Source organism: Lissotriton vulgaris, chromosome 5, assembly GCF_964263255.1.
Source record: "Lissotriton vulgaris chromosome 5, aLisVul1.2, whole genome shotgun sequence".
Lineage (NCBI taxonomy): Eukaryota > Metazoa > Chordata > Amphibia > Caudata > Salamandridae > Lissotriton > Lissotriton vulgaris.
This window is the reverse complement of record NC_141693.1, coordinates 326,634,849-326,706,937: the sequence shown is the minus strand read 5'-3', so window position 1 is coordinate 326,706,937 and position 72,089 is coordinate 326,634,849.

The following is a 72,089-nucleotide window of genomic DNA, read 5'->3' as shown; positions in this document are numbered from 1 at the left end:
CTGTCTCATGCATAATCCTGTCCGTCGTACCCATCATCCCCATAATTTTCGTTGTAGTACTGTCTGGTTTGGGGATTGTCAAAATAATTTTTCCGGGAATCCTCATGGTGCATCTCTTCTCGTCTCATACTATTTCGGTCTATATTCCCTCAACCCCTTCCTCGTCCTCTGTTAGGACCATTCTTTGCCAGCAAAAGAGGGCAATCTGCTCTCCAATGTCCTTCCTGCTTGCAAAAGGAACATTGATTTATACCAATGTTCGGGGGACCTCCTCTACCTCTTCCTGCCATTGCACCCCTCTGGAATGAGCCACGCCCTCCCCGCTCTGCGCTCTGCGCTCTGTCCTCTGCTAACTTGCTGCAACAGAACCCTAGTCTTCAAATCCTTAGTCTTCTTTTCTGACTTTTCTTTACTTTCATTCTCTCGATGTCCATAATATTGGGCCATACTGAGAATCACTGACGGGGCAGCCGTATTCCACGTGCTCTCGGCTGCTTGGAGACCGGACATAACTTTGGGGAGCAAATTCGTAACAAACCGATTTACAAACAACCGTATCCCACCTTCCGTGGACAGGTCTTGCCCACTAAAGTCTATAAAGACTTTTTCAAACCTGGTAAAGAAATCTGACACACTTTCATCCTTCTTCTGTTTACAGGCGGTTAATTTGTCCCAATCAACTTTTCTAGGAGGGAGGAGAGTCTGCATATAGGTAATAATCTTAGCTGGTACTGCTAATAGCTCATCTCTAGGTTTTTCTCAAGGCTTTCGTTCCTTGTCCCAGGTTTTTAGTTGGTCCCATGTCCCTCTCAATTTGGGGGCATGGTCCGTATCATGTATTTGTCTCCAAATGTCTACTGGGATCAAAAGGCCAAAGAACAGCTCGATATCGGGTATTGTCATGATAGCTGAATTAGCGGCCTCAGTCAATTCCTTATAGTAAGCGGTGGGATTCTTACAGGGATCGGGGAGCTGAGCTTTTAGAGTGAGGACCTCGCTTAGTTTCCAAGGGGTATAAACCCATTGTTCCTGAAGCCTAGCGTCCACACAAGCCCTAGTTACTTGGCCAGCGCCATCCCTTAATTCAGGTAGTTCAGGATAGAAGAGGGGATGCACCTCTCTCATGGGGTGCTGCGCTCCGCAATTGGTGCACTTTCTGTACATTCGTTCGCAAAAATGAACAAGAGTTGCTACATTCTGATATACTTCATCAGCCTGTAATTGGAATTTACGCAGTATTTGAGGAGGTAGTCCTTCCTCGAAACACTGTTCCCATAGTGAAATTAAACGGATCGCCATATTCTCCAAAGCCAGTTGCTGCGCAACTGGTTCAAAACCTTTCATGGTGCTCCGCATGTCCTCCAAGGTGTAAATGGCGTTCCGCATCCACTGGGATGCCTGAACTACTATGGCCTTCCTTTCCTCCGTTCCCAAGAACGACCTAGTATAGACTCGCTGATCACTCAAGTCGGGTCTAAGGCGCTTGGGTGTGGTATCTAGGCAAGCTGTGTATCAGGGTTCTATGGCGGTCTGAGTCGGAGGGGAGAGAAATGCAGGGTGCAAAGGGGAAGGGACAGCCGCGTCCGGCTGTAGGGATATCAAAGGTGAGGTAGTTGGTCGGAGAGTGGGAGGGAGAAGTAACGTGCTTCGTACTGATCCGTCAGCGGGGGCCGTGGCAGCCGTTACTGGTGCTCCCGCGGCCGATGCTGCTCCAATTTGTCCCGCCCTTAATAAAGGCACGGCTGGGTACAATCCCTGTGGGGCATAAGGAGGAGGAGGTCAGGCTTCTAATAAATCCTCTATTTCATCTCCAGTCTCAGGTCGAGTCATATAACTTTTGTCCGTCTCCAAACGGAACTGCCTATCCATTTGTGCGATATTTTCTTTCACCTTCCCTTTATCATAAGCTATAGCTTTCTGGGTGACTGTCTGTCCTGATTTAAGCTTTCCCAATTTCTCTTCTCTTATCCGTCGTCGTTTTGCCTCCTTCAACCATAAGTTCAAGGAGTCAAACATCGACTGGCGGCTTTTCTTCATAAACAGTTTGTTTTGGATGTAATTAATCTTTTTCTCGTCAAACGACCCAGTTAGAGGCCATTGCAAATCGGAATTATCTTTGGTGTACTTATTCCAAATTGTATTAAACAAAATCGGTGTAAGACCGTGTTTCACATACATATCAAAACTGGGACTGCCCTCAGGAGGGGCGGGCTGTCTTTCTTCCAGCCGTTTGTTTCGCTGACAGCAGCACCCAAAACATATTTTAGTAAAACACGACATGATCTGTAATATTCACACAATTCTATTCATATACTCCAGAAATCATTCACATTCGGACGCGTCCTCTTCACCACTCACACTCTCATATTCTTCTATTTTCTCACAATAAAGTGCTGTAAAGGGTCGCAAGGCAATAGCGTTTCAGTACTGGTTACTTGTTCTACGCAAATAACATGTCTTCAAAACGAACAGAGCCCGTCGACTCCTGTTCGGGGAATCGATTCAAAAGAATTCCGGACCAACAAAATTCAACAACAAAAGGAACAGTCGTTAGACTATTCTGAGATCACCTCGTAGGCGAACCACGAACCCTCTTACAGCCTCAGGCCATCCCATGGTCCTGTTCTGGTTGGGCCGGCATCTGGGCGCGTAGCTCCAGAACCCTAGCTTACCCAGTTGCTCCCAGGGCTTTCCCGAAGAGGATTCGGCCGAGCGAGTAACTCAGTACACCGCTAAGGCACCAGGTGTTGTCTCAAGTTTTCACCAAACAAGTCTGTGAGGTATCTACCCGCACAGCCACTTCGCCGCAATGTCAGACCCTCAGATCTTCTTCCAAGTGTTTCTTATCTAATACAATCAAAATTCACTCACCTGGTGCCCTCAGGTCGATTGCGAGTTCTCCACTGCCGACTCCTAGACAGACCGGCACAGTCTGTTTTTTCTCTCGGGTTAAGCCCGTAGGACTCCAGTGTAGGGTCTTCAGCAGCTGGGAGGGATACTGGGCTCGAGAGTGGAATTTCTTGTTTTCGTACCACAAACGGGTGTTTCAAATCTGGATTCTCTTTCTGTCCACCCACTCGGCCAGAACTCCTCCCTGTCCCTTCTACTCCCGTTTACAGAAGGGGACGACCCTTTCGCGGAGTCCCGGCGGAGTCGCCAACTGAAGAAACCAAAATATTATACTAATGGACTATACTCACCAATAGCCCATATACCTTATACATAAATAATAAGTCAGTCGGCAATGGAGAAGGTTCAATCGTTTATTCTGCAGATACAAGCCCTGACAAGGGAGCCTCAGCTACACGACCCTCGGAGGTGCGCAGAGGAGACTAACTACATACAAGCAGGGCAAAGCATATATACGTTTCACACATAGCACAATGTCACCTTACTAGGAAAGATACAACTTGTCAGTGAGCCAGCCGGAAGACCCATATAAGGCACAATTGATTGCTAGTAGCTAGTCCTAAGCTATTCCGGGGGCAGGTCAGTAAGGTGCCTCCCTTTCTATCTGTAGCTCGGGGAGTGCAGGAACGGGCTCTGCTAGAATGTGTGCATCCCACAAGAAGGGCAGGTGTGACCTTGGGTTTCCCTGAGCTACAAACTAACGAGTGGAGCAGACACCTAGGTCTGCCATCGTGGTTTCATGCAGAAAGCCTAATCACGTGATTTCAGGAAAACAGTACTTGACACAGAGAAACGAAACAAGATGGCTCCGATCACACCAATAGGTTTAGGCAACACTAAAGTGAATCATTCCTAACCTTAATAATACTGTGTACATAATGCAAGGCTAACGTGCGACTATAAGGTTATATTGTATATATTAGGCCAATAACATGTATTTATCGTATTTATATCCCATCACCACATCATCTAAATTGTAGAATGTGTGTGTGTAGCCTGTGTTTTTTGCTCAACTCTTCAGAAAATGTCTGCTTGCAGAATAGTTCTTAGGTTTGCTCAAAACAAAGAGACGATAAACCTGGAAATGTGGCCCAAAACAGAGACAAGTGCCAACAATGTCTTTAGTGAATATAAAATCAATTTCAAGCTACTTGGTCACAGGTTCACATTCTAAAAAGAAACATTATTTTAAAAATGAGCTCCCCGTAGAAAATTTTGAATGAATCTTTTCTCCAAGTTCAAGGACCATGACAAGTACATTATATTGAAATCAGCGTCGTAAAGACCTAGCAGAGGACTGTACAAGCAGAATGTGTAGCTCTCGTCCCATTACCTGACTCTCCTATGCAGGACTGTCACCACCTCCTAAGCAAGGGTGGTTATGTTTTAAATGTCTGATATTACTTTCAGTTGACTGTTATTTGATATATTAACCTACTACGAATGCAAAGATTTCTCAAAGACAGCTTGTTGGATTTCGATTCCCTATTTACGTGCAGAATAACGCCTGAAGCCACTTTTCCATGGGACGGCAACTAGTGATGGTACTCATATGAGTAGAGTAAAGCAGGTTACCATTTGTTTCGCTTTGTATTTTGTAGTCTCACTGTGGCGTGTTTAGTTATAGGTTGCCATTTATCTGTAGATGTGTTTACTTATTTATTTGCTTATTTATTTCTGTGCCTTGTAGGCCACACCTACCATATGATCTTCGTGCTTGTTATGTTAGAATGGGATTTTCTATGAAAGCCCGCCCCGGACATACTTGTCAAGCTTCAGAACTACTGTTCTTTCTGGGTAATAATCAGCGAGGGTTTCCTCTAAAGGAACCACCATCCTTTCTTATTTCCGGAGTTCCAGTCACTCCTTTGTGTGCCTATATGTGAGTGGTGTGACTAATTGCAAGAACAGCTAAAAGGTATGAAGGTAAACGGACTCACAGTCAATTTCAGCAGCCCCACTCCCTTCTTATTTCTCTTGTGCACTACTGCACTTCTGTTCCTCTGTGTAGTGGATATAAGTGCCAGCATAATATTGAATCCAGCACAGTCTAAATTTGGAACCAGCTATATACTGATTTGCAATGAATAGATCGTAATTATAAATGGGCACGCATTCTTCCAAAACTGGTAGATGTTAGTGACCTTGTATAAACTTTTTTCAACCTAAGTGAAGAGTAAAGAAGATATCAAGCACTTCTGAGAATTATACACTCTGTGAATTGCTAGCCAGCAGGACACTTGGGGACAGTATAAAGGAAAAGCACTCGTGGTCCTTCACTAGCACATTACAAAGCACCTATTCCTTTTGCACTTACCATGCCCCACACAAGAGCTCCACTTGGTTGCTACTATAACCTTTATGGAACTATACACTTAGGACATTTAACAATATTTGCTGTATGTACTTGGGATCTTCGTACATACAGTAATGTTCTCTTCTGTGCACCGGCCTACCTAGAGTGAATACTAAATAAAAACGTAACGGGAGGCTAATGACAGTACTGACCCATCCTCATCACCATTTCTTTATTTGTGAAAAAAAGTATATGTTATGCCATAAAGCTTTTCTTGGGAGCCCACTAGCGCTGCTGCAGAATACCGGGGTCACCAAATACCAATGACTCCGACTACTAAGGCTGCCTAGTATTGATTTCACCTCGTACCTCTTTCTCCTTCCACGCCGCACCCCCTCTCCCTCTCACACACACTGTCATGCTTTTCATCCATTCTTTCTCCCTTTCTCCGATCTCGCTTACTAGTCCATTCTGTCTTTCTCTCTCTTGCTCGGGGTCAAAGTCTGGTGAGAAAAAGTATGTTCCAGTCTAGATAAAACAAGCATTTGCAATGCAATATGCCTCGCATTATTAAAGTTTGAGCTATTGGTGTTGCATTATTTAGCAATGCCAATAGCTCAAACTTTAGTAATGCGAGACCTATCGCATTGCGAATGCTTAGTTTACTCTTCCCTCTGCTCACTTCATATTTTCTGCGTGCCTTTTTATCATTTGCTCGTTCCCTCCACTATTTTCATATGTTCCCGCTCTCCTTTTCTATATCTTTGGACTGTCCATTCCCTTCACATCACCCCTCCTCCTTTGCATATTCAGATTGCGCAAACTCTATACCCCTTGTTTCTTAGCCTCTCAATATTTCTCTCTCAGTAGACCTTTACTCCCTCTTTCGTTGCACGCTTCTCCTTCCCCTAGCGCCGTGTATTCTCTCATTCCGGGGATCCCCAACCCCTGAACAGGCCTTTTCTCGTTCTCAGTCCCGGGATATCCCTTCAGGGCAGGATTTTGGGCAGAGGCCTTGCCTCTCTTCTGCCCACAGACAGTCACCGCAGCGCCCTCACCCTCTTTTCCCACACATCCTCTCACAGAGCATGGCTCTGTCTTCAAGCTGACACCACTTGTAGCAGGCTTATCGGAAGTTAGCTTTTTCTTCGACATTTCGTCCAGCCAGCAGGGGCAGGTGGTCGTTTCACAGCGCGCTCCGGAAGCAGACACCAGCCCTAAAGAATGAATCACCCCAGGTGCTTTCCTACCTAAAGCTAGGTATGTGACAGCCCCATATGGAGCACTGAGGGCTTTCAGACACCGTAATGTGCACATGTGCAAGGACGGAAAACGGCCCAACTATCCCCTAGTTTTAAAGTAAACATCAAAACTTCATTTCTGAATCACGGTCGAGGAAGAGCAAACTTTCAACGTAATCACTGCACAATAAAGTCCACAAAGACTAATTTCTAAATTCTTTCTTTATTCTTGGCTAAAGATACAACAGAAACAGGTAACACATGTTGTCCCTTCTGACTGTGGAACTTTTTGATTCATCACATTGAACTTCTGATGCACTAATTCCTTGTCCATGTGAGTTTTTACCAACAGTCATATGGCAATCAAGCCACATGTGCTCCACATACAGCGTGAGGTCGGTCACGAACATCTAATATCGTTTTTCATGTGCAATTTGGTTGCGGTTGACCTGGCGCCACATGCTGCACCACTGGTAGCAACGTCCCTTTACCTGTTACCTGTCTCTCACTTCCACTGTTTTTTTCACATGACACACGTACACAACTTTTTCATATTTTTTTTTGATAATCAATTTTATTGGCATTTTTAAACAACAAGGAAAGTTCATTGGCAGCAGCTCAGCAATTAATAGGTACAGTTGGAGGAAGTCAGCAGCGTACACAAAAAGATAACAAGTAGTCCAGTCCGACAGCACATATACTCGGATTGAGCTAAATACAAAGCAATTATCAGCATTCACGGTGGCAGCAAATTAAACCATTTCCCCCAGATTTTGGAGAATTGTTCTGGCGAGCCTCGGGATTCGCAAAGGGCCTCCTCCTGGGCCCCGCACCAGTCCACCCCCCTACCCAAGCCCTTCACCGTGGGAGCTGTGTCTCGGAGCCAGTTACGTGCAATGTCCCGCTTAGCCACAGCCACCGCAGTCCCCAGCAGGCGTCTATCCGCTCTATTGCCATCTAGGCCATCAAATATCCCCAGGAGCAGCCGAAGCGGGTCATGAGGGACCTCCCAACCCAAGGCTTGTGTTAACTCCCTTAACACTCCCCGCCAGAACCTCTCCAGTCCCGGGCATGCCCACGCCATGTGGAAGAAATCGGCTGGGGAGCGGCCACATCTAGGGCAGTCTGGGGAGGCTCTCAAATGGGATCGGAAAAGCCTCTCCAGGGTGAGATAGGACGTGTGCAGGTAATATATCTGTACCAGCCGCAGCTTAGAGAATGTCTTCAAGGTACGTGGGGCCATCAAGGCATCTCTCCAGTCGGCCTCCTCCAGGGGTCCCACCCACCCCTCCCATCGGGCCCGCAAGTGAGCCAGGGACGCGGGGCTGTTATTGATTAGGGCACGGTAGATTCAGGACACTCCCCGCCCCCCCCCCCCCTCCCCAGGTCTCCCATCATCACCTGGGCCTCTAATGGGCTAAATTCTGGGAGGGTAGTTGGTGTGGGGAGGTGTGCATGGAGGGCGTGACGCAGCTGGAGGTAGTGGAAGTGTTGGGTGTGGGGGAGGGTGTGATGCTGTTGCAGGTCAGCAAAGGCTCGAACGTGGTCTCCCACCCACACGTCCCCGAGCATCGATATCCCAATGAGATCCCAACGCCGGAACCCGTCTAGGGATGATACCTCTCGGAGCCAGTTCCCATGCCTGACGCGCAAGCGTGCGGTCCCATCCCGTGTGACGTAGGGAAGTACGCCAGGCCAACAAGACCGCTCTGGTGATGGGGGCCAGGGTTTGCGGAATCGGGCAGCCGTAGAGGAGGGCCTGGATCTGAGAGAAGTCCATCTCTGCCAATTCCACCCGATATGCCGGGTCGGACCAGCCGCCTGCATACCAGTCGTAAATAACTATGAGCTTGGTGGCGAGATAGTATAGGTAGAGATGAGACACCCCGAGGCCTCCAATGTTCAGTGCCCATTCCAACTCCGGCAGGAGAGTCACCCATATCCCCAGATATTTGACTGAGTTGTGACGAAGAGGGATAGACGACTGCCAGTCGAAACATTCCCGGGAGGGGTGCAACGGGACTAGGGTGGACTTGGCCGTGTTAAGCCGAAGGCCGAAGACACGCTCAAAGTCCCGGAGGAGATGCAGACAACTGGGACCCGAGCTTCCTGGATCCGCCAAGTACAGGAGCACATCGTCCCCGTAGAGGGCGATCTTATCTATATGACTCTCATTCCAGGCCCAGCCCTGGATAAGGCGATCTTGCCGGACGAGCATCGCCAGGGGCTCCATCGCTAGTATCTCTAAAGGCCGCGTAGAACTCCGGAGGGAATCCATCCGGGCTTGGCGTTTTGCCCCGGTTCAGAAGAGGGATAGCCTCCAAGACTTCCTCCAGCGAGAAGGGCCGCTCCAGGGATTCTGCATCCTCTGGAGCCAGGGAGGGCAAGCGTACGCCAGCACCGGCCAGGAGGGTGTGTAAAAGCACCTCCGGACGGCACACTGCGTATAGGCGAGTATAAAAGTCAGCGAAGGTTCCCGCAATGGCTCCAGAAGTCACCTGGAGGGTGCCATCCGGTGCACGGATCTCTGGAATGACGCAGTGGATCTTAGGGTAGGACACCAGGTTGTGAAGGAGTTTACCGTTTTTATCCCCCCAACCATAGATCCGCGCTACCGACGAGCGCCACAGCTGTTGGGCCGAATCAAGCGAGACCTAGCGAATTTCCTCCCGGAGCAACGCTAATTGTCGGGTGGGATTCTCTCGACCGCTCGCAGCCAGTTCAGCCTCGAGCCGGGCTGCTCGGGACTCCAAGTCCGCCAGCCGGGCCAGCCGACCTGCTCGCTTGGCGTGTACCAGTCCCCTTGCCACTCCACGGATCACAGCTTTGCCAGCCTCCCATAGAGTCCCCGTCGACGAGACGGAACCCTCGTTGGTGGTGAAATAATGGGCCAGTTCCTGCCCCAGTTCCTCCACTAGGGCCTGGTCCTGTAAGAACCAGGCATTGAGGCGCCATATCGCACGTGGCCCCCCCGGGGCAGAACCCATGCGAAGGGAGACCGGTGAGTGGTCTGACAACCCTCTTGGCAAGATAGTCACTCCGGAGATCCGGTGGCAGTCCGTGGCGGGGAGCAGGAGAAGATTTATGCGGGAGTGGGTGTGGTGGGAGGCCGAGGTATGAGTGTATTGTGTCTTATGGGGATTCCATACCCGCCAGGCATCACAGAGCCCCAGGGAAGACGCCCAACTCGAGAGGGCCGCCGCTGCTGATGAGCCGGACGCTGAGGGGGGCCCCAACGTATCCTGTCCCGGCTACATCACAGAGTTGAAATCGCCGCCCACCAGTGTGAGGCCAGGAGGTAGATCGGAGAGAATAAGCGTGAGGGAGCGCAGCGTCGGGGACAGAAGGGCGGGCGGGACATAGACATTTAAAATGTTCAGGGGGCAGCCTTCCATCACGCCAGAGACCACAACGTATCGCCCCTGTGGATCAGTGTAAGCTTTAGTCAGGGTGAAAGGGTGACCCTTCCGAAGCAGAATGGCCATGCCCCGGGACCCACGCTGGAAGCCCGAGTGCCAGACCGTCGCGAATCCGTATCGAGCTAGGAAGTGACATTGGGTGCCTAAGAGGTGGGTCTCCTGGAGAAGGAGTACATCTGCTGATAGACGATGCGCCGCTCAGGGGACCGCCGTGCGCTTGATGCGGTCAAGGAGACCGTTGACGTTCCAGGAGAGAACATGGAGGGACCTATTCAGAGAGTATGTCATTGGGGGCGGTGAGAAAGTGGGGTAGCGCGGGGGCAGCGAGGGAGCGCGCCGCAGGGATAGGACTCATCACATCGCTCTGGGGGTAGAAGGCAGGACGCGCAGCGCTGGGCTACAGGGCCTAAGCGTCTGGGGGATCGGTGAGTCAGGAGGAAGGGGGGGGGCGATAGTCCTGTGACTGCTGCCGTGACGGCCCAAGGAGGATCCAGGGCTACTAGAACATCGGTGTGTCGTAGGTGCGTGTCGGACAGGAGGTGACTATCTTAGAACAATAGTAGGAAAAACTGCTGTCGGCCGCTCGCAAGCGGCCTCCAAGGTAGCCGAGGATCGGCTGCACAATACCAACCAGTTAAACAGCACGTAAGCGGCTAGAACCATTAACCACAGGGGAGACAACGGCCCCCCCTTCCTGACCCCTTCAACACCACCCACCCTACACTTCAGAACAGGAAGCATCTGTCGCCCGTAAATACAACCCCTCAATAAACCAGACCTCTTCAGTAGAGGACAGAAACTAAGCTGCAACGATTAGTTGGGAACAGTGGCACTAGTCCAGTGACAATCAAGGGAGGACCCCCCTCCGTATTGTCGGATGAATAACAACAGCCATTAACATTAAAGGTCAGTTAAGCAACCTAATACATTGACAGTGATCTGCACGGTCACCAAGAGCCGCCGGATATATAGGCGGAGGGTAGAGAAGGATATAGGCATAGGAAGAGAAGGGGGGAGGAAGGAAAGTGAAGTGAGTTGAGGGAAAAGGCAGGTGGGAAAAAAGAGCATAAGTTAGACACAGTGCAGATCTTGGGTGTGACCCCCATCAGGCCGCTCGCCCTCCGAGCGTCAGATAAGACCTGGGAAAGCATTCCCGGCACCTCGGCCGCACAAGGCGACCGTGGGCAGTGAAACTTCATCAAGCCAGGTTCAGGCCTCTGCCTCCTGCGATCAATCCCGGATCACCGGGCTGCCGGACAGGTCCGAGTCCGATCTAGATTTGCGCAGGCCCATGCCGGGGAGCAAGGGCTCGCCCGCAGCAGTCACAGTGGAGGGCCCCGCCGCCGGGGGAGTGTCACAGTCCGGGGGAGGAGGAGGTGGTCGCCACACAGACCCCCCAGGCGAGCCAGAGGCATCCTGGCGTCGGCGTCCCCGTCTGCGGGACCCGGTTCGGCGTCGCCGCGGAACTTTTTCATATTTTTATTAAAAAGCACGGTAGCCCATACTTGGGTGTGTGGTTGTTACCAATGCACCTGAAGTAACAGTAGATGGTGTTGCACCCAGGATAATGTACTGCATGGCTAAATACTTCAAAAGGTCCTAATGGCATCATCACCAGTCAGTGCATGCTTCCATCATGCACACACACTACTAGCTGTCTGTGCACGCTTCCATCAGACACACACCACCAGCCGTCAGTGCACGCTTTCACCAGGCAGACACACACCACCAGCTGCCAGTGCACGTTTTAACAGGCACACTCCTCCAGCTGTCAGTGTACACTTTCAACAGGCATACACAACACCAGCTATATTTGCATGCTTCCACCAGGCACACACACCACCGTTTGTCAGTGCACGCGTCCACCAGGCATACACACCACCAGCCATCAGTGCACGCTTCTAGCAGGCAGACACACCACCATCCGACCCACCTAATTGTTAGACAACTATTTTTTTATGTATTGTCTTTTACACACTGTTGTTAGGCTGAACTATTTTAGTACACATTATGCTGCAATCTGGCGTTCATGAGATTTTTTCTGGCACACCTCTACCCGAAAGCCTCTCACTGAAAGGTGTGAACTCTAGCACTGCCACGCTCGCGAAAGCCTTACAGTGCAACCACACACACAACCCCACACACACAACACCACACAAACAACCACACACACAACACACAAAGACAACCACACACACACCCACAACCACATACAACCACACACACAACCACACATACAAACACACATACAAACACACACACAACAAACACACACACAACTACACTGAAAACCAAACCGTCAGTGCACACTTTCACCACGCTCAGACTCCATCACATTCTCAGTACACGCTTTCACCACACACAAACACCACCAGCCATCAGTGCACGCTTTCACCGGACACAGACACCACCAGCCATCAGTGCACGCTTCCACCAGGCACACACCAACAGACATAGTACACACTTTCACCAGGCACACACACACCATCAGCCATCAGTGCACGCTTTCACCAGGCATACACACGCCACCAGCCGTCAGTTCACAATTTCACCATTCACACACACCACCAAACGTCAGTGCACGCTTCTATCGCCCTCACTCTATCTATCACCGTAACTCTATCTATCTATCTATCTATCGCCGTCACTCTATCTATCGCCCTCCCTCTATCTATCTATCGCCCTCCCTCTATCTATCGATCGCCCTCACTCTATCTATCGCATCACCACAGCATCACTCAGCACCACCACAGCACCACTCAGGGGCACCACAACATCACTATGCTCTACCACAGCATCACTGAACGCCACAGCATCACTCGTCGCCATAACAACATCACTCAGCGCCACCACAGCATCAATCTGTACAACCATTCAACAACAACTGGTTCAAATATGTTCTCTCAATGTTTCAAGCTTTATTACAAATGTCCCAAAAAGATGTTAATATTTCACTTCTGTTCTTGTATTTTCGTCACAATAAAATACACTGAACATAATCTTCAGAAAAGTTATTTACAAAAGTTTAAGCTATTGCCATTATAAATTACAATACCTGTTAAGTATTCATTATTTAAAAAAAATAAAAGCCATTGTTGTTTGTAATATCAATACATCTAAGTCACGTAAATACAACACATATTGCATTACAAATGCTATAGGTGTCATATTTGCGAAAGTTAAAACTATTGCCATTGTAAATGACAAAGCTATTAATTTCGCTATTTTCAAAACCAACACATAAATAAAAAATTAGTCATTTACAATACCAATAGCTCAAACTTTCCTAATGCGAGACCTATTGCATTGCAAAAGCTTGTTTATGTTGGCAGAAAGAGTACTCCATTGCAACAGCAACGGAGTTCCCTTTCTGCCAACATAATGGTCCGCCCGCCCAATTTAAATGAGGACAGACCTTTGGTGTGATGACGACATAGAAAACTCTGTCTCCACTGTGGTTACACTCCTTACGCCGTTGGGTCGTTGAAGGTTGATCTAAATGTCTGCCCTCCTAATTTAGATGGGCAGACATAGAGGTTAGTTTTCACTGCCAATCACCGCCAAGAAAACCTTTGCAGTAAGGGGCAGTGAAAACTGCAAAATGTCCCCCTCCCAGTGGCATTGTGGTGGCTGCTTAGAGCCCCAGATCTGAAACAATCTTACAAATGGGACTAGGGTGTCTCCATCTGCTGCCCTGAGGAATACCCTGACCAATGATGAAGAGTCACGTTCTGAAACTGGGGTTGAAATGTTGATAAAACAATTGTCTGTACCACAGAGTTTTGTTGATCATACTAAATGGACTCCTAAACCTACCCAATCTATAACAGATGGACAGACTTGTACAACTAAAATTGTTTGCCCAGTGTTTTACTTATCTATCCATTCGCACTCATCTATTGCACAAGCACTGCCGTACTGCGCCCGGAGCACCTTGTTGATGTGAGACAATATATCTTATAGTATGGTAACAACACTTTTATGTCTTTGTGACTAAATCTGTTTTCTACAATTTATGTTTTTATGGGAGGATTGGCTTCTACAAACTCCCTACATCTCTGGAATAGGCACAGGAGCTCTGCACAGTTGAATAAAGCTTCTACCATTTTGGTTCTAGTTAGGGAGAGACACTGAGGACTTATGTGCAGTAGCACACACATGAAATGCTGCAAAGTGGGTAGTGTTACCCCTAGGTACTTTTACCCCATAGGTTAGGGTGTGGTAGGAGTTAACCCGACCCATAGGCCAGTCCCAGGAATAAATGCTGCATCCCCGTACCCTCCTCAGAACACTGGACCCATTGAGAACAGAAGAGTACTGGACCTAATGTTTCTGACATAAGAAGAACCTAGAAGACTGGACCTGCTCTCCTCTTGTACCCAGGATAAATAATAGGACTCAGAGGCACATAATGCTGACCTCCTGTTCAAACTACAAGGACACTAGAAGCTACACAATGCTGACTAGCTAACCAGTGCCAACTGTACCTTCTCTGGATTATGCTGTGGGACTCTGCTATAGTGAATATTGACCATCAAGTACTGTTCATTGGTTCTGGACCCTTGGCTGGAGTCAAAGTGTACTTCTCCCAACTTTTCCTGAAACTTAGGATTTAGACACTCTTTGACTCCACAGACCTCTGGAGGACCAGTGCCAACCTACCAAGCTCATCCGATGAAGGCGCATTGCTGCAGGGCCAAAGACTCAGGTTGCTCCCACTCTGAGCTTTTCCACAACAGCAAATCCTAATTAGCAAGACTTTGCGGAGAAGGTTGTCCGGCCTCAGGGAGCCCTCTTTGGCTACAGCCTGTATCTTTGCCTGGCTGTCAGATTCCAAGCTCCACAAAGGTGACGAAGTACAAAGGTAGAAATGATCACCATGCAAAGGTATTTTGCCAACGAGGGACTTTCTCTGGGTGTGAAATTCAAATTTCTCCTGCTCTGTGTTTTCTCATCAACATTCTATGACTTCACTGAGACTTGTCCAGCAGCTAGCCGATGACTTAAAGCTCTTTTTGGCCACAAACCACTGCCTCCCTGTTGAGGAGTTTTAATTTCCAATTCAGATACAATGTCTAATGGTAAAACGTCTGACCGGGTCAAGCCTAGTCCTTTATCCAACTCATGATCCATCACAGTAAGCCTTAACTGCCTTAACTTGTACGAAGGTACCCATCAAGCACAACCAGATGGCCATGGTTGGCGCTTAATGCTTTTTGGTGCTATTTTCACATTTAAACTTTAAAAATATATAACTCCAATTTCCCTTATTTGATTTTTGCAGTTTTGGTATTATATTATTTATTAAAAGTTACTCTACTTTTCTAATTGGTTTGGTTTTTTTGTGTTTATACTTTATTACTGTTTTGGTACTGCATAAATAATTAACAAAATGCCTCTTAAATTGATCTAGTCTGCTTTGTGCCAAAGCTACCAGGGAGTAGAGATCAGGTTACTTAAGTGACTGTAAAGGTTTGCCCTGGCAAGAGTTGTGGTTATTCATTGAGGCGGGTACTCACCCCCTCAACGAATACTCCAATATCCTACATCTGATTTTGCACAAATTCGTTAGGATGCTTTACATGCAACACTGAGGTTAAATTAATAAAGCATCAGAGAAAGCTTTTCAAGAAATGTAAATGGCCTTTACAACTATTCTTCTTCATCCAGATCCTTTGAAGATATTTTGGAAACTTATGTCACCAGAAGAGTTGAGATATTCTGGTGCATAGGCATTATTTTCATCAAAAGAATGCTATAAATCCTCTCTTCTGCACATTCATTGAGGGTGAGAGGAATTGATCTGTTTTTGAAAGGGAAACTATAGTTAAAGCTGTGAAACCTGCAGGTATGTATTGAAGCCGTAGAGCTTGTGTCTCTCCTTAACTATGTAGAAATAAAAGGAATTTACAAGGTTGTGGCAATGTATATTCCAAAATAATTGTCGAAGTGAAATAAATCTATTTTTCACCTATGACTTCATAATTACTCATATTCCTTCCACCTGCATTATCGAAGCATATACACTTTTTGGAAGCCATACAGAAGAATCATTCTGTCACTGGCAGTTTCTGCAGCAATCTTTACTTACATTTACACTGGTAGGATGCCTCTTTTAAAGGAAATACAAATTGTGTCTGTTTTTCCACGCTCTGTACTGGTGATGAAATGTGTTGTGCTTTTGTGTCTCAAACATGTAAAAGGTGACGGGAGCAATGCTCGTAATTAGTCTAACCACTGGCAATCGCTCAGGGTAGCACTCCAACTCATCGTTACTTTGGCCACCATGCCACCTCAGTTTGGACTCAGCCGTATGCAAATCAGCCTTGACGCTGATCCAATTGAAACAGTCCAGTCTGAACTACCAGGCCAGGTCCTCCCAGAACCGGTACACTAGCAGCCCAAGACCTTTTGAGTTGCTTGTGGCTGGGAGGGAGGAGTTGCAACAATGGACAGCGAGCGGGGGCAGGAGGCAAGCAACATTAGGAAGGTGAAGGGGAGGAGAGAGAAGCAGCAACACAACGGACAGCAAGAGGAGGGGGGAGCAACACGAAGAAGGTGCAGAGAGGATGGAGGGAGCAGCAACACAACAGAGAGTGGGAGGAGAGAAGGAGGAAACTGTACTTGGTCCAAGCTCTACGGCAGACACCAACACTGAAGCCTCAGGAGTAAGCAGGAAGAGAGCAGGAGGCACTGAACGATAAGAAGCAAGGAAACGAATGACATCAAAGTCAACCAGTGGCAGGCAGGCTCTAAGCCCGTTTTAAATATTTGTTTTGATTTCTGCAACAACGAATGTGCTGTCTCAGTCCACAATACATGAGGATATAAAAAACAGCAGGGGTGTCCCCCATTATTATGCAAGAAGGCCAGGTACACAGAGCGATTTCAAAGGAAAGGCAACTTGTAAAGGAGGCCAGAGATTCTCACGACTAAATACAATTGTAAGTCATCGTTTGATGTGAAGGCTATTCGAAACAGAGCGTCACGTAGTACCTAAGAACAGCACAAGCTAACAATAAAGATCTGGAGCAGTTCCAAAATTATGATACATTTAGGGAAAAGACAGGAGAGCATTATTGCATTTTCTTCAGTTACCATGGCAGCCATTTCTGTGGCATGAGCAACTATGCTAAGGGACAAGCAGGACAACATGATTGCCATTTAACAAGGGATTGTAAACAAGTGTGTGTCTGTGCATGCGTGTGTGTGTGTGCGTGTGTATGCATGAATTATCCAAATATAGGGTAATGTTAATTCATGGTTAAATAAGTGAATGGAGGCAGAGAACGGAGCAAGAAAATGGATAAGAGAGCTTAAGGAGCTGTTAGGTAAGAGTGGAAGCTTCAGTTAAGTTAACAGACTTGAGAGTTTAACCACTATGCCGGAGAGCGCATTCCGCTGCAGTGCAGTGGAATTAGACGCGTGCGCAGATCGGGCGGCACATGGCCGTCCGACACACACGCCCACCGTGACGTCGGACGGAAGGGGTTAACAGAAATCGTAACTGGAACGGAGAGTACAAGGATTTCTGAACATGGTGCTCACATGTAGGAACGGCCCAAGCAGGTAAGAGCGGTGGGGCCGGGTTGGGGGGGGGGGCGGGGGGGGGGGAGGGGGGATTCGACAGACAGCCACGAGGAAAAATTAAATAAATAGTCAACTTTACCTCGTCGTTGTCTGTCGAAATCCCCCTCCCCACCCGGCCCCACCGCTCTTACCTGCACGGGGCGCTGCTGCTAACATGTGCTTTTATACAAAGGTCCCTGAATTAGGAGGTGAGACCTGTGAACAGGCTCACCTGTCTAGGGTCTGGAATGAATGCAGTGAAGATTCAAATGAGGTTGCTTGGGAATTTATTTATTTATTTATGCGTTTTTATTTAGCGCAGACTTTACCCGAAGGTGCCAGAGCGCTTCACAGTAGAAACAGAACTGATACAAGAGAACATTACAAGTGAACAAATTACAAAAGCAAAAGTTACATTACATGAGGCAAAAGTGAGAATCGTGAGCAAACAAAATACAAGAGGTAGCAAACGGTGCATTCCAGGAGGAAAAAGTGACATGTGTGCAGGATACAAAAGCGTACAAAGTACAAGTAGAGGTATAATACTGCAATAAATGGAGGACACTCAAACACAAGAACAAACGTTACGTAGGCAATGGTGGCACTTGTGCAAGTATCGAGAGCAAAGAAACAGTAAGAGGTAGCAAACAGTGTGTTACAAGAGAAAAGTGATGTGTGCATGTTACAAAAGAGTACCAAACACAGGTGAAAGGGTAGTACTGCAATAAATGGCAGTCTCTCAAACCACAAGAACACAATGGGAAGGCACTTCCATAGTCATGGAGAATAGAAATTTTCTATATTAAAAGGTCTTCCTTCAGATAATAGGGCATGAATTAACTTTGGAAGTGTCTTTGAAGGAGGAGAACTTTGAGGTCAGCTTTGAAGGCCTGGGAGGAGGTGGTGGTCCGGAGCTGAGGCGGAAGTGAGTTTCAGATTCTCACTGCGTTGCCTGAAAAGGATTGGGCCATCGATCTTTCCTTCTTGAAAGTGGGAGGTTCAAGCAGTAGTTTTTTCACATTTCGTGATGGTCTAGAGCCTCCTGAGAGTTTCAGTTTATTCGCCAGATAGCGGGGAGAGGAGGAGTGCAAGGCTTTGTGGGTGATGCAGGCAGTCTTGTAGATAGATCCTGCCTTGATGGGAAGCCAGCGGAGGGTGGATAACATGGGTGTGATGTGGTCGCTTCTTTTGGCCCCATAAATGAAACGAGCTGCTGAGTGGAGAACAGACTTAAGGGGGGACAGGTGGGATTTGGGGAGGCCAGTAAGAAGAGAATTGCAGTAGTCCAGTCTGGAGAGGACCAGCAATTGGACCAGGGTTTTAAGGTCATGCTCCGGGAAGAAGCGATGAATCCCCCAAAGAAGGCGCGGTTGGTATTGAGCAGACTTTGCAATTGAATTAAGGTGGGAGAGTAGATTGAGTTTAGTGTCGAGTATGACACCAAGGGATTTTGCGCTGTCGACAATGATGGGTTTATTGTTCAGTACATTCATCTGGTCCATCCATGATTGAACCGGGGGAGGAGAAAGTGAGGAGGAGAGGAGGAGGAATTCAGTTTTGGAGGGATTCAGAATCAGTTGATGTGTTGACATCCAGTTTTGAATGGAGTCCAGAGTAGAGCTTAGGACGGAGAGATCGTGAGTGGAGGCAACCTTGAGGTAGGTTTGAGTGTCGTCTGCGTAGAGATGATAGTGGACCCCGGATTGACTTAGGAGATTTCCCAGTGGTTCCAAATAGAGATTAAACAATGTGGGTGCAAGTATAGAGCCTTGAGGAACACCTTGACCCACCGCCAAAGGAGATGAAAGACTGTCCGCTATTTTGATCATTTGGGATCTATCAGAGAGGAAGGAAGCAAACCATTTAAGCACAGTGCCCTCCATGCCCATTCTCTGTTGAAGAGTGTTGAGGAGGGTGTTGTGATTGACAGTGTCAAAGGCTGCAGAAAGGTCAAGGAGAATTAGAAGACAAGACCCACCCCAAGTCGAGTATCCGCAGCGCGTCATCAATCACTTGCAGCTGGGCTGTTTCAGTGCTACAGTTTTGGATGAAGCCGGACTGAAAATTGTCAAGAAGATCATTGTCCTTGATATGACGAGAGAGCTGTTTCGCAACACATCTTTCTGTGATCTTCGCAAGAAAGGGTAGGTTAGTGATGGGGCGGAAGTTGTTGAAGTCATTCGCATCAGCAGTGGGTTTTTTAAGCAGAGGGGTGACCTGCCCAGTTTTAAAGGGAACAGGAAGGGAGCCTTGACAGAGGGAGAGGTTGACCAGAGTGGTCCAATAGGGTACAGAATGGGTATAGAAGTCAATGGCAATGGCACTAGGGATGGGGTCAAGAGAATGGTTGGAGGGCTTTGTTTCGAGGATGCACTTGAGGAGGACATCGTCAGAGATGGGGGTCGAAGCTCTGCCAAATGGTTAGTAATTTGCACACCTTGGGAGGGGTAGGATGAGCGACCTGATCCAAAAGTGATTTCACTTTTTCATCAAAGAATACAGCGAAATCCGCAGCTTTCTTTGTAGAATCCTCCAACTTGGAGGTTGGAGAGAGCAGTTAGTATTCATGATGAGATCAAAAAAATTTTGGGGTCTATTTTTGGCTGAGTCAAGGAGGGTTCTGAAGTGTGATGCTTTCCCAAGGAAGATGTGCTTGTGGTACTTGGATCTTTCTGAACAAAGCGTGGCCAAATTATCGGTGGAGGGCGCTTGCCTCCATTGTTTCTCCAGAGTCTTAGGTGCTTCCTTTCTTCATAGAGGGATTTGTTGAACCAAGGTGCTGAAGGAATGGGGCTTTTCTTTTTGCTTAGGAGAGGAGTGACATTATTGATTTCGACTGCAAGGACTGAGAGGCATTGGGAGGTGAGATTGTCAACATCTAGGTTCGGGTCTAGCCTTGGAAGTGACAGCAAAGCTGATTCATAGAGGGAAACGGTGTCAATATTTTTAGTATCACGAAACCAGGAGGTAGCCCTCTTAGGTTGGCCAAGATTTATAGAGTGTGCTAGGTGAAGAGAGAATGGGATAAGGAGGTGGTCAGACCAGTCTACGTGAATAGGGGTAGCGATAGAAAGCATGCCTGCTTTAGAAATAACAAGGTCCAGGATTGAGCCCTTAGAGTGTGTTGATTCTGTGCAGTGTTGGATAAGATCGTTTGTAGAGAGGAAGGTGTAGTGAATCAGCCACTTTAGTGATCTGATGCTCTGTGATGACCCTCGATCACCACCATTCTGTACTGACTTTAGTGTGCTATGTTACCTTAGCCTTAATGAAGGATGGTCTTGCATATGCCTGTTTCTCTTCAGTTCTATACTCTTGCTGTTTTTCAGTAGAATAATCTTGCCAAAGAATAGAAGGTATGGGATGTCGAGGTGCAGTGTTGTTGGTGATGGTGCACACATGTGCTCCATAGTGGATACTGAGGGATTAAGTGCATAGTGTTATTTGAGTTAGGTGAATTATGACTTTAGCCTATTGGCTTTGACGTGGTCTAATATCATCCTGTTTTCCAAGTAGTAGAGGCCTATGCTTAAGCAACTCCATATTCTAAACTGCAGCCATCTTCTGAGCCTCTTTAGGTGAGGGGTTATATTTTAGATTCCATGTGTTGTTCACCAGTAGTAAACCAGAGAGGACCGGTTCTTATCGGAATAATGTGCTCTCTCGATGCCGGAGTCATAGCAAAACGCTTGGCCAGCTGCTTGTTGTGCTCTCTTGGTACGAGGTGATACAGGAATCCAATGAGAACTGTAGGCGGAGTTAGATAGAAACTTCGATGGAGAGCTGCATTCTATATTAGAGAAAGGGGGTCCGAGAGAGTGTGAGATGCTGGTCTGGTGGTTTTGGCGGTCTGATGATACATCACGGTGCAGACGTGCATTCGTGTTTGTGGAACAGAGAGTCCTGACCCAACCAGAGAGGGAAAGAGAGCCGGACCCTTCTTCAGATGAAAAGATGCCTAAGATTATGGTGAGGTGTTCCATGTATAGTTATTGAATCTAACTATGTATTTTATTTTCAGACTCTATGTATATGTATGTGTTGATGATTGCTACTAATGTTTACTGTGATGTTTAGTTATTTCTTTCTTTTGTCATCCTATTATCATGTAATAAAGAACCCTTGAAGCATATCATTTGTCTTTATTCCTTGTGAAGGAAGGTCAGGTGCCTTTTTTACCAAGTACTTACAGAGGGATGGGCGATTCCCCTCTAATGGGTAATTGTTGATACCGAAGGGAAATTGACTCCTAGCAGGGATGTCTAAATTCTAACTATTCTATCCAATACATTGCTAGGAGGAGCATGCGCTGTGTACCCTCTCAGATAGGGAGGTGTTGTGATTTGCTGCGTACCCTCTCGGATGGGGAGGTGTTGTGACCTGTTATTTGCGAGCTCCTCGGCAATGGTCTTATATGTTGTCAGTGTTTATTCCTTTCTTGGGTAAGTTATGTGAAATGTGGTGTCTTTCTGGATCCTGAGAAAGGATGTGGTAAGTAATGGCCTGGTGACTGACAGAAGCACCAACACATACAGAGAAGTAGGTCATTACAGAAGGTGGCCAGCAAGTTCGCGGAAGAGTCTTGCAGAGAGCCCCAGTGGAGATTGAAGTCACCCACGAAGGTCTGATTGTCACTTTGCGAGTATTGGTCGCTGATGAAGTCAGTGAGTTCCTCCATGAACGAAGGGCCGCTGCCAGGTGGGCGGTAAATGACATGGAATCTGAGGGGTGAGCGGTGGTGTAGTTGAAGCTCAAGAGGAGATCAAACATAGAGTGAGAGGTATCATTGAACCAGGTCTCTGTTAGGAAGAACATTCAATATTGTGATGGGTGATGGTATCAGAGATTTCAAGTTTTTGTTTTATTGCAGATCTGCAGTTGTGGAGCAGACATCGCAGCTCTGTCGAGACTGTTGTGGTGACGGGGGCACTTGGGCTAAGAAGGGTGATAGGGATATTGTACTTATACGGGGGTGCACGGGAGGGTTTAGGTGGATGCTTGGTTCTGACAGAAGAGATGGTCGGAATAGTGTAGATAGTTGGGTTACTCGGAGATGCAAGTTGAAGAAGGGTGGCATTCAGGGGCTTGTGTGAGTGAACAATGTTTGCAGACGACAGGTTATGCTTGGCTATGATAGGGTGACGGGGCGAGGTGCATCTCGTGGGAAGATGAGAGTTTTCCAAAGGAGTTGAGGTGAATGGGAAAGTGGAAATCTTGGAGCTTAAAAGTGAAATGGAAGCTACAAGCTGGGAAATGGAGGTGATAAGAGAGCCTAGCTTTTTTTCAAGAGAGAGTAGGGCAGAGCACGGAAGGTTGGGTGTCTCGATGGCAAAAGGAGGGGGTGAAATTGTTGGTGGAAGGCAGGGAGAGGTGGGGGGACAGGAGGAGAGTTGGGGTATAGGGTTCATAGGTGGGGAAAGGTGGAGGTTGAGAGCGGGGGTCGGTGTATCAGAGGTGAAGGGAGAGTTGCCTTTGTTGGCGTTGCACGAAGGAAAGGAATTAAGGACATACTTACGGGGAGATGGGTGCAGATCAAGGCGGTGGAGGAGAGGGAGAGGGGAGGACTGTGAGGTGTCATAGGAGTGTAGAAGGTTTGGGGGAAAAGAGGGGAGGTGGTTGGAGAGGTCCTGTTGGCTAAGAGAGGTGGCTGTGAGGGAAAGGGCATCTGGCAGAGTGAGGGGGGTTGGGAGAAGGGGCAGTTAAAGAAAGGCAATGGTTCTGCTGGGCCCGATGGGGGAGATGGAAAGGGTTACCAAGGTGGGAAAGGGGGTAGCACAGCATTGCTGGCGGAGTGGGGGGAAGGAGAGAGATGCAATGGGAATGTGGAGAAATCGGGGTAAGAAGCGAGGGAAGGAGGGGGTAGAGAAGAGGGGGAGAGGGAGGAATAAGGGGAGCATAAGGAAAGTTAGCTGGGGGAGGAGGTTGGAGGAGGGGTGGACTAAAAACGGGAGTAGCAGGTAGGAATAGGGGGTGGAGATGAGATTGGAGTACCGGGGCTGTGCAGATTGGCCGAGGAGCGTATTAGCTGTTGGTACGGCTGACGTGATGAAGGGGTGGGCATACTGTGAAGTGGGAGGAAAGGGAGAGGAGGGCACAAGGGAGGGGGAGGGAAGAGGGCCGACCTGTGCCTCCCAAGGGTGCAGCCTATTGGAGTGTAGGGAGGTCAGGAGAGGAGAAAGGGAGTAATGGGTGGTGCTAGATGGAGAGTCAGGGGAATACCCGGTCGCAGAGGAGGGGAGTAGGGAGGGGAAGAGGTGTTCAAAGAGAGAGAGACAGGTGTCTTTGTCTTGGATCATAACAGTACCGTTGTTATAGATTGAGATGGTGAGGGAGCCGTTGAAATACGCAGAGGGGGAAATCTTTAGTTGTTTCCCATGAGGGATAAAGGAGGAGGAGGTGACGTTAAGGGAATTATATAAGCTGGTGGACCAAGAGGGGTTGTTGTGAGTGAAGAAAATGAAATCGTTTTTGCGCCTCCCAAAACGACCATTGTAAAATTGATCATCAAAAAGGGAGTCAGGGAAACGTTCAATAGTGTTATGCTTCAATCGTTTTACTGAAGCTTTAGTCTGGCCGGGAGGATAAATGATTTTATAGCAGTTAATTCCAGCCTTAACTCGAGTGGTGGCCATGTTGGGAAAATGAGGAGAAGGAGTGCGGGGGGATATGAGAAGGGTGTTACTAGGAAAGCGGTGGTGAGGAGAAGTATAAGGACTAAAAGGGGGCACATATTTCAGACGTCGGATGAGGAAATCTGAGTTATGTGCCGTCCGGGAAGAGAGGTGGGTATTTGTTGGGCCCTTCAACTAGGTATACATGAAGCCAACTGGCACAAGATAATGTTTACAAGGGAAATGTTTACATATGATAGGACCAACTGGACCACTGTCAAAACCATCACGAAGCACAATTAGACAAAGTAGAACAGATCACAAACGAACACTCAGTGACCACTGATGATCACTGAACTTAGCATCAGCCTGCATAAGGCCACCTTTAGAGGTGCTCAGAACAGGGTGCGTAAATCATACAACATGAAAAGCATTTCCTAGCACCATATATACTTAAAAAGGGCCTGGCTCTGTATAAACTTCGCAGTCTCCCTGGCCAACTGGCCATCTCAGAGGGGGACTCAAATGCCCTGAAACCATAATGTCAAGGTTGCTGCCAATGCAGCGAGAGTCCTAACTCAATCAGAAATGTCCCCATGGATAAAGTGTCCTAAACGGTGCAGCTGGCACTACTTGCAGAACCGTTGTAAAAGGCCTAAATTGAGCAGCTGGCACTACTTGCTGCGCAGCTGTAAAGGGTCTAAACGGTGCAGCTGGCACTACTTGCTGAGCAGCTGTAAAAGGCCTAAAGGGTGCAGCTGGCACTACTTGCTGTGCAGCTGCAAAAGGCCTAAACGATGCAGCTGGCACTACTTGCTACACAGCTGTTAATTGCCTGAACAGTGCAGCTGGCACTTCTTGCTGCGCTGAGGAGAGTGTGAGCCTTTCCGCCTGCCTGTGGCTCTCAACAATTAACGGGCTCAATCACCGCTTCGTAAGGCAGAAGGCGTTGGGTCCCCACAGGGTTGTGGAGGGCGTGGGGTGAAAGGCATCAGTCCCCACACTGAAGGGTGCCCACGTCGGACTGTTGCTGCCGAAGCCTCTAGGTGGCTGCCATTTTGCAAGGACCGGTGAACTGTATCGGCAGAAATCAAACAGTCTCACTGGAGTTGAAGACCGACTTCATGGGGCCCCTTCGTTACTGCTGGTAGGTCAGGAGTCGCTAGTGTTTGCTCCGGGAATACAATCACAGAAACGCCACAATCCAAACAACAAGGACCAAACAAATGTTAATGAACACCACTTTGTTTCAGAATACCTCTGCATCGCCTTGTAATCGATAGGAAGTGTTCCACAACTTGATATTGTCCAGGGCATCAGGTAGATATTATTGCTTGAGATCAAATATAACTATACAGGCAGCTCACATTGATCCTACATTGGATCTCTTCTTGCTGGTAAAGGGCACTACTCCAATGGTTGCTGCTGCAGCCACTTCAAAACTGCATCGTTCGTCACCACCGGGGTTTACATATAGAACCCTTTGTCACAATCTGACCTCCATTTTAGGGTCAGGCACTTGATTTGATAATTCTCCAGGTAACAAGGAGACGACCCCTCCATACAGCGCTAACTGTAAAGCACTCGCGCTGCCTCCACGAAGTATGGCCATATAGAAAAATGTCCTGCCTCTTACCAGCGTTCAGGGTGTTCCGATGACCACGTACACAGCACTGCTGCCATCTTGGAATCAGGCTCAATCTGAAACAATTACTACAAAGTCGCGATGCATGATTGCAAGTAAACACGTAGGAAATATCATATGAAGTTTTACAGGTGAAACAATTAGCTGTGGAATGTATGGTGGATGCTAAGACCCATTGGTTTTCCCTGTAAAATGGTAAGGGAGGAATGAACCATGTACAGGTTGGTCGGTTTCATGCAACCCTCACATAAGGGTACGTAGGAGAAGAGACCTTAAGGAAAGCTTACATTTGCATGCAACTGCAGGGGGACATATATTGTCAGACCATTCTGCAGCAATAGCTGTTGGAATGGACTGGAAGTGACCATTGTGTGAGGATATGTGAAGGGTCACTGCTGCCATTCACCAGAGAGGCCTAAAAGCAAGTACAGTGGAATTATGTGATTTTGCACCTGCAGCATATTCCACATAACTATGAATTTGCCGCATTTGACCTGTACTCCATCATATGTTGCAAAACCTTAAAAGTTTAACAAAAAAAATGGTGTCTAGCTCAAACGCATCATAAATGAATAAAAACCGCGATGCGTGTTGCACAGTGGAAGGCCCTGCGTTAAGGTTGACTGGTCACCAATCTGTTACTTATTGCTGTTCTTTAGTGTCAAACTGGTACTAATGATGTGAAACCTTTGCCCAAATAGTGTTACCATGTGTAAAAAAGACAAAATAATGGGGTAATAATATCACAATTGTGCCGTAAAATTTGCCTTTTCTTGCAGCATAATTTAGTCAGCCCAGTCACATAATTTGGTCCTCCTCCGCTGCATAATTCCAGTGGCCCTGCTTATAAGCAGCAGTAGTTGGAGTTTTTCTGTAGTTCCTGCGTAAGGTTATGTATTGGTAAGGAGGTGAACTGAGAACAGAGAGGAGGACTTATGTCATTTTGTGTGTACGAATAATTATCATCAGTTTGAATCGCAGAGAAGTTTTTCGAGCTAGCAAGTTAAGGGGGTTAAGTTTGAGGGTGTGAATTATCATTAGGTGAACTGAGCAGGAGGATGTTGGCAGTCTGGGATAGGGACAAGCTGGCACATGAAGAATGTGTAAGAGCAGAACCCATTTCAACATGACAGGAAAGTTTATTCGGGATGTGCTACTTTTACCAAGTTTTTCTCTTAGAGTTTGGGAAGGTTGAACCCATGGGCAGAAAAGGTCTGCGTGGGATAGCGACTGACTGTGATGTTAGGGAAATGAATCTTTTTTTTAACGCTACCTGCACTGTAAAGGTGGTCACTTGGCGCTGGTAGGTTTGGTTAGAATTGGGATCGTATAGATAGGGTAAGATCAGATGGTGAAAGGCTGCTTTTAAGGGGCAGGGCTGACTTTAGAAAGAACGCTATCTTCTGCTTATCTCTCTACCATATTACCATTACTGGCAAACTAATACGGAAACCTGAAGCCCCCTTTCAACTATCTCAGATGGATTATGAGCGCGCCCTTGTCTGGTTCTCAGCTCACATGTTTATATTAAACGTTTGCTCAATGTTTCACGGTTCGCCGACCTCTACTGTTGAATCCACTGTCTGCTAATATGAAGCCCGTCTCTCTCTCTCTCTCTCGCCCCTCTCTTTTGCTCCTCAGATCGCTCCAATGTCTCTCTTTCCTTTTATTTTACCCGACCGTCTCTGTCTGTCGATAAGTTACACTGTTTTCTCATCTTTCTACTCCCTGCTGTTTATTTTCAGACCACGGGGCATATTAACAAGGGCAGTATCGCCGCTTTAGCAGCACTTTTTGCCGCTAAAGCGGCAATATTTTCATCGCCCTATTTACAAGGTGGTGCTAACATGCATTAGCGCATTTTAACACCCGTATTCCCGACGCCTTGAGATGCAAAGTGGGCGTCACTGGGCGTACCCGACGGACTACCTTGTAAAATATCACTAAATGTACATCGCAATATTTACAAGGTGGCCCACGCATTTTAGCAGACGTTAGTTTTTAGAGAAAACCGCGGTTTTCACCAAAAACTAACGAACGCTAAAATGCTGACTTAGCTATACTTACCATTGTAAATGGGGGTGGATTATGCTGATACGACCTCAAGGTCATATCAGCAAGGTTATCGCCGTTTTCAATGCAACATCGCTGAAAAAGCAGCAATGTTCCATGGAGAACATCGCTATCGCTGGGATAATTATCGCTATTGCACTATGCGATGTTAATACAGTGCTAGCATGGCGATAATTGTCAGCGATAGCCGGCGATAAACAGTTTCACACTGAGGGTGGCTAGTGATAAATATCGGTGCCGCTTGGTAATATGCCCCTACGTTTTTGTCCCCACTGGTATTCTGTACTTCCGTTTGTGTCTGTCTGGCTGCATGTCTTACTGTGGCTAGGAGTCTCAGCGGTCTCATCCTCTTTTTCTCTGTGCTCCTCTCTCCCGCCAGCCTCCTCTCCCCTCCGTCGCGGACTCGTTGCAAGGTCTCTTTCGCTTTACCAATGCAATTCACTAAGTTCAATAAAGCTATATTAACTCGCCGTGTGGATGCTCTATAACACTTGCTGACTCTCCTCTTTTCTATCTACATCTGCCTCTCTCTGTCTGCACCTGCTCTTCTCTTTCTGTCCCCTCTGTCTCAGGCTGTCTCTCTCGCTGTCTCCCTTTCTCACGTGTGCTGTCGCTCGAATTCCTACTGCAGTCCCTATAGGCGTGACACACCCGCCCTGTCCTTGTAATAGCGGCACTTTGTTTAACTGAAACTTTTTCAGTTTGCTCATAAAGATAACATCAAGTTGTAAACCCACGTAAAGGAGCCTCTTTGTCTTGGGTGATATGTGGGAAAGGACCATGCCAGCCAATCATCCTAAGGATTAGATCAAGCCATACCTTAAGGGCCCCTGTCCCGAACAGTTTTAATTTTATTACCCATTTTCTGCTAATTCAAAACCTATAATGCCAAACAATATTAACTAATACATAAAAGGTTGAGATGGAGCAACATACTGATAAAAGACAGAGAGAAAGGTCACTTTCTCAGGGCCCCCGGAAGGCAGGGGCCCTGGGCAATGGCTCACTTTGCCAATGCCTTAAAATGTAATCTTAAAGATTTTGAGGGCTGCTGCTCAGACATACTTTGGAGTTCCCTGTTCAAAACATTTTCCAATTTTTTTTACCATTGTCAGTAAATTCATGCCTACATGATGCCAACAATACTAAATTATATGTCTCACTTTCAGTACAGGGTCATACAAAAAAAGTTGTAAAATGTCTTACCTAGGACCCCAATAATCCTTAGAATGACACTGGCTAGATAGGCAAAGGTAAGAAGAGAGGGGGAGGGGGATTAGGAAGAGAGAGAAACAGAATACACAGGTCACAAAGAGAGCACTTTTCCAGGAGGCCCCTTGAAAGTTGGAGCCCTGGAGAAATTGTTCGCTTTGTGTGTGACTTACAGCATTTCTGATCCTGGGCATGGAACTCCAATGTGCCTGGCAGAAATGTATCTGAAGGGCCCGCCAGGTACTCCGGGATCACAGAATGAACAATTCTCACATAGAGGCCTGCCCCAAACCGCCTCACACTGTCTTCGTTCGTCTCTATATCTGTTGTATTTAATCTGGCGCTGGTAATTTTAGATTCTTGAGGCTTTAGGCATGTTACTTGATACTAACAGATTTACAGTTTTTGTGACACATTGTCCTAGTTAAGTTGTTTCAGTGTCACTGCTGTGTTGGCCAGCAACTGTCACAGGAGTTTGCAGTAATGTCAGCAGGTTTCGTGACCAGTGTGTTTTCTTTTTGATTCAGTTATTTATAATATTTTTTTCAAATTTGGACATAAAGCTTTGGAATAGTTGCAGAGCCCCAGAAAACTCTATTACTCTTTCAGTGTTGAGATAAGGCCAGATACTCAGGCCTCGGACTGTGCTTGATCCACGTGCATTCAATGCTCTTTTTTATGTCACTGCCACTGAAGTGGCAGAGCTGACATTTGTCACAGTCTAGCTTGAGCCTCTGCTCCCTGAGGTGGTCGTGAGGTCTAATGGGCAGAAAGGTTTATGTTTCCCATCGCCCTCTCCACAAGCCTTTGGAAAGTTGCTGGTGCTTAAGAGACGGCTTGAGGCATATGTTATATCTCGTAGAATCCAAGTGGGGAGCTAACTAAAGTCTTCTCCTGGTCGTTACCTATTGGGATCTGATAGTAGGGCCTCTAAATATTGAACACTGGAAATATAGGCCTTACAGGAAAGCTGTCAAGGTCTTCCAATACACAAGGTGTCCTGTGCTGGTCTGAAGTGATTCTGTTGTTTATTGTCAGTGCTCAGTGTGTGGTAGTCAGTTGGCATTCTGACCTCACTGTTCTTAATGCAAACCACCAAAAATGTCAAAGCTGATGGCCTAGAAGACTCTTGGATAATCATAGTGGCTTACAGATCCCCTCAGCATTTCTGGAAATCACACATTGCTGCTGATGCAAAGCAGCTTGTCATTCCTTAAAAGGCAGTGCTGCAATTTCTGCTTCTTTTTATCTATTCGTTTTAGAACTTCTATCAGAGGTGTGGTACAATATTATCAAATGGCACACCAAGAAAATGAAAGGTGCCTAGTTATACCATGGCAGAAGCCTCTGTCCTTGATACCAAACATGGCTCCAATGGCATTGACGAAGGGACCCGGCCTGCAGCCTGAAATTCAATCCACTTCACCATGTCCTCAAGATGCTTTTTTAAAAATAAAAAAAAGACAACGGCCAAGTCTCGTTACCAGTCGCTCTGCTCCAAAATCCTATATGTTTGGTCTAAAAGTGCTATAATCAGAATCATCAAATCGATTCCCGTAAGTGAGCCTTTCGGTTCCAATTAAAACCATTTATGACGGTCTCATCTATCTTCAGAGCTGTAAGCATCTGAACCACAAACTGTTTACATCAGTCCATATTCTGGGAAGACCTCCTAAGTATAGGAAAGTCGAAACACGTCGGCAGAATATACCAACTTAAATTACACCATATGAACCTTTAAATAACTACGCACTGTAGCCATCCACTGATGCAAGCCAGGGACCCCCTAGATTTAACAGCATCCACACACTTACTGAAGGACATTTATACATAAGACTTTGGTAACAACAGCCACGTACCTAAAACAATACTTGACTGGTATTGAGAAACAATTTCCTCGCCACCTTTCTTCTAGTGTACTTATTGCACATTTTTTAAGATATTCACTTGCAATGAATCCCATGGGTTTCTTTACTTGAAAGCACTTAAAACTTTAATTTTCTAACATTGATAAAGTACATTTGAAAGATTCATGAAGTGGCAGAATTGGTGTTCTCTCTTGTGCAATCAGTAAGATTATAAAATGTGATTGTCAGTCTTGCTACATAATACAAAAGATTGATGAATTATGTACTGGCAATAACTGAGAAGCACAGCAGGATAGACATCAATCCCTATATACACTGTGATTGTAGCTCAGCTTTTATCCCTGCATTACACAGCCCCAACACCATTGATTTTAGGATGTCCTTATTGTTCGCCGATCCCAAACACTAAAAACTGAGCACTGGAAGTATGATAAGCTGAGGCCCACAAGATGGCATAACCACAGGACAAGTGTGGGACGGATTTGAACAGTCTGGAAATGGTTGCCAAAGGTGGCTGCATCATTTGAATTTTCACTGGTCACCGCCAGAAAATGTTTTTGCACCATTGGCTGCTCCAGGGCTGGTAGGGTCGCCTGGGCGGTCGCAGGAGCAGTCAGGTGTGCTAAATAGGGGCAACCTCAGCTGCTGACCACCTTTCTGACTGGATACCCCTGAAGTCGCTGACCCCCCCCTCCCCACTTGCCAACACCACCAGGGCTGCCTTTTTCTCTACCCACCCGACTGAGAGAGCGCAAAAACCGTGTTAGAAATTGTAGGGGTGCACCATATTCACGAGTAATCAGCACCCGCATATATAGAGGATTATAATCATGTTTAAATGTGACACCAAGCTATGAACCCATGTGCTAGAACTTACATAGCTGTAACAAAAAGCGCTTATGAAAATACTAATGTCATGTTAACTTAGAAATGTGTTTGTAGAGTAATACTAATTCAGTTAAAGTATGCTTAAATAGGCATTGAGGTATTTAAATGCATGTTTTAGTAATTCACTATTGTATTCATGTAATGACATAGAAGTGTTTAGTTAGAGAATGTTTTCCTTTTTGCTATAATGATGTAGGCCTAATGAGCGAAAAATGCTTGCCAAGTTAGGGGGTGACATCTTGAAACGTGCAGAGGCCCAGGTGGGGAGGAAGTCCGTGTAGGCCGAACTAAGAATGTTTCACATTACATTAAATCATGGAAGTGTCTTTCCTAGAAGGTTGCTTTAGAAAATTAATTGCAAGTAGCATGTTACTGTGAATCGATTTATGTGCGTTCCTTTGCAGGTGCAAGGTTAATCAGAGATAGTAGAGAAGGGTCCATTGTGTATGAGCGTTAGGATGGTAGTCCCAGACATGGAGGAGTAGTGGCTGCGGAATTTAGGGAAGCAACTTCAAGAGGAGAAGACTCCGGGACCCAAGGACATTTTTCAACGAACAAAGATGAAGATGTCGTAATGAATTTTGTTTGAAAGTTAATACCTCAGAGAGGGGCGTACCTCAGGGCGTGTCGCCCATATTGTGGGATTCGTATTAGGGACAGCACCCCGGTAGGAGAGCAGAGCAGATGCGCACGAGGGCGAAGAAAGATGCTGGGTAGGCAAAGAGCTTTGCTATGCGAAATGGGATCTTAGGCTAAGTCCGAATCAAGTGAGTGTGCTTCTTTGGAGGCCACCACGGCTGACACCTTTGTTAGGAGAGACCTCTGCTAAGTAGGGATGTCATTTAGTATAGTATAGGGACAGATTAATCTGAATGTATTTCTTCTTTTCATCGATGTCTACTAAGACTCAAATTATAGCAATTCTTGCTAGTCTCATGGTCTTGGAATTGATATTGGTATTATTTCTCAGTCGATTGAGGCTTTTCCGTAGGATCATGTTTGTATTAGTGCCTGTTTATCTCTTGAACCTGTTACTGAGGTGTTTATATACACAACTACTTTTGGCTTTATAATAAATCTTTAAATTTGACTTTTTGTCAGTGGTTCTTCGGGGAAACAGATGGGGAAAGTTCATCTTGACATTATGATGTTATTGACAGATTGCCTTCTACACTCTATGACAGGTAAAAAGGTCTAGTCGACCTGTGGCGGGATTCTAGAAATATTACACTGATTCTAGAGTGAAAATCCCACCTTTCCAGTTGGTAGCAGAGGATGGTTTATCTTCTGGAGTGAGGGTAATCTAGAGTAGGTTAAGATTTCCCCAAGGCCCATAGAGATCTGGAGATGTGCGTCCGCAGAACTTCGGACGGAGGATGGCGTTCCACGGATAATGACGGAGAGTGACGGTGCGGCAGAAAGCAGCAGGTCGTAAGAGAGTGAGTATGAAAAGGGTCATGTGTGTTAGATTGCGGTGTGTATTATGTTGTTGAATTGTATTGTCTAGCGGAGTTGAGTGCCTGTAGTGTGAAAGGAGAACAGGTTGTGAGCGTGCACAACCGGTGAAAATCTTAAGCTCAAAGAGAGTTTAAGTGGTTTGGGTGTATCGAACACCTACAGTAATTGTCGACCATTGTACGGGGGTCATGAGGTACCATTGATCGCCCGCAGGACCGAGATAGGGGGAACGAATGTGTGAATGCGTGGGTAACGGACGCTGGTCGGAAGTTACCGTGTGTATGAAACCTATCAGAGAGGCGATTGTTTGGTCGTTAAGCGGACAGACATTTGCCAGTCGGTGACAATTACAGTCAGACTGTGGACGTACAGTCAGAGAGGTGATTGCTTGGTCGGAAGTGATCATTTCAAAGCGTATGATTGGGACGCATGCATGACCGAGAGACAAAGGGAGGGGAACTGCTGCAAAATGGTAAGCGAGTGACGTCAGGAAGAGCCGCGCTGGGATAGGACGGTTAGTGTGGAGCCGCGCTGAGATTGGGCGGTTAGCGAGTAACGTGTGACGTCAGAAGGGAGTCGCGCTGGGATAGGACGGTTGGAGTGAAGCCGCGCTGGGATTGGTGGATTGTCATTGTGAAGTAAAACGAGCGTAGTAAACAAGAAATCGTTGTGGGTTTCATCATGAAATGTTTAAAAGGATTGCGAAGTTGTTTTTCGGGAGAAAAGAGACTAGAACCTCAGGGTGGGGAAGAGGCTCCACCCAAGGATACGCCAGCTCATTACATGTCTACGAATGTTGGGTTACATACTATACTGTGGCTTGAGAACTGGTGTAAGATGACTGAGGGGAATGAGGAATTGACTTTTCCTAGGTACGGGACATTCAGGTTAGAGGTGTTGTACCAGCTAAAAGCGATTATGTCTTCTTTGCGACCTTTGCCTAGGCCAACACAGTTCGAAGCATTGAATGCATGGATCAGGGCAGCTCACGAGAAGAACAGGGATAGGAGACAGGAAAGAGTGAACAGATCAGTCAGGGCGGTACAAGACGCGAGGTGGGATGCACTGGCCAAAAGGTGGAGAGTACAGACCATAGAGGGAGACAGGTTGTACCCACTGTTGGTCAATGAAAGGGAGGCGCAGAAAAAGAGTACAGAGGATGATGACAGCGAGACGGACGACAGTTTGATAGAGAGACTGCTGTCGGAGAGACCACCTCCATATAATCCAGAAGTAGAAGGGAGGTCACCACCACCAACAGGAAGAGAGACATCGGTAGTGGACGGTGGAGTACTAAGAGAGAATGACTTGGGCCCAGTAGGGGACAGGTCGGGCTAGGTAGAAGGTGAGGGGGTACCTCAACGGACCTCAGAGGCGAAAGTAGTGGGAAGATTCACCGTACAGCAGGTACATTGTGAAGAGGGAGTCAGTTCCCAAAGGCTACCAGATGCTCTTACGGTACCTGTCACCATAGGTCCTATAGTATCAGTGTACAACCCAGAACAGACACAAAACGAGAGCCTGCCACAAATAGATAGAGAAAGAAACACCAGCGAAGGTAGGAGTAACGTGGCGGACGAGTGGAACCAATGGTCCAGACCTGTAGAAAGGAGCACCCCTTTGGCAGCATCGGCAGATTCTTCTAGGGAACAGGGGAGTTTAAGAGGACCGATGGATCTGAGAGGACCACGGCCCCGGTCTATTAGAGAACTGAGGCCAGATTTGAGAACTTGGGAGACAGTTGCGGATACCCAGAGCGATAGGTCAAGAGACGATTGTAGACAGTGGAGTTCAGAGAATAGGGAAATATCCCATTGCAGGTCTAATGGAAGCAGACAGGAAGGGGACCGTGGGAGTGAGGAAAATAGGGGTACGTTTACCCATGGAACTGCAGAAAGAAGACAAGATTGGGACTGTGAAAGATGGGAGAGAGGAAGTGTTCCTCATAACACCACTGAGGAAGACAGAAGAGTGAGTCAGGAATGTAAAGGGAAAGACCCGAGCGAAACCTCTAGTCAAGGCACATTGAGAGCGGTGATAAAGGCAAGGAGAATAGATGTGCTAAGACTCAAGTCAGAGGTAGAGGAGATAGTGGAAGGTACAATACCCCTGGAGAGAATAGAACTCTACGAACCAGATGAACTGTTGTTCGTAGCGAAAGATGTTACTCGCAGAGCTAGGGCAGCTCACGAGAAACTAACGGAATTAGCGAACAAATATTCAGTGGATCTGACCAGGACAAAGGCATTTCAGGGTGGCCATAGGTTACAGTATACAGACCAAGATCTAGACGAGAAGAGAGTGGTCGGATTAAAAACCCACATCAGAGATTTAATTGTGGGAATCCGAATATGGGTCCAACTGGATAAATGGGAGGAAAAATGGTCGAAAAAAAAAAAGTGTTAGGAGGAGCACTATAGAAATATCTCCAGGAGCGGGGCTGATGCATGTAGAAGCATATCCCTTGAGGGAGGTAGCTCATGGAGGATATGTGCACGTACCCTGGAGTAGGGGAGATTTGGCTGCTTTCACAAATACATTCCCCAAGTTGAGAGAGAGCCCAGTAGAGTGGTACAAGCAGGTAGAGAGGTTTGTCAAAATTTCAAAAGTACTGTGGGTTGATTTGAACACATTGTTTGACATTGTGGTTCCGGGAGATTTATGGGTAGCATGTAAGATCAGTGTTGAATGGCCCACGGAGGAGCCAGAACGAGATGCACTCACAAATGGACCTTCACCAAGAGTAATGATAAAGTACGAGCAAGTGATTACGTGGTTAAAAACAAAGGTGCCACCGCAAGACATAGATTGGGTGAAAATATATAGAACTAGACAGGAACCGAAAGAGACAGTCCATGAGTACTATGAAAGATTGTTGCAGATATTCAAGCAGTGCAGTGGTCTGGATGTGATGGATCCAAAGGACATGGGACAGTTTGTGTCCAAGTTTGTTTTGGGACTGAGACCTGAGATCTGTCTCATGATACAACAACATTTGATTTGTTGGTAGAACAAACCTCTAGACCTGAGGTATGCAAGGTACTGCAGTGATGAGATAGACTCTAAAACAAAAAAGCTCAAGGATAAGCTGATGCTAGTCCAGATGCAACCGGGAGGACAGGGTCAGTCTAGAACATTGGGGAGAAGATCGAGCGGTCAGAAAAGGGACAGCGAGGATGGTCCAAGGCCAAGGGTAGACCTGGCGACTCTGAAAAAGACAAAGAGGTGTCATCAATGTCACGAGATCGGGCATTGGAGGCGCGAGTGTCCCCATAACCCAGAAAACCAGGTACAGGAGGAGGAAGAGGAGAGTCAGGCTCCTCAAGCACCAAGAACAACAGTAGTAAAGCTCAAGGCGGCAAAAGGGGGGATGTCCGCTCCTAGAGCCCCTGTTCCCCAGCCACCGAAAATTGCGGCAGGAAATAGGACTTACCAGCAGATGCCTCTCCTGGTAGATGGAGACGAATACTATCACTTTGACCCAGTGACAGGACGGTGCCTGAATGAAGAGGGAGAGTGCACCTTGGGAGCAGCATTAGAGATAGATCAGAGAGGACCCTTCGTAGAAGCTGATGTAGCCGGACACCCCACCACCTTTCTGGTGGACACGGGTGCGACTCGTTCTACTGTCCGGTCCGCAGTGGTCCCTAACTTGCCTCTTTCCGGACAAACTATCCAAGTTGTGGGAGTCGCAAATAGGAAGATGACAAATCCATTGACTGAACCAGTTCCAGTAAGAATAGGAAACTTCAGAGACAACCATCAATTCGTGGTATGTGATTCTAGTCCTGTGTGTCTTCTAGGAAGGGACCTATTATGCAAACTTAATTGTACCATCTATTGTACACCTAAGGGAGTGGAGTTAGAGACGAATGATGATGATGCTGCCTTTAAGGTTGCAAACACACGTGTGTGCATAGAACTGTATCCTGCACTAACAGTGGAGGAACTCCCCTGGGATTTGAGAGAGACAGTCAGACAGGAAGTTTGGGACTTTACATGAGAAGAGATTGGACTGATCAAAGGTGTGGAGCCAGTTAAGATACAAGTGAGACCTAATGCAGAATTTCCAAGAACACCCCAGTACAAGCTGACTCCAGAAAAAATTGCGGGAATAAAACCTGTGATTGAATCCATGATTAGACAGGGAATTCTAAAGGAAATAATGGGCAGTCCGTGTAACTCTACGATCATGGGCTTGCAGAAGCCTAGCGGGAAGTTCAGGATTGTGCAGGATTTACGAAAAATGAATGACATCGTCGTTCCATGCTGTCCAGTGGTACCGAATCCATCAGTACTATTGTTAAAGATTCCAGCACAGGCTGAGTGGTTCACCGTGATTGACCTATGTTAGGCATTTTTCTCAATACCGTTACATGAGGAGAGCCAATTTCTTTTCGCTTTTAAGCTGGAAAACCGCGTGTTAACATGGTGTTGTATCCCACAGGGGTATACAGAAAGCCCATCGATCTTTAATCAATTATTGAAAAGAAATCTTGAAAGTCTAGTACTGCCCCAGAACTCAGTTCTTGTACAGTACATAGACGACCTCCTTGTTGCATCAGAGACAGAAGATGCCTGTAGAATAGACACCATCGCTTTGTTGAACCATCTGGCAGAGAATGGTCACAAGGTATCTCCCAGCAAGCTACAATAAGTCTCCCAGAAGTACAGTATTTGGGACACAGAATAGAGAAGGGAATAAGGAAAGTGTCTCCAGACAGAATAGAGGCGATAATGAAAATGATGGTGCCTACAACACAAAGAGAGGTTAGAATGTTCCTGGGAATGGTTGGCTACTGTCGCCAGTGGATTGCTAATTTCTAACTAAAGGCGAAGCCCTTACAGAAACTAACGCTCAAGGACATGAGTGATCCGGTACCATGGGACACAGACTGCATGATGGCTTTCCTTGCGTTGAGAGAGGACTTATGTCGTGCTTCGGCTCTGGGAATGCCTGATTACACCAAATTGTTTTCATTGTTCTACTGCGAGCGAGAGGGTTGCGCGTTAGCAGTTTTGACCCAAGATCACGGAGGTGTCCGTAGACCAGTTGCCTATTTCTCGGCTACTTTAGACCCAGTAGCCGCAGCGTTGCCCGGATGTCTCAAATCCGTTGCTGCAACAGGTGTCAGCATTGAGAGATGTGAGAGTATTGTGATGGGACATCCATTAGTGGTACATGTTCCACATTCAGTAGAACTGTTAATGACCAGGACCAAAACGCAGCACTTGACCAACAATAGGCTCACACGCTACGAGCAGGTTATACTTGCTGCAGAGAATGTGACCCTAAAGAGGTGCTCGGTTTTGAACCCTGCTACACTGATGCCATTGCCAAATGTCTTAGATGATGATTGTGAAGACCATGACTGCCTTGAAGTGACCGAACTGTGCACCAAACCCAGACCAGACATTGTCGATGAGCCTTTGGAAGACCCTGATGAAATTCTCTTTGTAGATGGCTCATGTATAAGAGACAATGCTGGACAGTTAAGAGCGGCGTTTGCCGTTTGTACGATTCATGGGATAATCGAAGCTGCCTGTTTAGAAGGAGTACACTCCGCTCAGGTGGCTGAGATAGTTGCGCTGACACGTGCCTGTTTGGCAGCCAACAAAATTTGAGTCACCATATACACCGACAGCCGATATGGGTTTGGTGTGGTTCACGACTTCGGTCAGTTGTGGTCTCAAAGGGGTTACATGACATCATCAGGTTCCCCTATCAGGAATGGTGAATTTGTCAGGTTACTGCTGGAAGCTCTGCAGGGACCAGCAGAAATCGCTGTAGTGAAATGTACAGCACATAGCAAAGGTGCTGATTTTGTGTCCCTGGGAAATCGTTATGCCGATGAGGTTGCACGTTATTGTGCCGAGCAAGCTTACTCATTCACTGACCAGGTTATCGAGGGGATGCATAGAGGGACCGAGCTAAACATGATACTTGAAGTGGCAGATACGTGGGATGAGTTGAGGAAGATGCAAGAGCAAGCGTCAGACTTCGAGAAAAGAGTGTGGGTGACTTCTGGTTGTACCAAAGGGGATCTGGACTTGTGGGTTTCAGCAGATGGGAGAGCTGTGTTGCCAAATGAACTCGTGAGCCCGATGGCGCGACAGATACATGGTCCTGTGCACTTGGGAAATGATGCAATGATACGAGTGTTCTGGCAGACTTGGTATAATCCCAAGTTTAGAACGGCTGCGGAAGCGGTGTGTCAGAGGTGTGTTACGTGTCAACAGATGAATGTTGGGAAAAGGACACCAGTCATGTTAAGTCATGTTGGGAGGTCTGGAGGGCCTTTCAACCGAATGCAGCTGGATTTCATTGAGATGCCGAAGTGTAATCGCCTCAGATATGTCTTGGTGATTGTGTGTGTGTTTTCCAGATGGGTTGAGGCATACCCAACTCGTAGGTGCGATACACTCACAGTAGCAAAATTATTGTTGAGGGAACTAGTGCCTAGATTCGGGGTCCCGACCTCTTTGGAATCTGACAGAGGGACACATTTTAACAGCGAAGTTGTGAAAATGCTCTGCGCTGCTCTGAACATTGATCAGAGACTGCATTGTAGCTATCGGCCAGAGGCTTCTGGCATAGTGGAGCAAATAAATGGAACACTCAAAACACGAATGGCGAAAGTGTGCTCATCCACGTCCCTGAAATGGCCAGATGCTTTACCGCTGGTGTTAATGAGCATGCGTAGTACACCAGACAAGAGGACAGGACTTTCACCTCATGAGGTGCTGATGGGAAGAGCTATGAGATTGCCGTCCGTCCCTTCAGCAGCCTTGTTAAATATCACAGATGATCTGATTCTTGACTACTGCACAGGACTATCTGACGTCATCCATTCTGTGTCCCTTCAGGTGCAGACTGCTGAAATCCCGGCTTCTAGAGACCTTTGTCACGACCTGTGCCCAGGTGACTGGGTCTTGGTACGGAAGCACGTGAGGAAAAGCTGCCTGGACGTCCGCTGGCGAGGGCCATTCCAAGTTATCCTGGTGACAAACACTGCTGTGAAGTGCGGTGGATTGCCAAATTGGATACATGCTTCCCACACCCGAAGAGTCCCAGCGCCCCTGGAAGAAACAGCTCCTCTCGTTGAAGAAAATCCAGCTGTGGAGGAAGATTCACTAGAGAGGACAGGTCAAGCTGTGGGGGTGTCTGAAGAAGCTGGTAACTCATCTGACCGAGCTGAGGGAGATCACAACGACAGTGACACCGAATCCGCCTCCGAATGGGGAAGCTGCTGTGAAGGTGATCTCAACCCTGAAAGAGCTGAAGGCAGAGATGAGCAGGTTGTACCGACAAGGAGCAGAGGAGTAAACAGCACTGAGGCAAGTTGGCCTGAGGGACGGAAAAGGCTGAACGTGAGGTTGACTTCTGAAAGAGATCTTGCACCTGTATCTGAGGAATCAGACCTGGAAGGAGAAAACAAAGAATCAGAGGAGAAAGGTCTGAGGAGATCAAGGAGGGTGAGAGTACCTTGCCGGAGATACGCCACCCCAGAGTGGACCTACCCTTTGACAAATGCCAGGTGTACTGAGATCCGGGAGGGTGAGGTCGGTGTTTGTGACCGATACGACTCCGAATGTTAAGTTGGAAGTGATATTGTTGGTACCTGGACTGGAAATCGAAGGTCTATTAACAATCACTGTTCCTAATCCCCTCTCCTAAGCAAGATAAATGACTTGATCCTAAACAGACTGTTTTATCCTACATTTGGCCCTGAAATACCTGCCTATGAATCAATAGTCCTTCACATGGAACTCTTGGATTACGTACTTTGTGCACTTGGAGAAAATCTTATCATTGATGCCCAGTAAAGACTTTGTAAATAACTGCTAAAAGTTACTTAGAGCCAAGTGGAAGAAGAAGAAATTTAGGGACATCCCTTAGAGGACGGAGAAGGGTCAGGGTTGCCTGAATGTAAATGGAAATGAAGAATTGAAAGGGGATCCATGCTTCCCGGTGTGGTTCGAGAAAATTCATAAAGCCAAGAAGAGACTTTGTGTTGCTGCTAGAAACGGATCATACTGTCTGAGACCATGGAAGCTGGGAACCCGACTCGTAGGGCAAAATGTATTATAGGTACACTTATAGGGGTAGTGATATTCTTTATATTTTTAGTAGTTTTAGTTTCTTATTTAGCACCACAAGAGCAGGAAGCGGAGGTCGAGGGAACACCTACACCTACCACTCCTAGCCAGAAAGAGGTAAACATAGGAGCCGAGAAGGCTTTGCTAGCAGAAGAAAGCCGTAGATTACATGCTGATTTGTCCAAAGGAAACTTTGGGAAGAATGCGTATGCCAAGTTGTTGTATGAGTACATTGATGCGATGGATGCGAAGGATTGTTATGTGTGTATGCAGTTGCCAGCTTCAGTAGACGAGGGTATTAGATACCATCACCTGCCTTGACGTATGGAATTTCATGTAGTTTGCTGCTTAGCATATTTTATGGGCGGACTCATTTTGAATATTTCTTTTCAAATTATGATGCTGTGCTACCGGAAGTCCCAAATTATAAGCACCTGAACAAGTGGGATTATTATAAATCAGAGGATAGATTAAGATACTTTTTCATCCCAACACGAGCAATAGACACCTCATACGCACACCGACACAACTTGACCTGCTCATTGACAGAGGTAGAGAAGAAGTTCGTAGAACAGGTTGAAGATAGATATCAAAAACAAAAGCAGTTACCGACGTCAGGTCAGGGCAAAGTAGATTGGACGGATGAGGAGCTTGGACATAAGTCAAAGGGAAGCTATGGTCCGATAGCTCTGGATGTGGTACAGAAAGGGAAGTTGTGTTTGCATAGGCCAAAGACGTATTACGAAAATGTGTATGTGGGCGAGACAACTTGTGAACATACTTTTAAGATAGAATATTACACCAAGGATTTCCTGAAGAGCGTGGTGCAAGTGATCCCTACGGTGTACTTTGTTTGTGGGAAAAATGTGTACGTGAGGTTGCCGGATAAGTGGTATGGGACATGTTACCTGGCGATTATCTTTCCTAAGATATATCACACCGAGGATTTTGCTCAGGTGGAGGGTGGCAAATTGACAAGAGTAAAGAGAGGAGAAAGTGCTGGTGCAATAGTGGGAGATGTGTTTGGAGCTGCGATACCCATGTTGGGAGTAATTTTAAATGACGTAAAGATACGGAGATTAGCAACAGTGGTGGATGAATTGTCGATGAGTATGGCAAAATCACTGGTGTTGATTCATGGTGAGATGTTGTCGATAAGGGCGATGGTTTTACAGAACCGTCTTGCCTTAGATGTTCTTTTAGCGAAAGAGGGCGGAGTCTGTAAACTTTTAAAGGTTCAGGAATGTTGCACGTATATTCCGGACAACTCCAAGGATCTGAAGAAATATATACGCAACATTACTGCAATTCACTATGAAATTAACGATTTGACACAAGAGAATACATGGGAAAAGGTTGGCAAGGGGTTTGGAAGTGTTGGAAATTAGTTTGCTAACCTGGGAAGGAGTTTTCTTGGATACGTGCTGGAACCCCTTATCATCATAGTGTCATGCGTGATTGGATTGTGGGGTTTGTTGAGATTGTACAAATGGTATAGATCAAATAGACTGGCAAGGTCGATGAGGGTACAAGAGCGGAGAATGGAGGACTTGCAGGACAATCAATATCGAAGTCTAAGGGCATTAGAAATGCTCAGGCGAGGGAACGTTGCAACAAGTGCTGTGTAGCTCGGTCCCTACCCTAAGGAATGTGGGTTGGTGGTGATGATACAGGTCATCAAAGGGGGGGACTGAGAGAGCGCAAAAACCGTGTTAGAAATTGTAGGGGTGCACCATATTCACGAGCCAGAAAAGGGGGTGGTGATGAACAGAGTGTCTGAATTAAGCAGACCACACTAACCCAGTCCAAAGATCAGGGCTTGATCCATCACCGTTATTTATCTCACTGCACCATCCCAGCTCAGAACCTGGCTATATGCAAATCAGTCTGTCCCTGGCCCAGTGCATCATGGGAACAGGGCAGACTAAACTACCAAGCCAATTCTTCACCAGAAAGGAGACAAGCTACCGGGGACCGGTTTCTGGCATTTCAGACGTCTTCGGCCCGGCTTGCTTGAATCCTGATGATGCAGTGAGAAAGGGACTCATGTCTGAGTATACCCTGCCACACCTATAGTGGCCAAAAACGATTCAGAAAAGGGGGTGGTGATGAACAAGTGCTGTGTAGCTCGGTCCCTACCCTAAGGAATGTGGGTTGGTGGTGATGACACAGGTCATCAAAGGGGGGGACTGAGAGAGCGCAAAAACCGTGTTAGAAATTGTAGGGGTGCACCATATTCACGAGTAATCAGCACCCGCATATATAGAGGATTATAATCATGTTTAAATGTGACACCAAGCTATGAACCCATGTGCTAGAACTTACATAGCTGTAACGAAAAGCGCTTATGAAAATACTAATGTCATGTTAACTTAGAAATGTGTTTGTAGAGTAATACTAATTCAGTTAAAGGATGCTTAAATAGGCATTGAGGTATTTAAATGCATGTTTTAGAAATTCACTATTGTATTCATGTAACGACATAGAAGTGTTTAGTTAGAGAATGTATTCCTTTTTGCTATAATGATGTAGGCCTAATGAGCGAAAAATGCTTGCCAATGTTAGGGGGTGACATCTTGAAACGTGCAGAGGCCCAGGTGGGGAGGAAGGCCGTGTAGGCCGAACTAAGAATGTTTCACATTACATTAAATCATGGAAGTGTCTTTCCTAGAAGGTTGCTTTAGAAAATTAATTGCAAGTAGCATGTTACTGTGAATCGATTTATGTGCGTTCCTTTGCAGGTGCAAGGTTAACCAGAGATAGTAGAGAAGGGTCCATTGTGTATGAGCATTAGGATGGTAGTCCCAGACATGGAGGAGTGGCTGCGGAATTTAGGGAAGCAACTTCAAGAGGAGAAGACTCCGGGACCCAAGGACATTTTTCAACGAACAAAGATGAAGATGTCGTAATTAATTTTGTTTGAAAGTTAATACCTCAGAGAGGGGCGTACCTCAGGGCGTGTCGCCCATATTGTGGGATTCGTATTAGGGACAGCACCCCGGTAGGAGAGCAGAGCAGATGCGCACGAGGGCGAAGAAAGATGCTGGGTAGGCAGAGAGCTTTGCTATGCGAAATGGGATCTTAGGCTAAGTCCGAATCAAGTGAGTGTGCTTCTTTGGAGGCCACCACGGCTGACACCTTTGTTAGGAGAGACCTCTGCTAAGTAGGGATGTCATTTAGTATAGTATAGGGACAGATTAATCTGGATGTATTTCTTCTTTTCATCGATGTCTACTAAGACCCAATTTATAGCAATTCTTGCTAGTCTCGTGGTCTTGGAATTGATATTGGTATTATTTCTCCGTCGATTGAGGCTTTTCCGTAGGATCATGTTTGTATTAGTGCCTGTTTATCTCTTGAACCTGTTACTGAGGTGTTTATATACACAACTGCTTTTGGCTTTATAATAAATCTTTAAATTTGACTTTTTGTCAGTGGTTCTTCGGGGAAACGGATAGGGAAAGTTCATCTTGACATTATGATGTTATTGACAGATTGCCTTCTACACTCTATGACAGGTAAAAAGGTCTAGTCGACCTGTGGCGGGATTCTAGAAATATTACACTGATTCTAGAGTGAAAATCCCACCTTTCCACATCCATCCCCTCATTCAACTAGTGGGAGGGTGGAGGTCAGGCAGAAGATGAGTTGTGTTTGGCTATAAAACAGGTGGCCAACCCTGGCATCTGGTGTAAGTGCAGATGAACAAAGGAGGGAATTAGCCTTTAGCCGATGTCCCAACCCGGGGCTGGGGTTCACAATCTCTAGAGAAGGGCCAGTGATGTGTGCCTCAGCAAGTGTCCATAGCTTTCCATTACGTTGCCCCAGGGGATGTTGTAGGGATAAAGGGGGACATGGTATGGCCCGGTCCATCCCCGAATGGTGGCCAAGGGGATACCTTACTAAGCAACTCTGGCATGGTGCGTTTTGGGAGACCAATTTTATGCTGTCCCAAGCTTCCTCTATACCAAAGGAGCGGGGTAGGGGGGACAGGGGTGATTGGAACAACATGCAAGGGGGTTTTTCCCCTTGGTCTAGGACAAGTGAAACAGGTGATGCCACAGGGAATTGGACCAAGGAGGAGGCAAAATATGACTCTGACAATGTTTGGAGAAATTAAGAAATATTTGTTGCCTGCAGTGTTGTTATTTTTTAAATAATGTAAATATTTCCCTTTATTGCTCTTTATAGCTATGATACGTCCTATGTCGTTATATTGTGTTGAGGATGGATAAGAAATACGGCCTGAGAATGGCATAATGTTTCTAACACAAGAACCGCATGGTGTACTGGGTCATTTCTGTGATTAATGTTTGCAATGCTCATATTCAGATTTCATGGGGATATGACTGGTCTCATGCGGCCCCCCACCTGTTTGCTACACAAATATCTTTGTCAGGAACGTTTCCTCCTCTCTGCTGGTGTGCTGACAGATAAATGTTAGGCACTCACACAGATCATGGTTTCTTTCACACAGTGGCTGGCTAGCAACGTTTAGACCCCTAATGTTTACACTGGTGTCTTTAAACTCAGAGTTACATGCTGCATTGTTCTTGCCCTGACTGCCATTTTATTTTGGTTTCATTTATTTAAAAAAAAGATGCAACAATCATTCTACTTCGCTCAGTATCTCAAGACAAGAGTCTCACTTGCATCAGAGGTGGTCTACACTTGTAAATGTCCTGTTCATGCATCCAAGGTACGTAGATGTGGATTTAAGAATAGTAAATCTATACATACTTATCTTCACAATATTGTTGTAGTCTTTATTGTGCCAGGACAATATTTTGTAACTCAATATTATAACATTCAACTCCAGGGCCGTAACTAAACACGAGCTTCGGGGGGGGCTAACACTCCCAGCCAGGGCTGGCCCTAGCACTGGTCACACACGCTGCAACAGTCTTTTTTGGTGCCCCCTCCCCCATTTTCTCCTTCTCCATGAATTCCCTCACTACCACTCACCAGCAATGCACCTCATCTCTCTATAGCACCTTTCTGTCAAACATTTAACTTTTTTATAGCGCTACTCATAGTTTACTCACACTCAGTTCTGTGATCTGCATGGCACACGTTATTTGTAGCAGGCACATTAACCTGCAGTGTGTCGGTGGCAAGGAGGGCCTTCGTGAGTGCACAGTGAGCAATGCGACAGTGTGAGAGTAGTGTAAGAGGAGTGAATGCAGGGTGAGTGTGGCGACCATAGGAAATTGGGTACAGATGTAAGTGCAGAGTGGGACGAATTAATGCATGGTTAGTGATGAGCTTATTTGAGTGAGATTGCAGATTGAGCAGTGAGGGGGACAGGTGAGTGAAGTGTCACATGAGTGCAGGGTGATTAGTGTGCTCGTGTGACTGCAAGGTGAGGTACAGGGTGCACCGCACAAGTGCATTGTGTGTGCAGGGTGAGAGGGTGAATGGTGTAGGTACATGGTGATCAGTGTGAGTGCATTGTGATCACTGTGAGTGCCGGGTGTGTGTGAAAGTGAAGGGCGAGAATGAGTAGTGAGATGTTTGAATGCAGGGTGCATTCCCAGACACTCGAAGTAACTCGGCATGTCATTAACGGCAGCGTAGGGTTTCAGATACAAGTTAAACTATTGCTACTATGGCATTAATCAGGGATCGAGGGTGGAGGAAATAAATATTGTACTGATACTGCAACAGACTTCCAGTCTTATGATTAGGGTTGTCAGCTCATTATTGTGATGTCCAAGACGGTACAAAAATAAACAGTCACCTAAAGCTGTATTTTCAGCACTTATCTGTGCATACTTCAGAATGATCCATGACTGATATTTAAAGGGAACAAAGGCAGAAAAGTTACATTACAAATTAATACTTACTTTTATATTTATAACCCTGTTTAGTGTCAAGATGAGGTCTTTGCAGGCTCTTTAAACAACACATCGCTGGCATTTTTTCTTTTGGCAACCCTGCTTTATATTCCTTTTCATGAAAGGCATGCTCACACTATGGCAGTAAATGTAAAATACAAATGTAAGAAATCGGCAGGGTGGGGTCCCGGGGGGTACTGGAACCAGAAAAAAATACACCTCAGTAACCAGTTTACAAATGTATGTACATATGCAAATGGTCTTTAAGTACTCTCCAAGTATGGTAATTAAACCTCTGCAGTCGCGCTCCCTCTCCGATTAGCAGATGCACCTCTCTCTTGTGCTAAAGACATGGAGACTGTGCCCCAGTGTAAGGAGTGCCCCTGAAGCAAATCTTGGGACAAAAAGTGTCAAGGTACGTGCACCCCTCTCCAATGGGAGGGCGCTTTGGCACCCACGCAGGAAACCTCACAGTTCAACACCATACCTTGATTCTTGTACCACCGTACAAGACTATAGCATTCTATCTACTGAGCCAGAAAAGTGTGTGTGTTCCTGCACCAGAACACAGTGTAATCACATTGGTCTGCTGGTGCACATTGTACCCTAGTAATCCTACACTAGTACCTTGGCGCCTAAGACCAAAATGTCCCAAAATGTGTGCATCATAGCAGAGCACCCTCTACTTTACTCTCACAAAGCTGTTACAAGTTACCACGATCATGCACAAGGTCAGTATGTTAGTGGAAGAGCGATCAAAGGGGGGCCTTGCAGTCAATCAAGTCTGACATTAAAAACTTAGCAACTGCCTTGCACAGAATGCACTGACTGCTGTTAGGAACATCAGCCAAACAAGCAGCCCCTTGACTCCACCAATCCATTGGTAGGATGGCTACTCTCTGCAGATATCATTCCACCTCACCTAAGTCCCTGGGGTCGCGTACCTGTGCATCGCTAGTGCTCAGCTCCTTGCAGATATTTCTGGAAGCTGCTCTTCCGCAGGCCATGCTCAAGCACCCCCGGCCCTTCAGTCCTCTCAAACTCCCAAGTTACGGGTCGCCCGCAGTGCCCGGCCCATGATCTTGGTCTTTGCCGGTGCCCCGAACCCCGCAGGATCAGCAGGTGGAAGGTGAGCAGGAGACCAAGAAAGCACCAGTCCACTCCAAGCAACATGGAGAGCCATGAGCGACGGGGGCTGCCCGCGACCCACCATGTGGTGGAGGGGGAGATGAAGCACTGAAGCCGGCAAGGGCTGCCTCCAAAGCCTCACTGCCCTCTCCGCGTCATCAACAAGCGGGCCCAAGTGATATGAGTCCCACTCCCAAGATGAGGTGCTGGCTGCTTTTCTGGGGGCGAAATTAAAATATGGATATTTCACAAACTAGAGTTTTAGTAAATCCTGGTCAATGGCTCCATACGCAGAAAGGACCAACTCACTGGTGTCTGGACCATGATGCAAATTAGTTATGATGCCAAAAGCACAAGACCACACACTGGGAACCAAACAGATCGTCTTAAGGTCGGTCTATATGAATCGTGCACAGGCCAACTGGGTTCTGCTTCTCCATATGAAAGAGTAGAATCATGGAGTACAAAACCAATGCTTCTAGGCTGAGTCATCACCCAGACAGCTAATCTGCACTTGAAGGTGTTGATTCTTGTTAGAGGCCACAACAAGTTTTAAGTCAGAGTTTTCTAGCCACTGTGGGCCACATGTGCTGTGGGCCACATGTGCAACAGGTTTTAGCAGTCGCAAATGGAGAATCGGGCAGCTTCTGACTGCTAAAGAGCCCTTTCACATGTACTAATCCTATTTTGAGACTTGGTAACCTATTTCCGACTCGCAAAAAAGGGTTTGCGAGTCGGTATTAGGAAGAGGCGTGTTAAGGGCATCCGTTTCTAATAATGAGTCCCAGGAAATGTATGAATGTTTAGCGACCAGAAGGCAGAATGAAGGAGGTGGCAACCCATTCACAAACAGGAAGGAGTCCCCACTGTGGGTGCCAACATTTTTTAAGAGCAGGCAGTAGTCCCACGTACTACTGCCTACTCTTTAAAAATTGAAAAGGGAACTTTACACTTTTCATTAAATGCATCCGGCTGCATTTAAAAAAAAGCTTTATTTAAAAAGCAATCACAGACATGGTGGTCTGCTAACCTCAGCAGGCCACCATCCCAGTTATTACAGGCCATTACCATTGAGTTGCCAATTGCAACCTGCCTCATAAATATTGATGAAGCAGGTCAATTGCAAACCCATTGGGAATCGTTAAATGTGTCTGAGACACATTAGTACATTGCATTTTGCGGCTTCCTAATTGTGAGTCACGAAAAAAGTCGCAAATAGGAACTGGCAAAATGTTTTCAACGTAAATGTGGCTCTGTGTCCCTAACTCTGGCTTCTATGGGCTGGATGGGGCTTCCACCCAGGCAAGGTCAGCAGAGTCTCAGAGAGACATCCAGGCGTGTTCCCAACTTTCAGGATATGGGCAGAATACAGCTTCATGTTCTAGAAGCATGCGCTCAGGATTCTGCTATAAATGTCAATGTTCTTTCTCGAGCCGGATTGGAGGTTCGGCTTATGTGCCCAGTTGTTGGCAGTTTGGCAGATCCAAGTACCGTTCTGAGTCAATAAATCTCACAGATACACAAATCCCCTCACCCAGGTTGGGGCAGAGATTCACTCCTCAGCATAATTTTTTGGAAGAGAAGCCCTTGCTCTTTTTTCGATTGCACTCTGATGTCCAGTGCCTTTTTCTATGGGCCAATGCCACCTGCAGAAGCCTGCTGTGGTGAGAACCAGGACCTGGAAACAAAAGAAGCAGTGGGGAAAGAAAAAGAAGTGGATGTGCCATTCATGGTGTTTTCAGTGACATCCACCCTCTTGCTCAAATTCAACACTGTTTAATGTCATATAGTAGTCGCCCTGTTGAAAGGTGTACCAAAGGTGATTTCGAACAGGTCCCATTTGGAACACGCTTTGATTAAAGCAATTCCAATCACTACATGTTCAAGAACATCTACGGTTATAAGAAAAACACGCAAGGAAACCCCCATAAAGGCCATCCTTTGCCTGGACTTAATTTTGACAGGGAGGCCAGGAGGCATCACCTCAGGATACAGCGACTGGAACCCAAACAACTATAAACAGCCACCAGCCAGGAGGCAAAGGGTGGGGAACCCCATTAGACTGATAGGTGGAGACAAGGGTGGCTTGGCCATTTAGGGTTTTGGGGCCTTGCCTCTCCATCCTTGCAATCTGCAGTCTTTGAAATTCACATTTGCTCTGAGTCACAGAGGTAAAATATGAGTTTGTTAATAGGTTATAGTGAGTTTCTTTTTTTTATTTTATTTATTGAGATGGATCAGAATATAAAAACACACATTTACAGATATCAGCTGGATAAGAAAATGGTAAAATCAGACATTACTAATAAAAATATACATATACATCTTCTACATCTTCCAGATCTTAGCAATCAACCAAAAACTTGTCACAAGACTAGCCTCATAGGAAAAAGTTACATTCCAGAACGGTAGAGGAGACTCAAGGACTGTTCAGATTATTCATCTCATTTTTCTCCAATTACTAAGAGGAGCCCATATCTTTTTACTGTAATCTTTCCTCCTTTTACCTTTAAAGCTATATAGGCATTCCTCAATATTATGAGTCCCCAGCAATCTCGTAAGCCACATCTGAAAAGTGGGAGCTATCGGATCTTTCCAGGCCGCCGCAATTAAGATTCTAAAAACAGCCACACACAGAAAGATAAAAGCTTCGGCTTCTTGTTCGATTATAAGGTTTTCATCCCTGCCAATCAAAACAGTAGTAGGGGATAGAGGAATTTGACGCTCTAGCAGCCCCGATAAAAACTTTTCCATTTCTGTTAAAACTGGCGTAAGATTCTGACAAGAATAAAACATATGCAATACATCCGCCGGGCCTTGATTACACCTTGGACACCTATCAGTATCTCTTTTACCCCATTGAAACAGCTTAGCGGGAGTATAGTAGAGGTTAAACACCATCTTATAATGCTGCGCTTTTAAATTAGTTGCTCTTAGTACTTTTCTATTCAATGCCAGAGCATAATCTACATCTATATCTGGGTCCCCAATTCTTTGCGCCCAGGCAGTTTCTATTTGTCCAATGTCCTCTCCCAAGCCCTGTAGAAGATATCTATACCCTATTTTAATCTTCTTGCCCCCATTCATTATGTATTTCACAATCGGGTTTAGCTCCTGAATAGAAATCCTAGGTCTAAGTGACTTCACTGTTTGTTCTAATTGTTTATATAAAAGCCAGTGGTTCATAGGGATACCATATTTTTGTTGCAAAACATCAAACCCTAATAATTCATCCTTACACATGACATCCCCCAGACATCTAATGCCCAACCTCTTCCATATGCCGCTATTTCTGTTCTGTCCTAGATGTAAGAATGGGCTTGAGCTCCAAAGTTCTACTGTACCATTGATCTTAGGGATCTTGAGAAATTTCAGAATCGCCTTCCATGTACCCCACGCACTTAACATCACTTTGCTTTTGCTCCTTTTAAAATACAAGACATTGATTTCTCGTGTTAAAATCCCCATAGCCCTTTCTCCAATTAATAATTCATATATTGTGGGGATTCTGTGGGATCCAGGCGGCATCTCTAGAACATCATAATTCAATAAATAATTCATATGCAGCATTAAACAGACCCAGTGATATAACCTTAAATTAGGTGCAGATAACCCTCCTCCCTCTAATGGTGCAGAGAGTCGAGCTAATGATCTCCGAATTTTTCCATATTGCCATAGAAATTGTGAAAACACTGCTTCCATTTTTTTCATCAAACCCTCTTCAACAAGTAGCGGTATGGCACGGAATAAATACAGTAATTTTGGAAACATTGACATTTTCAATACATTCACCCTTCCGATCAAAGACAGATGTAGTACATCGATTCTTCTCAATTCTTTGTCTATTAATGTAAGTAAGGGCAAGTAATTTTCCTGTATGATTTTCCCTACATTTGCATTGATTTTTCACTCCAAGATAGACAGCGGAATCCACATACCTTTGATCCCTTTTATGAATGTTCTTTGTGCAAATTATTATTGTTTTTTCCGTGTTGAGCTTATAACCAGAGTACATCCTGAACTCCTGAGCCAAATGGCTTAATTCCAGTATTGCCGTTTGTGGATTAGTGGTAACGATTGCCAGATCATCCGCATACGCCAATAACTTGGTAGTATGTCCGTAAGTTATAACAGGGGTTATTTTATCAGAAGCAAGAATCTTCCTAATTAACGGGTCTATAAAGAGTGAAAAGAGTATAGGAGAACAGGGGCATCCTTGACGGGTGCCTCTTCTAATCACCACCTCTTCCGATTGTAGTCCCATTGAGGTGATTCTGGCTACAGGATCCATATACATAGCTTTAATTGCTTTCCTGCATTTCTCTCCAAAGCCCCTTCTGGCCAATACATCCCACATAAAATCCCAGACCACACGGTCGAAAGCCTTTTCGGCATCTAAAAGGATCATGGCCATATCTCCACCCGCAGCAGCCATTGCATCAAATAACGAGATTGCCTGCGCTGTGTGTTCCGTGGTACCTCTCCCTGGGACAAACCCATGCTGCCAGGGTGAAACAAGTTGACCAATAATCCTTCCTAGCCTTTTCGCCCATACTTTGGAATAAAGTTTGGCATCCGCATTTATCAGCAAAATCGGCCGATATGAGCCGGGATTCTCCTCCGGTTTTCCCTTCTTATGGAATATTACGATATTGGTCTGTTTCCATGTATCCAGGACCTTACCAGAACAGATTATTCCATTAAATAGATCTTCAAGCAAAGGAAGAATTTCCTCTCCTAAAACCCTATAAACCTCTATTGGTAAGCCATCTGGGCCTGCCGCTTTACCCGCTGCCAGTTCATTCAGTGCAATCTTTATCTCCTCTGCTGTTATATCCAAATCCAATTGCACCTTATCCTCCTTCTCTACCCTTGGGCATGGGGGTCCCTGATCTTGCAAGGGTGGTACCACCCCTGGCTCCTGATCGTACAGTTTCTGATAGAATTTCTGAAATACATTCATTATTGCTTTTGGGTCTGTATATTCTACACCGTTATACTTGATCTTACTAATTTTATTACGATTTGTTTCTTGCCTAATGCGCAGCGCTAATGCTCTTCCAGCTTGTTCGCCTGTCTCTTACCTCCTCGCTCTATGTGTTTGATATTCACATATCTCCTTCTGCGTGATTATTTTTAAGATCTCGCCCTTGATCCGAGCCATGTTTCTAACAGTTTCCCCACTATCTTTGCCTGAAACTATTTCCTCTATATGACATCTCTCTACCTCTGCTAAGTCTGATATGAGTTTTTCCGCTTTACTTTTATCCTCTTTCCTTAATTTGGATGCACAGCTAATCGTCTCACCCCTTAATGCAGCCTTAAAGGATTCACAAACTCCATTTCTGGAAGCACTATATCTATTAAACTCAAAAAATTCCTTCGCCCACTTTTTAATATGATTTACAAACCTTTCATCATTTAATAGTTTCCTTTCAAAGGTCCATCTTGATGTTTTCCTCTGCATATTGGGAACCTTATACGACAATATCAAGGGGTTGTGATCAGAGACTATTCTTGGTAATTTGACTATTTTAACCTTACCAATTTCCCCCATTGTCACAAAAAAATAATCCAATTTAGAATATTTCTGTGCCGGGTGGGAAAAATATGTATACCCTAGATCCCCAGGCACTTTTTCTCCCCATACCTCCACCAAGCCATGAGACTGAATTAAGGAGCCGAGAGCTCTATTTACTTTATGTTTACGACCTGTATATCTACTTCCCTGTTGCCAGTCCGCTGAAATATTCATATCCCCACACACTATCATCAGGGTGGTCCAATTAGCCAACTCTTCTTCCAGTTTATCATAAACCATTGGGTCGTCTTCATTTGGGCCATATATCACACACAATGTATATCCCAAGTTCAGTTCCACTAGGACCCACCTACCAGACCCATCAGTTTTACTGCGTTTCACTCCACCCAGATTACTTTTTGCTAAAATAGCCACACCTCTAATCATAGATGATTGCGATGAACATCCAATCATGGTATACCCATGCATCTCCAGCAGCTTCCTTTTAGCCCAGGGTATATGGGTTTCCTGAATGCACACTATGTCTATATTATTTGATTTGACCAAGTGACTCAATCTTTGCCGTTTCTTCCAGTCGTTTAGACCACCTACATTAATAGTGCAAATCCTAATGTCTGACATTATTGACACGTTTACATTTCCTACATTGTCTGTTAACCATGAATCTAATACCAGCCCAAGTCATATTCATTTCCATCTCATAGTTTTTCTTTTTTTTAATCCACCCTTTTCCCCCCTCAACCCCCTCCCCCTCCCCCTGCTCCCTCTCCCTCCCCTTGCCCAGCTCCCAGCCGGAGCTCCCCCTCACCCACCCCCCTTTTTCAGAGGCGCTCAGACCAATGGTCTGTGCACGTGATGGTTCGCAGCCCTGATTGAGGAGATTTAATCCTGTATCCCATCTTTAGTTCCTATGACCCCCCACCATATACAATACACTCCACCCCACACTCTGTGTTCCTGCTTTGTACTTTGCCTAAACTTAACAGGGCTTCACTTTTGTCTAGATACTGCCGATATGATAGACCCAATTATTATTACCAGACACTTATATCAATCATTGCTTAACAATTCTTGGCATTTTCTAGACCCCCTGCGACATCAAGAATTCTTTGGCCTTAACCTCGGAGGAAAAATATAATGTTTTTCCGTCTTTGATTATCTTCAGCTGGGCAGGGTTTATCAGGTATGCCTGCATACCCTTATCCTGGAACGGTTTAATCATCTGCCGTAATCTCCAGCGTCTCTCCACCGTGATATGGCAAAAGTCAGGGCGAACAAAGAAAGAGTAACCATCAACCGTCTTTTTTTTATCAGGTCTCGCCCTCTCAGAAATTGCTTGCCTCAGATTAAAATTGCCCAGAAAAATTAAAATTGCTCTGGGCTTGTCTCCCTCTTTCGCATTCTTGTGGATTTTGGCAGGGATACGGTGTGCCCTCTGAACCTCCCTAGCGAAATCCCAATCTTTCAAATCGGTAAAGGCATGTTCAAAAAGTTTGACAACAAATGCTTTCATGTCTGTATCCTCTGACCCTTCAGGGATTCCCAGAATGCGTAGATTATTCTGACGCGATCTGTTCTCCAACGCCTCCAATTTCCACTGTATATCAGTTAGCTGCTCTGTCTGCAGATCTACCTTGCTAGACGCCGCCGCTGACTCGGCTTCTGTTGAAATAACTCGCTCTTCCAGGTTAGTAACCCGCTCTCCCAGGTTCACACACACCTTAGTCAGCTTCCTTACCACCCCTTGCATTTTTCTGACTGCCGCCTGAGACTTACGGCTCTCCTGTCGGGCTTCTTCCCTGTGTGCAATTATCTCCTGGTGTATGACCTCCAGGAGGGACATTTGTGCCGATTCCCCTCCAGGGCTATCTGGGATTGGTTTAGTCAACGGTTGTTCTCTTTTCTGACAGTGTATTTTCGCTCCCACCGTGGCTTTCACTGCGGTTATCGGCGGGCTAAATTCGTCCTGTTCCAAATCACTGTCAGTATCTGAACCACTGACTTCTTGATCCAGACTGTCTTCTTCTTCCTCCGACCATTCACCGCCCTCTGATACTGAGAAGAATGCCTCACTAGGGGCTTCCTTTTTGTCACTACTGTCTCCCCCGGTATCATCCTCCAAAATCTCTTCTAATACTCGGGGTATCGCCAATACGTTGACCTCGGAATCCCCTGCTGGACACCCTGCAGGATCCATCCCCCCTTGCTCGCACCCCTCTGTGCCTCCGGTAGTATTGGGCTGTGCAGTGGAAACTGTAGCATTTTGGGATACCTCCCCTGTGATAACGGGGCTCCCAGCATCATCGACATCATCAGTCTTTGCCGTAGCCTGAATAGCCTCAAAATTAGGGTCTTTAGAGTCTTTATTTTTGCTCAACTTTTGAAATATATCAGATATCGGGGTGGTGCCCTGAGAGTCTAGGTTTACTTTACTGCCCCCTTGCTGCTGTACCATTTTTTTTGCTGGGGAGACTTGCTTCTTCCTCTTATTGCCCTCTAGTTCTGCCATAGAGCCCGCGAGCTCTGCTGCAGACTTCCTCCTTGCGGCGGCTTTGGCACTTGCACTAATCTTGGGAGCCATGATTTCCCTCCTCCTTTCCTCAAGCCCAAACAGCTCCTTACCGCATGTAGTGCTGTCCCAATTATTATCCTCCAAATTCATGTCCGTAGGGGTCTCCAGGGCGTTCGGTATCCTCCCCTCAGCACTTTGATGCGAGTTCACTTGCCAGTTCGGTTGGGTCTCTAATTGCCGAGATTCCGCTGACCGGAGCTGTCTGCTCCGCTGCCGGCTCCGTTTCGTTAGTAAGCTCCGCACCGTTTGTTTGGTGAGAGCTATCTCTGCTAACTCCGCAGTCTCCGCCAGCAGCCCAACAGCCGACCCGCCTCTCAGCCTTCTCGCCACCTGCAGCAAATCCAATAGCAGCCGCTTAAGCGGCCGTTGGCAAGTCAGTCTCATACGGCAGATTTTCCCTCTAGCGCGTTTCAAGTTTCCAATCCCTTTTGCACCTCGCGTCTCCCGCATCTCGTGTCTCGCGTCTCCCGCTAAACTGGATATTCAGTTTCTACATGCTCCCTGGCTCCGTAGTACAGGTTTGCGGAGTCATACTACTCTCATTCCTGCATCTCCTCAATCGAGCTGCTTCCCGCCCGGCCGTCCTACGCAGCCGCCATCTTGCCTCTCCCCGGAATTTTCTTCAACACTCGGTTATAGTGAGTTTCTGGCTTGACTTGCATTAAGAAGTCAGGCAGCAAGCCACTTTTGGGCTACACAATCGCTTGCGTGCATGAATGTCATACTATAAATGATATTGAGATTCGGGTCTTACCTCTGAACAGCCCCCATGCGCCAAACAAAATAGTATTAGAAAAATTAAGGCATCGTAGCACTGATATAAGTACTGGGTGGTTGACTGCATAGTTCAACCCGAGGAGAGGCAGCATGTCAGTCTTATGCACATCCAAATCTGCCTTTTCAATACAGGATGCACTCATGCAAGTGTGTTTGGTGTGACTTTGGTGCTTCAGCTCCAGAACTTTTCAGGGACAGTCTTCTTCACAACAAAAAGCAGGCTGCGCTGCTAGTGACAGGAAAGGTTACATGCCTTACAATCTGAGGAGCTCAGGGGACTGATGAACGACATTATTGAGTTGACAGGAGAAATGTCAGCTCTCTTACATGTTTGTGTTTTCAGGCGCACATCACAGGTGCATTGTGATAGGATGAGGCCCATCGGCGGTACATGCTACAAAAGACAAACAGAAAAGAGGGCTGGCATTTTCCTAATCAATTCAATAATGTGATTTTATAGTCTGCACTTTTTTTGTTCTTTCATTTTCAGAGAATGCCTTGATATTAAGTTTGTTGCATGTAATGACATGGTCTAGTACACTGCTTCCTAAATGGGAGCCCTTGGAGGCTTGAACTGGTGAATCCCCTCCTGTTCTGCCATTATCACACAGAAGTCTGTAACATTTGTCGAGTTTTAGTAATTTATCTCTCTTACCCTTGATGTCTCTCAGTCCTATCTGTGTTCTTTCCTTTGACACACCCAACCTACGGTTGTAAAAGCGGCACTTTGTCTAACTGAAACTTTTAGAATTGCTCATAAAGATAAAACAATGCCATAAAATCACATAATGAAGACTCTTTGTCCTCAGAGAAGGTAAGTGACATATGTTGGGGCATGGAACAGATACTCACTGAGACATAGAACGGGGATGAGGACGTCTAATATCAGTATTTGTATGCCATAATCTACCCATTCAAGACGTCACTTTGACTTTGCCTTGGCATATTTAATTTCCAATACCATCATCTCAATGCTACCTCACCTCCTAGCATAAATTCCCACTCATTACCTCAACAATACCCTATGTTTTTTGGAAACACACTTTATTCAGAAAAAGGTCTTTAGTAAAATATCAAAGCGACTCATGATGAGCTTCAGTGTCCATGCACCATACACCTCTTCATCCATACTAATATAATAAAGAGAGAGCCCAAACCTTTGAGGCGGGTAATCTCAGGAACCTCAGGAACCACAGCACCAATCACAACACAGCGTTGGAAAGGCCAGTTGCAGCAGAAGGACATTGGCTATGTAGACGCCAACCGTATACATTTAAAAGGTAAAAGAACCGTGCCAGCAAAGTAGTCCCTTGTGGGCGTGTCTGCGTTGTTCTGTGGGTGTGTGCTGGGGGCTTGACAAACGCTGGGGGCCTGTGGTACGTTCCGCCCTTCATGTCATGTCTCATATCGTGTGCTAATCCCACCCTACTCCCTTTAAATACCCCTGCACCCCATAATCATAACCCACCGTTACTCCTTAAAATACCCCAACACCCTTAAACACTAACCCATCTTAACCCTATAAATATACCCTGTACCCCAACACCCAAACCTATCCCTAAACCCTAAAAATACCCCTGTACCCCAAAATTAAAACCTAACCCTGAACCCTAAAATACCCCTGTACCCCAAAACTCAAACCTAGTCCTGACCCCTTAAAATACCCCTGTAACCCAAAACCCAAACCTACCCCTGAACACTAAAAATACTCCTGAACCCTAAAAATAACCCTGTACCCCAAAACCCAAACTACCTCTGAACTCTAAAATACCCCTGTACCCCAAAACCCAAACCTAGCCCTGAACCCTAAAAATACCCCTGTACCCCAAAACCCAAACCTAGCCATGAACCCTTAAAATACCCCTGTACCCCAAAACCAAAACCTACCCCTGAACCCTAAAAATACCCCTATACCCCAAAACCCAAACCTAGCCCTGAACCCTAAAAATACCCCTGTACCCCAAAACCCATACCTAGCCCTAAACCCTAAAACTACCCCTGTACCCCTTAACCCAAAACTATATCTGAACCCTTAAAATACCCAAACACCCCAAAACATATACCTCAGTACCCCAAAACATATACCCTATACCCATACTTACCTTATCTAAACATTAAAAAAAAACATGCTTTTACCATTCATGCATTTACAACGAATTTCGTTGTAAATGTATGCGTGGTAAAAGCATATAAAATGTAATGTCATGCGTTATACTGGCATTGCGGAGTCATGGTACTTTCGTAATGAAAGTATGCGGAGTCATGGTATGCGGAAAGAAAGTTGCGGAATAATGGGTGTTTACCCTCCCCCGGTAAGTACATTGGTGGCACGGCGACCCACATCTCCAGCAACATACTCATATTTTTTCACCACCCATTTGAAAATTGCACAGGTCTCTCTCATTGATGGCCAGCCCCGACATACACTTTTAGACACACCTCCCGCCACAAGTTCTAGAATTGCGAACTTTAGAGCTAAGGAGCTACGTCCGAATCTCGGCATTAGCTCAACATCCTGTGATTCAAGGCAAATCGCTTTGTCTCCCCGTGCCTACTAGAAATGAATGTGTTCTTCTGTAATGTAAATTGTGCTCATGCCATGTTGTTGAGTTCGCGCTATATAATATTGCAAGGAAAAATAAAGTAGGGAAACTCGAGTTCACACGCTACTGAACGCGCACTCTTAAGTGCACCAGCAGTGCATGGTGAATCGGAGCGTTTCACAGGCCTGTCACTGATAAGAAATGCTATCAAAACAAAATCCTACAAAACAAAATACTACTGGCTGGCAGCAATTCATACCCGGACAACGTCGGGACGGGCTGCTAGTTTCATATAAAGGGTATTTCTGTTTTTAAAATATAAATAAAAAATGAAGCAAACACTTCTAACTACTAAATTCGCTGTGCACTCCCTCCTTTGTTGTCGGACACACCGTAGGCCAAAATAACTTCAAAAAGTCCTTTTAGTTATCACAGTAGCGGCCGGTATCTGGGCAAAGTGGCCGGACAGGGGAGGGGGGTACTGGGGATGCACAACAAAATAAATAAATACATAACTTATCCACATCCACGCTCCAATCTGGCACCATGCACTGCAGGCACAGGCTACCAGAGTCCCCTGTGGCCAATCCTAACGCTGTATGAAAGCAGCATCAGGATTGGCTTGAGTACTGTGGATTTGCGCTCCCAAGCAGACTGGGAGCCTGTGCCTGCTCTCTTCAACCCAGCAATGCAGCTGGGGTTGGAGAGAACTTTAGTGCGCCAGACGGTTTGGCCATCCTGAGAAAGCTGCCAAACTGTCATGCAAGCTGATTACAGTGAAAAACAGTCCTCCACCACCCTGTCATCCCTGGCTTCTTCCCAAGACTCGGCTCTGAAAGCCACAATAAAACAATAATAAACAAGTTTTTATTATCGTTTTATTTTTCATTTATTTGGGCTGCTGGTGGGGGGGGGCGCAATTCTCCTCCGCCATAGTGGAGGAGCCACCGCTGGTAGTTGTATGTTGTACAGTGGTTGTCAAACTTCTTAATGCTGAGCCCCCCATGTAATAAAATAATAATCCTCGGCCCCACCCAAATATTTTCACAATTGTTCTGCTAAATTGGCGATGTTTAAATGTGTCTAAACATATGTAAACATTACACTTAAGCTCTGTTGCCCCATTTTAGGTCTCGGAGTAGCTCGGAGTAGCGTCGCACTGCGCAGCAGTGTCGCGCAGCCGAGATTGTATGTTTTGCAGTATGGGGGCTCAAACCCGCCCCTCTTCTCCATTGGCTGGTCTCGTAAATGCTGGCCAGCCATTGGAGGAGAGGGGCGTCACTTCATTTAAGCCCTGTCTTTTTTGGACTCGGGGGTGTGTTTTTTAGGTTCTTTCTCTCTGTGACGTCTTCAGTCACTCAAGGCAGTGTTGCAATTTCTGCTTCTTTTTATCTATTCGTTTTAGAACTTCTACCAGAGGTGTGGTACAATATTATCAAATGGCACACCAAGAGAATGAAAGGTGCCTAGTTATACCATGGCAGAAGCCTCTGTCCTTGATACCAAACATGGCTCCAATGGCATTGACGAAGGGACCCGGCCTGCAGCCTGAAATTCAATCCACTTCACCATGTCCTCAAGATGCTTTTTTAAAAATAAAAAAAAGACAACGGCCAAGTCTCGTTACCAGCCGCTCTGCTCCAAAATCCTATATGTTTGGTCTAAAAGTGCTATAATCAGAATCATCAAATCGTTTCCCGTAAGTGAGCCTTTCGGTTCCAATTAAAACCATTTATGACGGTCTCATCCATCTTCAGAGCTGTACGCATCTGAACCACAAACTGTTTACACCAGTCCATATTCTGGGAAGACCTCCTAAGTATAGGAAAGTCGAAACACGTCGGCAGAATATACCAACTTAAATTACACCATATGAACCTTTAAATAACTACGCACTGTAGCCATCCACTGATGCAAGCCAGGGACCCCCTAGATTTAACAGCATCCACACACTTGCTGAAGGACATTTATACATAAGACTTTGGGAACAACAGCCACGTACCTAAAACAATACTTGACTGGTATTGAGAAACAATTTCCTCGCCACCATTCCCTTCATTTGTGTAATAACAGCGACGTATGCCCCTAATTTATATATATCATCATTGACATCAATCATAGGATCAATAGAATTTAAGTATGGCGTAATCTTTTTTTTCTTCTAGTGTACTTATTGCACATTTTTTAAGGTATTCACTTGCAATGAATCCCATGGGTTTCTTTACTTGAAAGCACTTAAAACTTTAATTTTCTAACATTGATAATGTACATTTGAAAGATTCATGAAGTGGCAGAATTGGTGTTCTCTCTTGTGCAATCAGTAAGATTATAAAATGTGATTGTCAGTCTTGCTACATAATACAAAAGATTGATGAATTATGTACTGGCAATAACTGAGAAGCACAGCAGGATAGACATCATTCCCTATATACACTGTGATTGTAGCTCAGCTTTTATCCCTGCATTACACAGCCACAACACCATTGATTTTAGGATGTCCTTATTGTTCGCCGATCCCAAACACTAAAAACTGAGCACTGGAAGTATGATAAGCTGAGGCCCACAAGATGGCATAACAACAGGATAAGTGTGGGACGGATTTGAACGGTCTGGAAATGGTGGCCAAAGGTGGCCGCATCATTTGAATTTTCACTGGTCACCGCCACAAAATGTTTTTGCACCATTGGCTGCTCCAGGGCTGGTAGGGTCGCCTGGGCGGTCGCAGGAGCAATCAGGTGTGCTAAATAGGGGCAACCTCAGCTGCTGACCACCTTTCTGACTGGATACCCCTGAAGTCGCTGACCCCCCCCCCCCCTCTGCATCTAGGAATTGCGGCAGCGTCATCGTCCTGTCGTGCTGGGATTGGCTCCCGCCTGCAGGGACTCCCACCACGTAATCGTGGGGCCTCGCTGGGATTGGTCTCAGCCTCTGTGTGCAACGTCCTGGGTGGGGGGTCTACATTGCTCCAAAAATGACGGGGGTTTTTGAGATCACTTTTAACTCAGCTGAATCATTAGCTGATTTTCTTCAGTCGGTACTGAGGAGACATATTTCCCAAACAGCAGGCGGCAGAGACACACCAAAGGCTGCATTCTTTACCCGCTGGTGTAAATCGTGTTTAAATGTGCATGGCAGGGATGGTGAAACGAGCCCACCCTGGTGTATTGTGGGGGCGAGTTTCGATTGTTAAGTTCCCGCACCGCCCGGTATCTTGAAAAGAAATACAATTTACCATATTCTTGTTCTTTTAAGAACTTCAGGGGACTGATTGAATCGCTGGTGCACGAGAGATGGCATTTAGCTAAAAAAAAAAAAAAACATTTTCTCATGCAAATTTGATTTTTGAAAAACCGTTTTCACCAGTAAACTTCCGGCTTGCAAATGACTTTACTCACTCGTTTTCTTGGTATCCCGGGTTTGCAATTGAATGGGAACCATTGCACATGAAGATTAAGGCCACAATGTCAAACACGCTGCTGAAAAAGCCAGAATCTTTTCTTGTGATATGGGAAGCTGCGCTAGGGGCGTAGCTGGGGGGGGGGGGGGGGGGGGGGGGGGGAGGGGGGGAAGGGGGCGCGGTCCGCCCCAGGCGGCAGTATTTTGGAGGCGGCGCTTCCTGACTGGCAGCAGTTAAACCTGTGGCAGGTGAGGCCGGCAAATGTTGGCAGCGCTGGTGCTGCTCGGCGGTAAATTGGAAATAAATGAGCCCGCGACCCAAACCACGGACCCGACGGCCGCTGAAGACCAGCACTGTGCAGCTGAGCTGTTGAATGTTCCTGCTGCTGAGCCTAAGTGAGTGAGTCTTGGGCAGGCGGCTGGCGCACGTTTCTTTGCAAGTATCAATCAGTCGACAGCGCAAGACTCAGCGCTGTATTTTTAATCAAATTTATTTTTAAATTTAAGTGCGTCTCGCGCGCGAGCAGCTACCTGTTGGTTATTGTAGTTTTGTCACTGATCTGCGTCTTTCTGTCATATGGAGGCTTGCGTGGAGATACTGTTAGTAAAACTGCACTTAGGAAACAGGTGGTTTCCCTTGCATGGGCGGTCTGTTACTGCATTGGGTATGGAGAGGCAGGCATCATTTTGTGAATTTTGTAAGGAAGATTTATATATTCTTCCCTGGTAACCTGCAATATGGAAAAAATGCTGTGATTTTATTACATTTAAGTGACTTGTTAAAGGGGAGATCTTCAATTTTATATGTCCACCAGGGCGGGGTGCTGCTAGACTACTCCCCAAAAACGATAAAACAGTGAACAAGCGAGGAATGCTCGGAGAGATTGGACCTATGCCATAGGGGAGGACCAAATTATACAGCAGGGTGACTAAATTATTCAAAATTTGTGACACAATGTGGAACGTTTTGTGGCTATTTCACTCCAGTATTCTGGAATTTTTACATGTTAACAATGCCTGGGCAAAGGGTTCAACTTATTGGTGTCAGATGAATAACAACATTTTGCAATTAGCAACTGAAATTAATCCAGTGAATCTTCCACTGCACTTAACAGCGACTTGTGTAGCAGAGTTTTAGCAACTTTTCATCTGGTTGAGCTAGAAATATTTTTTTTGTTAACATCTGAAAAATTTGCAGATGATGATGGACTATGTGATAACTGTGGTAAATGTATGACTATTCAGTAAATACCTCTGCATAATTTAATTTAATTTCCACTGGCGTGTCTGTGGCTTATGTTACATTAATTATGTGTTCAAATATTGTTCTTTTATTTTACTTAAACATATTAGCAATATTTGAAGAATAACAATATTCCAATTAACTAGTGCGATTGAGCGAGTACAAGTATTAGGTGCATGCACAAGTGATGCCCCTGTGATCCTTTTGGTTAATCTCTTTCGGTAAATGAGGGTGGCGGTACCACTCTAAGATGGCTGCCGCCATCTGCCATACAGGGTTCGTAGGAATGCTAGGGAGCGTGTCCATCTTCTGTATCTACATGCTGCAGCTGAATTCTGCCTCTGTGGGTTTGCACTCTGGGTGGCTGGGACATACAGCTTCACCGGGTGTGCACACACCTGAGCCCCGCAGCCGCTCAGACAGGGCCGGTGCTTGCTGGCTTAGGGGCTCAGGATGGAGTTCGCCGAGTTGATCAAGACCCCGATGGTGGTTAACGTGCAGCTGCACCGGCCCTTCCACCCGCCTGTAGAGGGAACCCTGTGTTTGACTGGCCACCACCTCATTCTGTCCTCCCGGCAGGACAAGACCGAGGGGCTGTGTGTATGTGTGTAGGGCTCTGTGTGTGTGGGGAGGGGCTGTGTGTGTGTGTGTGTGGGGGGCTCTGTGTGTGTGGGGCTCTTTGTGTGTGTGTGTGTGTGTGTGGGGCTCTTTGTGTGTGTGGGTCTCTGTGTGTGTGGGTCTCTGTGTGTGTGGGGCTCTTTGTGTGTGTGGGGGGCTCTTTGTGTGTGGGGCTCTTTGTGTGTGTGGGGCTCTGTGTGTGTGGGGCGCTCTGTGTGTGAGTGTGTGTGTGTGTGGCTCTGTGTGTGTGGGTGTGGGGCTCTATGTGTGTGGGGCTCTGTATGTGGGTGCTAATGCAATAGGTCTCGCATTTACGAGAGATTAAGATATTGGCATTGTAAATGACAATGCCATTTACTTATATGTTTTCAAAACAAAAACATAAATAAAAATAATGTCATGAGCAATGCCAATAACTCTAACTTTAACAATGCCGAGACCATTGCATTGTAAATGCTTGTTACACATACTCCCAGTCAGAATATCAAAGACAAAAGTTGTTAGTGATGGCCCAAGGCTGCTTATTGTTGCCCATGTTTAACACTTAAAACAAAGCATGATGCTTCAGTTGGCCAGAGACTGGCACCTCCCTGAGATCACTTAAGCCCCCCCCCCAGGGGTCCGCCCCCAGTTTGAAGATCTCTGCCTTCGAATTCCTAACAAGACAAATAGTTGCAACATTTACCTGTCTCTCCTTCAGTCAGAGAGAGGCTTAACCCACAGTATCTGAGGGCATGTGTCCGTGGAACTAGTAACTTACTGATAAAAGACTGGCAGTATAGGGCCGCTAAAAAGTGAGTGGAAGCAGAACCTCGAGCCTCTACTGACAGTGACAGCTGAACCATTTGTCTTGAAGAAGCCTGTGAACTATGAAAAAGAGCCTGAGACCAGCCATACACTCACAAGTGACAGATGCAGCAGGAGCTTCTGATGGGTTATTTTTAGGTCTCGCCTAGGCAGAGACATGTTGTATTCAGAATATAGATTTTAAGCTTTACGCTCCGCCTAGCACTTCTGGTTGGTTGGTTGGCCGGCCTTTTGGAAATTCCTTTACTGTGGTTGATAAATAGTGTCCATCTATCCCACCTTAAGTGCTTGGTTCCCTCTCACGTGGACATCACCGACTGCTTCCTTTGGTTGGCTATCTCTGGCCATCTGTTGCCTCCTCGCTCAAAGATGCACCCCGCCTTCCCATTATTGCTGCCATTCTTCTCGGTTTTCGCTCCAAAACTTTTTTTTCTATTATTTGACTTTTGTGTCAATCTTCACAACGCCATGCGTTAGCTTTCAACACCTACAGCTAAAGCACAGCATGCCGTCATTGCTACAAAAGTCAATAAATAAAAAAACAAAGGCGGGCCGATGCTGCATTTCTTTTCCATGTATTTACTATGATAGCAATCGTGGCACGCCATGCTTTACTTTTAAACATATTAAGCTAAAGCTCGGCGTGCTGCGATTGCTACAGAAGTAAATAAATAAACAAAAATATGGCAGCCGCACAGCTTGTTTTTTTCTATTTAACCTCTTCCACGCGGGGCTAATTCCCTCGCGGTGCGGGGGGGGGGGGGGGCGCAGCGGTACTCATGACGAGTCCAGCTCGTCATGCTGCACAGTAGAGCTGTGCTCATGATGAGCTGGACTCATCATGACTCCACCCACTTCTTCAGAACGCCTGCACAGGCGGGGAATTAGCCGCACGTGGGAGGGCAGCGGCAGTTATGGCGAGCTCAGCTCGTCATGAGCACAGCTCCACTGTGCCTCATGACGAGCTGAGCTCGTCATAAGCATGGAAGGGGTTAATGGCTTTAGTTCCAAAACATTTAAAGTTACAGCGCAGCGTGTCACCATTGCTACAAAAGTCAATAACTAGAAAAGCAAAGGTGGCCGAACGCCAGATTTCTTTTCCATTTATTTGCTTTTATAGCAATCGCTGTACACTGTGCTTTACTTTTACAATAGAAAAAAATACAGTGGGCGCACACTTTTTTTTCTATTTCTTGACTTTTGTAGCAACGGTGGCACGCCGAGCTTTAGCTTTAACCTTCTACATCTAAAGCTTGGCCGGCCAGCATTGCTGCAAAAGTAAAAAAATAACAAAACAATGGCAGGCAGATGGCAAATTATTTTAAGGTGTTGTGGGGGTCTGTGGAGATCAGCTTGGATATGATGGTCTCTTACCAGGAATTCTGGAATGCTGTTGAGGTGACTAATGCTCAGGTGGGGAATTGCTCCTGTCTGAATAGGGCTGGGTTGCTTTGAGGGGTGTTTTGGTGTTCTGGTGCAGTCTGTAGAGATCAGATTTTGTGGGGGCATGAAGAGGGTTTGTTGTTGTTCCGCTGGTATTAGTGCCTCTCTATTTGGATTAATTGGGCTCTGACGCCAGTGGGAAGAGCACAAGCACCGATAAATTTGGCCTTGGTATTAGGCAGCACAAAAAAAATCTTGATAGCAGCATTCAATGTTAACTGCTGACAATTAAAGAGATAGGCCAGAAGGCCTAAATATAATAAGTTCCCAAGATTGATGTTGGCAGACACCAAAGCTCAGACCCAAGAACACTCTTGCACATGTTGAGAGGAGCAAAGGGTCTTTAAAAAGGCATTAAAATGAAGTGCATGATGAAGTCAAAGAGTTAACTAGAGCAGCCAGTCAATTATAGACATTAACATTAAGGCTGATTCGTGAAATAAGACACAAGAGTGGGGCAAAGGGCTACAGCATTGGACCACAATTGAGGGGTCCATAGGGGAGACGATCCCCTTAAATATGAGTGTAAGTTAGAGCCACATGTATCAAAATAGCATTTTGTGATTACCAAATACAAATTTTTACCAAATCGCTATTTGGTAATCACAAAATTGCGATGTATGTAAGGAATCACTAAAGGTTTAGAGGCCGATTACGAGTTTGGCGGTGCTGCACTGGCACTCCGCTGACACAGCATCACCAAAGCTGTGCAAGGACCGCTTGCCTTATGACGAGTTGAACTCGTGTAAGACCGAAGGCCCTTTCCCTTTTCCATGACTGTGCCTGTAAAAGAGGCACCTCAATGGGAAGGTGCACAGACATAATATCGAGTCCAAAATATCGTTTGGACATAATATCGAGTAAATAATATAGACTGGACAAAATATCGACTGGACAGAATATCGACTACAAAAATATCGTTTTTAAGGTACGTGAAGTAATATCGACTGTATAAAATATAGATAGCAAAAATATCGAATTTTTAATAATATATAATATTTTATAGTGTATTTTTATGTAATAATATGTGTGAAAAGTGTGTATTTATGTTATAAATAATTTTATTAAATGAATTTTGTTTTTATAATTATTGCGTAATGTAATTCTGTAGCGGGTTGTGGGTTTATAGGGGAATAGGGTGGGAAGTAATTTAATTATAATTAATTAAATATGTAAATTTATTAATTGATATTAATTTAAAATTAATTGTTAATTAATTTATATGTGTTAATTAATTTAATAGTAATTGCAAAATAATTATTAATAATTGATTAATTGGTAAATATGTAACTTTTACTAATTTAATGCAGTAGCGGGTTGTGGGATTATAGGGGAATAGGGTGGGAAGTAATTTAATTAATAATAATTAAATATGTAAATATATTTATTGATAGTAATTAGTAAATAATTGATAATTAATTTATATGTGTTAATTAATGTAATAATAATTGTTAATTATTTTATATTAATTGATTAATTGGTTAATATGTGATTTTTACTAATTTAATTTTTACAACTACGCTTTCCAACGCTTTCCTTACTGTTGCATCCAATGGAGTTGGAATAGTAATTTTAACCCCTACGCTATCCAACGCTTTCCCTACTGTTGCACCCACTGGAGTGGGAATAGTAATTTTAACCCCAACGCTATCCAACGCTTTCCCTAATGTTGCACCCACTGGAGTGGGAATAGTAATTTTAACCCCTACGCTATCCAACACTTTCCCTAATGTTGCACCCACTGGAGTGGGAATAGTAATTTTAACCCCTACGCTATCCAACGCTTTCCCTACTGTTGCACCCACTGGAGTGGGAATAGTAATTTTAACCCCTACGCTATCCAACGCATTCCCTACTTTTGAACCCACTGGAGTGGGAATAGTAATTTTAACCCCTACGCTATCCAACACTTTCCCTACTGTTGCACCCACTGGAGTGGGAATAGTAATTGTAACCCCTGCGCTATCCAACGCTTTCCCTACTGTTGCACTCTTTGGAGTGGGAATAGTAATTTTAACCCCTACGCTATCCAATGCTTTCCCTAATGTTGCACCCACTGGAGTGGGAATAGTAATTTTAACCCCTACGCTATCCAACACTTTCCCTACTGTTGCACTCTTTGGAGTGGGAATAGTAATTTTAACCCCTACGCTATCCAATGCTTTCCCTACTGTTGCACCCACTGGAGTGGGAATAGTAATTTTAACCCCTACGCTATCCAACGCTTTCCCTACTTTTGCACCCACTGGAGTGGGAATAGTAATTTTAACCCCTACGCTATCCAACGCTTTCCCTACTGTTGCACCCACTGGAGTGGGAATAGTACATTTTACCCCTACGCTATCCAACGCTTTAGCTATTGTAGAATTCACTACAGTTGTTATAATAATTGTTAACTATTTTGTTATGCTACGGTAAAATTATTATATATGTTTATTTAATATAAAAAAAACTATATAAATATATATGTATTCTTTTTTTAGATTTATTTTTATTTTAAAATAAATAATTATTAATATAACATTATTTTAATAATTTAAAGTAAGTTTAGACTAAACATATTTATTATTTCATTAGTATTAACTTAATTTAAAGACATTTAAAAAAACGATATTTTTTACAGTCTATATTTTAGTAACTCGATATTTTGAAGTCAATATTTTTGTACTTACCTGTTTAAAGATAGCCAGTCGATATTTTGTCCATCGATATTTTTTTAACGATATTTTGTCACCTCGATATTTGTGAGGTCGATATTATTTCAGTGATCCCAATGGGAACAGTGTGCTGGAACTTTGGGGGAATACAGACAGGGGCACGCATTTTGTGCACCCCTGAATGTATCCCCATGGCATGGGGGGGTACCGGGACCCTGTAGGGCCCCAATTTCTCGTGGGGGGGGGGGGGGCATTTCCATGCCCTTTTTGGGCAGCCCCCACCGAAACATTAATAAAAGAAATCCCTGGTTTCGACTGGGCTTTACGCCCGGGGGGTGGGGGGGGGGCTCTGCCCTGATCTGCCCCCCCCCCGGCCAAAACAAATAAGGTGGGAGCAAATGCCCCCCCTCCCTGGTGCTAGTGGGTGGATCCATGCTTGGGGATCACCCTCCTGGGGTGATCCCCAAGCAGGGATCCACTACGGAAAAGGGAGATTCTCCCCTTTCCAACAATACCTTTCCCATCTTTTTCGGTGCTTGGAGGCTGAGATAGCTCCACACGCACCGAAACTGAAACTAAGTCTGCAGCAGAGGGATTTCCTGAATGGTTCTGTCATGCGCACACTAGAACTTGTGCTCATGAGGGAAGCAGGGGCATGCATACAGGGCCAGTTTTAATGTTATGCATCAGAGAACTGGCCACTGTACGCACATGTTCCACAGTAAGCACATATCTCTCGTTTTGGTCCTGACTCGCTTATTTGGATCCATTTTGCAAGGGAACAAAAGCGAACCCTGCTCCTTATTTGTATCCATTTCACAAGGGAGCAAATGCCGCAGCTCCACTTCTAAAGGAGCGAGCAATGTGTAGCGAGGGTCTGGGGTGTCACAGTGGGGGAGGTTAGCATGAGGGGACTCGGCACAACATACAGAACACAGCATTAGATTGCAAACACTTACCATTACAGAGAACAAGGCACCAGATCAGACATGCTTGCATCCACTCTCATGTATGACAAAAGGGTGGGATCTACGCCTTTGAATGACGGACATCTATTATCACGCACGAATGAAGTCTCCGACACCTGAAACCGTGACGTTTATTGCGTCACTGGCCTACAGTGTGCATACAACCCGAGACCACAATGGCAATGAAGGGCTTTAAAACGGAAAGCCCTGCGTTGTGCATCCCGTTAAGAAAGTTGATTTACTGCCTGTCTTTTGTCTCCTGCTTCAGAGCGAAGGCGGGAAGGCAGCCTGAAACCGACAACCCAGACTCAATACATCAATTTATTTAAGAGATACGATTGTATCTCTAAATAAATCGATCTATTTAATATTTTTTATGTAAATGTGTAGGAATTTTCAGAGGGGCACAGCCCTAATTGAGAAACCGCCCCTGTTGCATATCATATTAAGGTGTCTATTGGTGTACTGTTGAGTTCTGAGTTCTTGCATCCCCACCCCACACACTGTACCTTACTGAGCAACCTGTGACTGATCGCTCTCACTAACTTGAGAGTCAAGTGCAGGCGGGATTTACTTGACCCACTTTGCAGAGACATAGTAAGATGAACCCACAATACTATTGGCAACCAACCCCAATTCCCACAATTATGTCCCAATAGCACTTTGCTGCGCTTTGACCCATTGAACTGGGTCTGACAGAGGGAAAGTAGATAGAAAAAGTTGGATAAAGTTAAGAGAGTGATTATACAATTTTATTGAAAACTACAACTTTCACGGTGTTTACCTACCATTATGCCATGTTATTACTGTGCTGGTCCTAGGAACAGCGCATATGATGGATCATAACATCAGCTGGTATAATCATCACAGGTCACAGCTGTTTCCTGGCTTAGCTTTTGACCTGTACTACAAGGTACCAGGATAATGCAAAACTAAACAGACAATTTATAATATCTGTATGCTCTTTATTGTATGGAGGTAAGGAACTCTAGAAAATATTCACTGCAAATGTCAGGGACAATCACTTTTATCACTTCTCGTAGCTCCTGACCATAACTGCAAGAACAACTTAAGGGTCCTGGAGAATCTGAAAACTCATAGCAATTGATAGGACCCGTAAAACAGCAATGTGTTTCCCATAGAGTTCCCTAACATTAATGTACTGCAATCAAAAAGACATTTCTAAAGTGTACTATCCATCCATCCATACTAATATAATAAAGAGAGAGCCCAAACCTTTGAGGCGGGTAATCTCAGGAACCACAGCA